The sequence below is a fragment of the Podarcis melisellensis genome (genome assembly GCF_964234715.1).
Source record: "Podarcis melisellensis genome assembly, chromosome: 13".
Classification (NCBI taxonomy): domain Eukaryota; kingdom Metazoa; phylum Chordata; class Lepidosauria; order Squamata; family Lacertidae; genus Podarcis; species Podarcis melisellensis.
Genome location: NC_138545.1, coordinates 11,269,493 through 11,340,452, shown reverse-complemented (window position 1 = coordinate 11,340,452; position 70,960 = coordinate 11,269,493). Strand labels below are relative to the sequence as shown.

At 47.1% G+C, this 70,960-nt stretch overlaps 1 protein-coding gene across 2 annotated transcripts; it reads left to right on the top strand.

Annotated features, from left to right (window-relative positions):
* Nucleotides 1-18,682: 18,682 nt before the first annotated feature.
* On the top strand, nt 18,683-70,321 carry LOC309354924 (vigilin-like). Of its 2 annotated transcripts, none has more exons than XM_081885221.1 (28): nt 18,683-18,922; nt 39,516-39,595; nt 41,668-41,780; nt 43,054-43,202; nt 44,859-45,074; nt 45,306-45,512; nt 47,010-47,225; nt 48,388-48,594; nt 50,361-50,468; nt 51,621-51,725; nt 52,764-52,842; nt 53,031-53,170; nt 54,641-54,745; nt 55,857-55,970; nt 56,476-56,562; nt 57,322-57,453; nt 58,277-58,495; nt 60,267-60,488; nt 61,095-61,313; nt 61,876-62,014; nt 62,097-62,224; nt 62,986-63,090; nt 65,559-65,693; nt 65,842-65,985; nt 66,874-67,053; nt 67,221-67,337; nt 68,143-68,274; nt 68,506-70,321. In XM_081885221.1, the coding sequence occupies exons 3-28, from the start codon at nt 41,705-41,707 to the stop codon at nt 68,596-68,598; spliced, it is 3,774 nt and encodes a 1,257-aa protein (XP_081741347.1). In that variant the 5' UTR covers nt 18,683-18,922; nt 39,516-39,595; nt 41,668-41,704; the 3' UTR covers nt 68,599-70,321. The 2 variants fall into 2 exon arrangements, with proteins under 2 accessions (XP_081741347.1, XP_081741348.1); XM_081885222.1 differs by lacking the exon at nt 18,683-18,922 and adding an exon at nt 20,669-20,687.
* Nucleotides 70,322-70,960: the final 639 nt, after the last annotated feature.

Genomic DNA, 70,960 nt, shown 5'->3' with positions numbered 1-70,960 from the left:
ATCAGGCCATAGCATCCTGCTCTCACAGTGGCCAACCAGATAATCTTTAGAAGACATCTGAAGACAGACATGTATAGGGAAGCCTTTTGTAATGTTCTGTTACGTTTTTATATATGTTGGAAGACATCCAGAGTGGCTGGGGCAACCAAGTCAGATGGTTGGGGTACAAATTATTATTATTATTATTATTATTATTATTATTATGCTCATGGGAAACCCACAAGCAGGACCTGAGGGTGGCAGCATACATCTTAAGTTCAATTTCTCCACATTGACGCATCTGTTTGTGGTGTGAAAACCCACGAGCATTTTAGCTGCCCCTTTCTCCTAAGATACTTTTCTACACACTGCCTTGCAAAACAGTTATCCCAAATATAATGCACAGTTGTATGCCCTCCTCACTAATATATGCTTGTTTATGCGGACTTTATCCTAGTAAAAGTTGTGGAACTTCCTTTCCACAGAGGTGCCTCATTATACAGCTTTCTTTGAATGCTGAAGACACATTTCTTTACTTTGGCTTTTGACACTTGAGGTATATATTTAGTACCCGCCTAATTTCTGTGATTGTTTCAGCTTGTCTTTAACATTGTTGTAATTGTTGTAACGCGCCCTAGGACCTCAGGGTGAGAGGCAAGCGTTGTTGTTGTTGTTGTTGTTGTTGTTGTTGTTGTTTTAGTACCCCACACATCTGACTGGGCTGCCACGGCAATAATAAAATGCCATTTTTGTCACACATTACTTGACTGGAGACATTTTGAGAAGTGCACATTTCAAAGGCTGGTGGTGTTTTGGTTCATATATTGTTTCAGAAAGTGCAAATCTCTTAGGTTCGCTTTTAAATAAGAATTGGATTGAATTTCTCCTCCACCCCTACCCGCCACAACCAGCCAACGGGCACATCCAGGGATAGTTGTTCCGAATTTTCGCCTTTCCCACATAGGAGCCAAGCCTTGGCTCACCCCTCCTCCATCTTCCTGGAGTTAATTGCCAGCCAGACCTCATGATGACTAGAAAGCTGATAATGATTTGCGGAGACTCCTACGCGCCAGGCTGGTCCAGCTCCTCAGGGCAGGAGGCCGTCTTGAAGGAAGCATGTGCTGCTCAGCACATCCTGCAGACTCAGCCAGAGAGCACTTATCCTGCCGCTACAGATAATTCTCCCAACCAGCTCCAGGCGGAATCTTTTCATGCCACGGCAATGGCCTAAGCAAGCATCGCTTCCAGCTTCCCACGCTTGGATCTCCCTTAGGGCAGTGCTTCCTGAGGCATTTTGAATCCCAAAGTTGCGCTGCTAAGCTTGTTCCGCCTTCTACCTTGCCCAACCTACCCTGACCCGTAGAAGTGAGGGAGAAATCCAATTCAGGTTGCGCTTAAAGACGTAACCTACCTAATGGCGGCTAACAGATTGAGGTTGAATCCTGACAAGACAGAAGCACTGTTTTGGGGGGACAGGGAGCGGGTGGGTGTGGGGGATTCCCTGGTCCTGAATGGGGTAACTGTGCTTGAAGGACCAGGTGCGCAGCCTGGGAGTCATTTTGGACTCACAGCTGTCCATGGAGGCGCAGGTTAATTCTGTGTCCAGGGCAGCTGTCTACCAGCTCCACCTGGTACGCAGGCTAAGACCCTACCTGCCTGCAGATTGTCTCGCCAGAGTGGTGCGTGCTCTAGTAATCGCCTGCTTGGACTACTGCAACGTGCTCTACGTGGGGCTACCTTTGAAGGTGACCCGGAAACTGCAATTAATCCAGAATGCGGCAGCTAGACTGGTGACTGTGAGTGGCCGCCGGGACCACATAACACTGGTTCTGAGAGATTGGCTCCCAGTACGTTTCAGAGCACAATTCAAAGTGTTAGTGCTGATCTTTAAAGCCCTAAACGGCCTCGGTCCTGTATACCTGAGGGAGCGTCTCCACCCCCATCGTTCTGCCCAGACACCGAGGTCCAGCGCCGAGGGCCTTCTGGCAGTTCCCTCATTGTGAGAAGTGAGGCTACAGGAAACCAGACAGAGGGCCTTCTCAGTAGTGGCGCCCGCCCTGTGGAACGCCGTCATATAGTTAGAGGGGCACTACTGGAAGTTTGGCATAGATATAAAAAACAGATTGAAGAAGGAATCCCTTGGTGGCTCTCCCCAGTGGACATTATCAAAATTAAAAAATTAAATATGACAGGGGAAAGGTGGACCTATGAGGACCTTTTAAACAAGACAGAAGAAGGTTGGAAGGTGAAACCCTATGATGAACTGAAAGATAAGATAAAAGAATGGTTTCATTTTCACCAAATTAACGCACTGTGGTCCGAGCACAAGAAATTGGGGATGAGGGATAAAAAATCAAGATTCCAGGTGGAAATTTTAGAGAGTAATGATAAACACCTCTCTAAACTATACAAGCAACTGTTGGAATGGGATACAAGGGAGGACTTGGTGAAGGGCGCGATGATAAAGTGGGATAGGGACCTTGGACATAACATCGATTACAGTAAATGGCAGACACTTTGGAGGAAGGGTATGAAGTTTACTGCGTGTGCTACCCTCCGAGAAAACCTAGAGAAGATGATGTACCGTTGGTACTTGACCCCAGCAAAATTAGGCAAGATGTATAAAACGGTTGATAGTAATTGCTGGAGGTGTAAAGATAAGATTGGGACCTTTTTCCATATATGGTGGACCTGCGATGTAGTAAAGGAATTCTGGGGGAAGATATATGACGAACTGAAAAAAATCTTAAAGTACAACTTCTCCAAAACTCCTGAGTTGTTTCTTTTGGGTATGATCGGTGATGAAATAAAAAAGCCTGATCAGACTTTTTTCCAATATGCGACAGCCGCTGCGAGGATTTTAATCGCACAAAAATGGAAATCCCCTGATAGGCCCACAATTGGAGAGTGGCAAGTGAAATTATTCCAATACATAGAATTAGCGAGACTAACACAGAAAATAAGGCAAAACAATACAAAGAAACTTAAAGATGATTGGAAGAAATTTTTAATTTATGCTGAGAATAATATGGGTATTAGTAATACAACAGCAGATGATAATTAAATACCTTCGATGTGTAATATTTAATATAAGCTCTACTGCAAAGATCAGAGAATGGTTATGTAATTCCAGACCGAGCTGAACGGAAGTTTGTTCTTTTTCATTGTTCTTTTTCTTTTTCTTGTTCTTTTTCCTTTTTTTGGAATGTGCTTTTATTCTTCTTTTTCTCTTCCCTTTCTCTTTTTTTTCTTTCTTATCTTCTTTTTCCATCCTTCTATTCTTCAATTGTATATATAGATGTAATATACACGATGTCTGATATGTAATGTGAATCTTTTTCTAATAAAAAAAAAAAAAGGAAACCAGACAGAGGGCCTTCTCAGTAGTGGCGCCCGCCCTGTGGAACGCCCTCCCATCAGATGTCAAAGAGATAAACAACTACTGACATTCAGAAGACATCTTAAGGCAGCCCTGTTCAGGGAAGTTTTTAATATTTAACGCTGTACTGTTTTTAACACTTGATTGGGAGCCGTCCAGAGTGGCTGGGGAAATTCAGCCAGATGGGCGGGGTATAAATAATAAATTATTATTATTATAATTCACACTTTTGGAAATGGTGCATAGACTGAAAACAAAGCCATCCCCTTGAATTCACACTAATTCCGAATTTTGCAGTGCGGTTCTCTGGGAGAGTAATGTATACTGCTAGGTAGAAGTTTGCCCATAAATGAATGCGTGAGTGAAAATAACCTATGCAAATGCATTGGTGCAAATAACGGTGCCCTGGAGGCTGTTGTCCTCTTCTCAGTTGGCACCTGCCTGTCTCCAGAGACAATGGAGTGCACCTCCAGGGGTGAAGTCAAACCGCTGCATTAGCAGCACCAAAGCAATCTCCCTGGGGCCATAGGAGCCAACTCCTAGGGGCTGAGGTCCCTTTGACCCCCCCTAAAATATTTGAGCCCCCCTCCCCCAAGTCGATGGGTGTTGACATTCAAATTGTGTGTGTGTGCCGTGTCTTGTGAGAAATTATGTGGGACAGAGCTTGCCTGCCCCCCCCCCCATTTTATTCAAGTTTGCACCTGAGACCTGTGGGTATAGGGGGGTATATAAAATCAATAAATATACATAAAAATAAAGGGCCAGATGACAAGACCATCTCAGCCTTCCCAATGTGGTCCAAAGGAAAGTAGAGCAAGTCATTTGGCTTTAGCTTGGCTTCAGGAGTTGCTGGAAGGAGGCGTACAAGGGACCATCCAACCCTCTTAGGGACTCCACTCTGGATTTACTCCTTAGCCTTTCCACACACATGCCCTCCTTCTGAAGATATCTCACAAGGCAGTGGAAGTTTGGGACCAGATTTTTCCTTCTCAGGCATGTCCAAAGTCTGTTTCGGGGGCCTAACCCAGCAACTTCAATCCTAAAAAACAGCTCAATAACTTCAGGGCAAAATTGTTTTTTTAAAAAGCCCCACAACTTTTTAGCAGCACCAAATCCTTAAAAAAGCTCAACAACCTTAGTTGGTCCTCACGCATGGTCACTTCATCAAATCTGGCCCACTTTGAAAAAAGTTTGGGCATCCCTGCTAGATGGACTACCTTCCAAGTTGATGAGCCTATTGACACTCACTTCCCTCTACAGCACAGGCAGAAACCGCCTTCTTGACTGTAAATTATTATTATTATTATTATTATTATTATTATTATTATTATTATTATACCCCACCCATCTGGCTGTGTTTCCCCAGCCACTCTGGGTGGCTTACAGCATATATAAATACATAGTAAAACATCAAGAATTAAAAACTTCCCAATGCAGGGCAGTTGTGTAGTTCTTTATCTCCTTGACATCTGAAGGGAGGGTGTTCCCCAGGGAGGGCGCCACTACTGAGAAGGCCTCGTGCCTGGTTCTGGCCCTATTCCTGTTGGATTCACTAATGGCTTCTCTGCCTGTCTTTGCATGCAGAGGAAGTCCCTAACTCACTGAGGGTTTGAGACCCATTGGCTACCCTCACCTGGTTTAACTGGCCAGTCCAAGCAGTTTTCATTGTGTGGCTGTTGTCACATGGTGACAGCTTCTAGGAGCCACAACTGAGAGCTGAGCGCAGGGTGGGCACCAAAGGTGGGCAAACTACACCAGAAGGAGCACAATGTGCCCCCATCAGAAGTACTACCCCTACACTAACATACACCCCAATGCTGAAGCAATAATCAGCAACAAGACAACTCATCTACTGTAGGTGATATTGTGTGCTGGAGCAGAGAACCATCTTGTCCTTTGCCCCAACCAGCAGCATTGTCTTGGGCTATGCCTGTTCCTTCTCTCTTTTTCCTGTGATGGTTTTTCTTCTTTCCAGAATTCTCCTTAAGTGGACTGGTTTAGGCTTAGGCCAGAGCATTCTGGAATCCTGGTCCGGATCAATAAATGGATCTATCATAGACGTTACATTTAGTTTGCTAAGGATTCTGAGACCCCCGTTTCCCCCTGGGACTCAGGCTTGGACTCACAACCAGTGGAGTCTCAGTCTACACCTGATCCTTTGCCTCAGGCATCATCTGAACCAACCCTGGGGCCTGAGCCCAGAGTCCCAGTCTGCACAGGTTCCCCTGCAACAAACACCACCTGGGCTGAGTCAGGGCCTGAGCCTGCCCTGGCTCCAGATGCGGGGATTACCTCATTGCCTTCAGCTGGGCCATCACTTATAACTGCTCCACTACCGGTTTGGTCAGGGGAGGCTGAGGCGGCACCTGGATCTAGTAACCCACCGACATCTCCCAAGCTGCAGAGACTAAGGTCTGAGAGAAGCAGAGACCTGAGTACTCGCAGGAGGAGTGCTTGCCTCTGGGCGAAACAGGGAGGTGAGTCACCAGGGGATCAGGACCGGCTCTTACCCCAACAAAGATAAAAGGCTGTCAGACCCTGCTGCAGGTTGTGGGAGCAACATTGCTGTATGCCAGACCCTGCCTGAGATCCTGTACCTGTCCTTGCCTGGTTTCCTGCCTTGAGCCTGTTAGACTGACTCCTAGCAGAACCTACAGATTCTGGACCAGACCTGGACCGCAGTTCTTGGGTTACCCCCGGGCCCAGCACACAGAGAATGACAATTCTCAGAGTGGCTTAACCATCAATTCCTCTTCCCAGGTCTTCCCATAGGCATCTGCTTGGTCACTGTGAGAACATAGGAACCGAGTCAGACCTTTCTAGCTCAGTATTGTGGGCACTGATTGGCAGCTGCTCTCCATGGTTTCAGACAAGGGATATTCCCTACCTGGAGATGCCTGGGATTGAACCTGTAACTTCCTGCATGCAAGGCAGATGCTCAACCCCTGAGCTACTACGGCCCTTCTCCTAGAACGGGATGCTGGTCTAGATGGGCTCTGTTTCTGTTCTTATGACATGTTGGTTCATCTAATAAGGGCATAGTCGTAATATGGATTTCGGGATTTTTCTTATGGGCCAATACAGCTTTACTATTTGTGTTCCTAGGATCCAAGACTGATGTTAGGTGACTCCACCCCAATGCAGCATTCAACGTTATTTTTTTTGGGGGGGTGTGAACAGGGGATTGCAAGGGGTTAAGAGCTGGCACGAAACTTTCCTCCTGCGAACGCCCTTAAGTCATCTTAAGATCCAGTCTGACGTTCATTAAGAACAAAGGAAACACAGCAGGGACAAAGCACGATAGAGTAAGACAAACTTTATTGGTGACAATAAATGAACAAATAAATAAAATAAATACACGAGTGTTCAGAGCCACACAGGGCCCAACCCGCCTGAATAATTTAACAAATGCAAAATTAAAAACGTTTAACAACAGCACAAAAATAGATATCCTTTCCCACTGTGGACAAGTCTTGGAATAGTTTCCAGGCTAAGTCGGGGAAAACCAGATTTGGGACATCTGAAAGATGCGGAGGACAACAAGGGATTAAAAGGCAAATTAGCAGCTGGAGGAAGGGAAAGGGCTTATGGGGTTTCCCTTTGGCTCCAGTCTTTGAGGGTGAGGGGAGGTCACAGTGGAAACTGGCAATTTTAAGTGACTTAAACTTAAGTCACTGCCATATGAAGAGCAAGGACAGCTTTGGGTTTATTAGCTCCCCCAGCAAGGAGTATTATTTTGATAGTGTCCTTTGAAAAGGAGGAATCCTTCATACTTTTCTACTCAATGGAAAGGAGTTTGGGATCTCTGTTGCTTTTCATTCTCATTGCAGGAGAAATACAGAGGGAAACAGCAATACCAAATGATAAGAGACTGATTTTGTTGCAGAAACTAATGTGGGTGTGAGCGTCTGCTGTTTGCAAAGGTCAGTGGGAAGACACCTGAGTACCTGTTCAATCTGGGGTGAATTTTGGCAGCTCAGAGAGTTTCCATCCCCACAATTTGTTTCAGCTCAGTTCGGAGGATACAGACATATCAACGAAAACACAGTGAACATCACCGAAACAACAGTATCACGGACTCACACAGCGGCCAACAACAAAATTACATTCAACCACGACTCCTCCCTGCCCTCCGCAAAAGGAACCCAAACCAACACATGGATTAAATTCCCCTGAGTTTACAAGTTCTGACTGAGAACTTTGGATTGAGTTATGCACATACACAGACCTGAGAATCTGAAATGACTCACATTTAGCTGTGTGGATCATTTTCACGCAAATACACAACTTTTGAGGATTTCTCCCCAGATAACCTTTCTACTGGAAATCTAGCACATCATGGTATCTGGAACTGCTTGGCCATTCTGGTTGGGTTTGCTCTCATGGCAACCCTGCCGGAGATCTTTCCTTTTCCCTGTTTTTAAAATCAGTGAGCAACCATTATCAACGTTGAGCTTTAATGACTTGCCCGAGGCCTCGCAGTAAACCTAGGCCAACTTTCTCCCGCTTCATGCCTTCTGGGTGTTGTTCAACGCCAAGCAGATAGCCAATAGTCAGGGATAATGGGAGCGCAGGAGGTTGACCTAGGTAGTCCCTAGCCAAGAACCACACTGTTTTCTTAGGTGGTCAAAGATACAGGCCATCTTTCTTTCAGAGTTTCTCTTGTTTGCTGCCATCTATTGTCCAACATTCCATCAGGAGATATTGTCTGACCAAGAAGACCCAATGGTCCAATCCAAGATGGCAGGAAAAAAATGGCTGACTGGTTAGAGGATTCAGTTCAGTGTCCAATTACAACAATGGCTCAGACATATGTTTTGAACGTCTCCTTCCTGAAGCAGTCGTCACATTGCTGCTGCCAGCAGCTGTCCATCCTGTTGCCCAAACTCCGAACACGGCGTACCTTCCGTTTGGAAACCTGGCCTCTGCGTTTCTCAGCCATCCTCAGCTCCGTCTCAGCCTCCTTGTTGTTCTCCTCGGCCAAACGGCAGATCCGGACGGCGCCTTCCAGGGTGAGCCCGTCCTCTTGGAGGAGCTGCTGCCTGGCCAGGCCGTCTCGGCAACCCAGCACGACTTGATCCCGCACCAGGGACTCCCGCTGGGCCCCGAAGTTGCAAAAACGACACTTGCGTTGCAGGTCGGCCAGGAAATGCTCCATCGATTCGTGGGGCTCCTGGAAGCGAGTGCGGAAGAGGAAGCGCTCGTAGGCCTCGCTGCGGCGTGGCACGCAGTGTCTTTCGAAGCGGGCCAGCACCACCTCAAAGTCTTCTTCTTCCGCCGGGTCCAGCTGGAAGGAGTTGTAGACCTGCAAGGCCTCTGGCCCAGCCACCGTCAAGAAGAGGGCCACTTTTTGGTCGCTGGGCCACTGCGCCGCGCCCGTCGCTTTCATGTAGAGGAGGAAACGTTGCTTGAACAGCGGCCATGTCTCTTCCAAGTCCCCGTTCATCTTAAGGTCTTCAGGAGGCACCAACAAAGCCATTTGGAGATGGACAGATGCTACGTTAGAGAGATGCGTTGCTGCCGGTATATCGCTGGAGGTTATGTCCAAAGTAAGGAGGCTGCTGTTGCACTGCTTTGCACACCAACATCAAGCTCCTATTTGTACCTCCTGTCGGGCGCGAAGTGATGAATCACGGGGCAACCATGCAGGGCAGGCAGCAACTCGCCGCCTTGGTTCTCATCCCAGCTTTGTCACTCCAGGGCAGGAGTTGATGAGACTGAATGTACCCATCTGGGAAAGGATGGGACTCACCAAACAAAGCTTTACATGAGCCGCCGCTTAAAGGCCATTAGATGACAGCTCTCCACCACCACATTCTCCAACTTCTGCCTGGGGCTGCAGCAGGATTCCCAAGGATAACCCCGTGCATGGGGCCTCCTGAGTAAGCAATATTTGCTGGTTGCACAGAGCGATGGGCTTAGGGACCTGAGCTGCGTACATATTTTAATGTATTTAATGCATTTAATGTATTTAATGCTGTACTGTTTTTAACACTTGATTGGGAGCCGCCCAGAGTGGCTGGGGAAACTCAGCCAGATGGGCGGGGTATAAATAATAAATTATTATTATTATTATTATTATTACTATTATTATATTTAAAGCATATGGCTTCCCCCAGAGAATCCTGGGAGCTGTAGTTTACCTTTCCCCGAGCTACAGTGACCGGCACGCTTAACAAACTACAGTTCCCAAAATTCTTTAGGGGAAGTTATGGGCTTTAAATGTATGGAGTCTATGCAGCCTTAGGCGATCCCCCAGGGCAGCAGCATTTGCGGTGCAGAAATGCAACAGTAAAAAAGGATTCATACAAACAGTTCATCTTCATTTGTAAAAGCTGGGGACTGTGTCCTGCTGGGTTAACTATGTCTTCTTCTTAATGCACAGGAAATTTGGCAGCAACGGCGTCTGCTGAACAAGCCGAGTGTGGGCGTACATGTGGGTGGGTGTGTGGATGAGAGAACACTTGCAATCAGATCTATGCGTGCAGACTTAATCTCTTGTATGACAAGAATAAATCATGAATGAACCAGAATCACAATGTGGGCTCTAAATATAAGTGAAATATAAAGGATGTTCCAAAGTGTGAGCTTTTCAGCAACGGAAAAGGACTCCCTCGGAAGGTGGCGGACTCTCCTTCCTTGGAGGTTTTTAAGCAGAGGTTGGGTGGCCACCTGTCACGGATTGATATACAGATTCCTGCACTGCAGGGGGTTGGACTACATCAGGGGTTGGCAAAGTTTTTGTGGCTTGGGACGGTTCACGGTCCCGCAGACGCCACGGTGGCCCAGAGTGTGTGTGTGTGTGTACACGCACACATGCGCAAACGCTATTTCCAGCGCAGAGGAGGCGTGCGCAGCTACCCATTGCCCATTGGCTACAGGAGCTTCCTGCAGCCAATGGGAAGCCGGCCAGCGTCACGGAAGGCGGTCCCCGCCTGCTCCATGCCAGTTTAGCGCGGCACATGGGAGCCGACCGAGCAGGCAGCTGGGGTCCCTGAGTGGGCGGGAGGGGTGCATGGGCTGGTTAAATGACCCCCATGGGCCGCTTGTGGCCCATGGGCCTTAGGTTGCCGACCCCTGGACTAGATGACCCTCCAACTCTACAATTCTATTAAATGGAGGCAGGGAGTGATGGAGATTGAGATGGGCAAATCTGCCAGTTTCAGTTTCTCATTTTTCCAAGTCCTAAATTTGGTTTGCCCTGTTTCCCTATTTGTGACTTAAAATATATATGAACATTCATATACAGTTTCAATTCAGGTTCTCATATATGCATTTTTATCTGCCATTCCACTTAGTAGATGCATACACTAGGGAAAAGTACATACACAAATGTGTATATGAGGAAAAATTGGCATGAGAATTTCCACCTAAAGGAATGCGATCTTTGTACAATGTAGTCGCACTAATATTTTTGCTTCCATTTTTCACTACAATAAGCATTGTTGCATGCATTCTTAGGTGGGAGAACAGCATTGTGAAATTTATAGAAGGGTCACTTTGGAAAGAGAGCCCTTTATTTCAGCTGCATATTGGTTCAGGAAATGTTAAATTGGTGGTTCACATTAAAAGGAGAGAAACCAGATTCCTCCTGATGCTCCTTCCTTGGGGCGACATTTGGCTTTGGGGTTGGGCCTAGTTGCCCTATATCCCCAGGGTCCTGCCAGTCTTGAACAATCTACCTCCTCTGCTCTGTCCAATTCCAGTTGTTCTACGTGGGTGAAATATACTCGGAGTCGAGAGTGGATTTCATGCTCTTTATTCAGCTCATAGTGGTGAGGAGGAATGGAAGTTCCCCCACAATATATGCTTTATATACATTATTTACACAATGGGCTGCACGTGATTGGCTAATTCCGGTATTCTCCTGTAGGCCAATCAGGTTGTGGATTCACTTCCACCTGGAGCTGGATTGGGTGACTCTTGCGGACCAATCATACTGCTGCATTTTGGATCCTATTGTTCTAGGACCAATCAGACTGCTGCATTTTGGATCCTATTCAACTCAGTCCATAACAGTGGGGCTTCACCCACAAATGATCCGAAAGCTGTACTTAGTACAAAATGATGCAGCCACAGTTCACCTTTCTGCCTGCTCAAAGATTTAAGTTGCCGTGTTCCTGGTGCCAAACTCCGAAGAGCCATAAAGCGAGCTACTCTCACCCTCCCTGCCTGTTTTATGGCTTTGTTTTTCGTGTGTTCTCTTCCATCTGCTGCTGTAATTGTTCTCTCCGTTTTATATGCAATATATAACAAAATTTTAAAATATGCATGAAATAAATAAACAAAGCGAACAACTCCCTGGAGGGCAAAGGGAATGTAAGGAAGCGAAAATAGGAATGCAGGAGCAGCGATTTTAACAGTAATGAGCGGGAACAAATAAGGGACCCTGAAAAAAAGAAGAGGGAAGCAGGCATTGTTGGGATGCCATGGGGATGTGGCAGTTTTCAGGCCTATTTAAACCACCCACATTTTTTTGGTTTTTTAGTTTTATCTCATTGTAACCTATCTGTTTATCTATCTATCTATCTATCTATCTATCTATCTATCTATCATCTATCATCTATCATCTATCATCTATCTATCTATCTATCTATCTATCATCTATCTATCTACTTTACTATCTATCTAATCCCCTGGTCTCCTCGCTGGCCCAAATAGGACTAATTTAGCCAGCTAGCCCTGGTGATCATCTAATGTTTATTGGATGGATTTCCCCCCTAAATTGATTTTTTAATTCTGAATTTATTGTTATTCACGTTTTATACTGTATTTTATGCTTTTTTTGTTGCATCAATTAAGTGTTTTAAATTTGTTGTTAGCCGCCCTGAGCCCTGTTTACTGAACCGGGAAGGGCGGGGTATAAATAAAAATTTATTTATATATTATTTATATTCCTTATCCTCACAATAACCCTGTGAGGCACATTTAGGCTGAGGGTTGGTGACTGGTCTTGTCGTCGTGCCGCTGCGTAAATACATGAATACATAAATAATAAGAAGAATAATGGAAATGAAATGAAAGTTAGAAAGGCCGCCTCAGGCACTAACAGACAGTGAACAACAGGGTGTGAGTGTGTAATGTTTGTGTATGTTATTTAAAAATAATATGGCATTAGTGATTAAGTTATGGTAACAATGAATTAAAAAGGGATGAAAGATTGGAGACATATTATGTTAAGTTATATAATTAATAATGAGAACTGAAAGAGGGTAGGGATTTGCTGAATTTGATTGGATAAATGGGAACACAAAAAAGGGAGTTGTGAGGAAGTCAAGAATCAGGGTTAAACAAATATAGAGTTAAAGATTGGTTTTCCTTTTCTTTTTTTTCTTGTTGATGTTTTTTCATTATCCTTTTTTGTATTGTTTTATTATGTATTCTTTGTTTTTATTATGTTATCTTTGTTTTTTTCTTTTTATGATGTATGCATTTCTATGCTCTTTCTGTAAAACTTTAATAAATATATTATAAAAAAAATAATAATGTTTGTGTATGCGCATTTGCCCCTTCATTTGGAAGTCTTCCCTTCAGTCCTCCTAGGCCTACAGAGGCGACACAGCAGCGTCAACAGTCATTATCTCATTCCTGGCTCAGGATTCCCAGGCCCTGTTGGGTTATGTAATAGGCTGCTATCAGGCAGCTCCCATCTCCCCTCAGGGCTGAAGTTTAATTACAGGCCCTGTTAGGTGACCAAGCAACACGTGAGCCATACGCCAAACTGGATTCCACCTTCAGGCTGCCAAGTCTTGGGTTCAGTTCTTCCATGATGGAGAGCAGATGGGGCTGAGTCAAACCCTGCTCATGTTTAAGAATAAAGCTGTGTACATACCGTACATTTACGGTTCACCTCCCCTCCCCCACCACGAATCCTGAAAACTGAGCTTTATCCCTCAAAAAAACCTGCAATTCCCAGCACCCTTAGCAAACAACCATTCCTAGGATTTGTGGGTGTGCACGCTTTAAACGTATACAGCCAGAGGCTGAATCAACACAGATTTAAAAAACGCTGTGAAAATGCTTTTTTAAAAAAATGTTGTAACATATACAATGGAACCTAGGTTCTCAGACGTAATCTTTTCCGGAAGTCTGTATGACTCCCAAAATGTTCACAAAAAGACAAGGCATGGCTTCCGATTGGTACAGGCGCCCTGGAAATAATAGTCGACTGCTGCATCGGATGTTTGGCTTCGGAAAAAAGTCAAAAAACGGAACACTTACCGTACTTCCGGGTTTTCAGACTTCGGGAACCAATTTGTTTGTCAACTAAGCTGTTCGAGAACCAAGGTTCAACTGTATATGCACAGGCAGAGGGCCTTCTCAGTAGTGGCACCCGCCCTGTGGAACGCCCTCCCATCAGATGTCAAAGAAATTAACAACTATCTGATGTTTAGAAGACATCTGAAGGCAGCCCTGTTTAGGGAAGTTTTTAATGACTGATGTGTTAATGTATTTTTAATATTTTGTTGGAAGCCGCCCAGAGTGGCAGGGGAAACCCAGCCAAATGGGTGGGGTATAAAATAATAATAATAATAATAATAATAATAATAATAACTACCATGAGCTCATCAGCGCTATCTACTGCCACATTTGTATAATGCACTTAAAATGCACTTATTTGCAGGTGTATAGCTGAGCCCAGAGTCTTATGGGAAAATACAGGCAGGGCGTTCAGTTCTGCTACAGAAAACATCAAAGGCTTTAAGATAAATGGGATCAGAGCTCGCTCACAAATTTGGACTGCTTCCCTCACTCACCAGAGTAGAGTCTTCAGATGTTGAGCACAGTTAAGCTCTGAATCTGAAGGTTGGCTGCAGTTGTAAACAAATAAATCTCAGCCTGGAAAGTACTGCTGGCTGGTTCACAGACCATGGGTGTTGCTATGCCTGAGATCTTCAAGTTCCTAATCCACAAGATGGGGCAAGGGGAGTCACTAGATTTTGCAGGTTCCAAGGGCCGGGAATCACAAAGGTGATCTCACGTTCAGTCTCTAGCATCTCCACATAGGGTTGGGAAGAACCCCTGTCTGAAAACCAACAAGAGCTGCTACGGATTAGGGAGGATCTGAGATGGGGAATTTGTAGCCCTGCAGATGTTGGTAAGACTACAACTCCCATCATCCCTCACCATTGCTGGCTGGAGCTTATAGGAACTGTAGTCTAATGCCTGCCGATCCACAGGTTGCCCTTTCCTGGTGTAGACAATATTGAGTCAGATGGGCCAATGGCCTGACTTGCATAAAATAGTTTCCTTTTGCCAGGAAGATAGAATATGACCTAGAACTCTTTGGTTCATCCTGGTCTCTCTACCCCATAAGTTAATGGTTTGTATCCAACACTAGCCCTACTTGGAACAGACCTGTTATGTATTGAAGTTCTCACCCTGGCCACCAGGGGTATTGTGTACTGTATATACAGTGGTACCTCAGGTTAAGTACTTAATTCGTTCTGGAGGTCCGTTCTTAACCTGAAACTGTTCTTAACCTGAAGCACCACTTTAGCTAATGGGGCCTCCTGCTGCTGCACGATTTCTGTTCTCATCCTGAAGCAAAGTTCTTAACCCGAGGTACTATTTCTGGGTTAGCAGAGTCTGTAACCCAAAGCGTATGTAACCTGAGGTACCACAGTACAGTAGTTTTCACTCTGGTCCACGTCAGTTAATTTAGTTGTTGTTGTTACAATGTTGACAGCCGGCTGCCTATAAAAGCAGGACTGCTGAGCTGTTTGCAGTTCAGTTCAGTTCCAGCTTACTTATAAAGAACTACTTGGAGAAATCTCTGTGTTGTCTGCTATGTCCACCCACTACTTAATGAGACCCATTCAAATTAATGAATCTAAGGTAGGCTAGGTTCATCAATGGGCCTACTCTGAGTAGGATTGGGTTGGTCAACATCTTGCAAGTTGGTTCCAAGAAAGGTGCTTGGCTTCGCTCCCAGAGATCCTGGGATATTCATCCACGTGGCTGAACCTGTAGTAGCTCGTAGCACCTCTGGAAGTTCAGTGGCAGAGCGTTATGCTTTGATTACAGAAGGTCCCAGGTTCCAATCCTGACATCTCCAACTAAGCAGAGGGAAGAAATGAATTTGGTTTGCGTCTTAATGTGAACGTTCTGAGCCTGCATTTCTCAGGCCTCAAAGACCGCATCTGTCCATATGAGCCAACCTGGACCCTGCAATCGTCATTGGAGCCTCTTCTTTATGAGCATTCTGGAGGGTGGCATTTTCTGGTTCCCTGTTGAGGGAACCTGGCACCAGGCAGACATTTCCCCCTATAATCAGGCCCTTGGCCTCTAACCGCCTGTGGCGTTTTAGTGTAAGTGGGATGTTTTTTAATACATTTTCCCCTGGGTTTTAACCTGTCTATGTAGTGTTTTTTGGTTGTTTGTCTGTTGTTTTGTTGTTTGTTTGTACAGTGGTACCTCAGTTTTTGAACTTCTTCATTGACAAACATTTCAGTTTTCAAACGCTGTAAACCCAGAAGTAAATGTTTCAGTTTTCAAACACGTCTCGGAAGTCAAACATGCCACGTGGCTTCCATATTGAGGCTTCCGCATTGAGTTTTCAGTTTTCGAATGTGTCAGAACTCGAACGGTCTTCCGGAATAGATTACGTTTGAAAACCAAGATCCCATTGTAAGTATCTTTGAGTTGCCTTGTGCGAGAAAAAGCAACGAACAAATACAATAAAACCAATAAACAAAACGAAATGTGTCTGTATTTGTTCTGAATTTGAAATTGTTTTTAATTGTGTTCCTATATGGATTTTTTTTAAAAAAAACCACACACAACTATTTGTATATATGTGTGGGGGGGGATTCAGTTTCGTTGTTTTTACTGTGAAATCACTTTGGAGATATTTTACAGAAAGGTAATTCGTAAATTGAATCAAATCAAAATAAACAAACTCGTAACAGTCTTTTCCAGGGCCAGCCTAAAGGGCTGAGGTTATATTTGTCAGGGAAGAGTGCCTTCTGTCAGACTGTCCTCATTTACATTAACACTTTTCCTTGAGGAAAACCCTCAGGGTTTTCTCCTCTTCCTTTTCTTAATCTCCAGCATTGTCATCTTCCTAAGAAACTTCCTCATTGCATTTCCTCATTCCCTAGTTTCCCACCTGCTCAGTGAGGCCACCAACACATCCCATGACTTGTTTGCATTACGTCTGAGCTGTGGCCACCCCTTTATTTGAAAACAAAAAAACAGATTTTAGAGATTTCTCCAGATTTCCCCCTCAGCTTGGTAGCTGCTCCCTCTAATTCAGCTGCTGATTTCCCCCCTGGCTGCAGTGTTGTGTTAGAGCCTCTAGGTGTCACTGTGTTCCATTAAAAAATGTGAATCACTAGAAATTTTTCTGGAGCACAAGCAATGCTGCAAGATTGTGGCTGGAGTGATACGGAAGATAGGAAGCCATCATTAGCCTGAATGTATCACCCTCTCCAACATCTGGGCATTACCTTTCTCATGATTACGTCAAAGAATGACCCCTGCCACTGAATGCAGTTTCTGTGAAACTCACTGCTATAGGATTTGATTATGGCTGCCACCATAATAGGTTTTATTTTAAGGACCAGTTGGCTATGATTAGAGCAAGAAGCCTCTGTACTTACAAACAGCATAGCTATGATTTCCTGATGGGAGGAACAAAGCAGCAGCTCTTATCATTTTGTCTTGGTTATGAGCTTCCTCAGGGCAGCTGGCTGGTCGGTGTGAAAATCGTACCTAGCGGGGCTTAGTTCTGCGTACAGCACAAAATACTCATTTTAGTTAACATAGTATCCCACTCCCAAGGCATTCCTCAGGGTAAATGAAAACAATTTAATATTGTGCAATATGAAACACTTTTTAAAATGCATTGCAGTAAATATCTCATCTGAGAGCCTACGAAAAGAATAAAATCAATTTTAACATGTCTGAGGAAGTAACAAGGATTTAAAATTTTGTATGACAATGGGAAGAGATGGGGTGTAGATTTTGCCCAAGACGGAAACATGCAGTTGTGGTGCCATCACCCAAAGGTCCTACCAATCTGATCTGAACAAACGACAGGCCATAAAACAGGACCTTTGGTGGTGATCTTAGGGATCCAGTAGGTTTGTATGAGTGCAAACAGACCTTCAGATTACTTGGTAATATATTGTCCTCCAGGGAGGGGGAAATGGTTTCTGTCTTTTTGCATTCATAGGGGAGAGGAATGAAAAGAGAAACTGTCCAGACCTATTGAATTAATGGAATCAGAGGCCAGTCTTGGGCAAGGGAATAAAATGTGTGGTTGGACAAAACATAGCCTAGGTGAGATTACTTTTGCCAGAGGACAGACTGAAGAAGTGTGTCGTTATTGAACAGAACTAATGAAATATTCCGCCACTTCAAAGAATGAAAAACAATTGAGCATGGCCAGGTAAAGAGATGAAATTATCCCCCCCCACACACACAAAATTTGTGCAAAAGAGCTAACACAGTAATTCAGTGCCTTGCACTAGCTGGCAGGGTTAATAATAAGATGCAGTTAATATTTGATCCTAAATATCAGGGAGTATGCAGGAGTTGGTGCTGAAGGCTGACCACGTTTTTTTGGGAAATAATGCCAATAATATTAATAGATTAAATGACTAGCGGTTTGCTGTCGTTTCCTAACACCCAAAACCAGCTGCCCGAAGCAACTACTTGACTCCATCTAATGGTAGGACCGGCCCCTTAAATTTGTGCACCAAAGAAAATTGTGTTCAAAGCGGCTCCCTGCACTACTGTACACAGAAGGCACAGTGACGCAATTGCATGTGTGTCAAGTTCCCAATAGCTACCTCACGCCACTTCTGGTTCCCAATTGAGCACGCTGTACTACCATGGCAAAGCCAACCGTTAGGGCTAGAGCGGCTTCCCCCGCAGACTTTCAAAAGCTTCAAAATAGACCCCGTGGCGCCTCCTCTCAGAATCTCTTTAGGCTCGTTATCAGCTGTCCCCGCACATAGCGGCCCGCCACGTGCTTCCTGCCCCGCATATGGCTGCCTTCGGAACCGCAAAACGCCGGAAGTCAAGCCTGCGCGCCAACTTTCCTCCGTATCTCTAGGCGTTGGGAGAGGGGAAGAGAGGGGAGGGCGCGCGGGGAAGAGCCGGGAGCGCGCGCCCTCTCTACACCTGGCGCATGCCTACATTCAATCCGAGGCTCGCTCGCGCCTGCGTGCTGGAGCCCGAGCCGCGGGCAGGGGTGGGCGGTCCTCGCGCCGCCGTGACCGCGGATTGGCCCCGGCGGCGAAGTGGGCGGGGAGAGGAGGCGGTGCACTATTTAAGGAGGCTCGGAGGGCGGGGACGGGGAGGCGTGTCCGAGCCGCGCTCCTTGTCAGTCGGCGCCGGGAAGCGGCAGGGGGCGGAGGCTGCGGCAAGAGCAGCAGCAGCGGCGCCGGCGGTGGAGGAGTCGGAGCAGCCTCCACCACCCGCCTCCCCCTCGCGGCTCCTTCTCCTTCCCCTCCTCCTCTTCCTCCCGGCCTCGGCGGCGGCCGCCGCAGCCACCGCCACGCTGAGCCTCCAGCAGCGGGACTCGCCGCCGCCGCCAAAGCAGCAGCAGCGCAGGTGAGGCGGCGCGGGGGAAGAGCCTGGTCCCTCCGCCGGGGCCTGGCCGCAGAGAGGCCGAGGGATGCAGTGCGAGGGGAGCGAGGCTGCAGGGGGCACGCAGGCCAGCCAGGGATTTTGGGGTGGGGGTGAGTCTGGGTGGGGGGGGGGCTCTCTTGCAAAAAAAAAAATAGAGATGGGGATGCTCGTTATATGTGGTCTTCAGCAAGAGTAGGTGGAAGGGAAATTGCAGAGGTGTGGTGGGGATGATATCTGGGGGTCTGATATAGGGATGAGCAGTAGATAGGCTTGAAGGGATGTGGGGTGGGCGGGCGGTGGGGTGCCTCGCAAGGGTGTAGGGGGCCAGTGATGGCGTGGTGTTGGTGAAAGGAAAGCGACGGGGCTCTGCTTTGGGTGTCTCCACCAGCGAAGGGACTAAAGGGATGTGGGGTGGGTGGGTGGTCCATGTAGCGATGCCCAGCAGGGAGGTTCGGAGGGGTTTGAAGGGCGTTAAAATGGGGTGGGAGAGTGTGCTGGCCTGTCGAGCAGGTGGGGTTGAAGGGATACAGAGGATAGTATAGGGTGACTGTGGGGTAGAGGGGTTTAAAGGGAAAGGAGAGGGGGCTGTGCTGTGGTGTTGGAAAGGGGGTCCAGGAGAATGGGGAGGCTAGATCAGAGAGCCCCACTGAGAAATTATGGAGGTGTCTTAAGCAGCGAGGGCTGAAAGGAGATTGGGATGCACAGAGGTGTTGGCATGGCTAGCTGCAGCGAAGGGGAGGGCAGTTTGTTGGGGATGAGCTGTAATTCCCAGGATTCTTCAGTTTTTAAAAAAATATTGGAAGTTTCCAGCATTTGTTGACCCTTGGGGAATGAGGCAAAACGTAAAAGCGTGATTCCCCTCATTTTTGTGTGTGTGAGAAACTACCCAGCCCCACTTTCAGTGTTTTGCTTTGCCCCCCTGCCCCCATAACATTTCTACAGATGCCCCTGGGTGAAAGGTGAGTGGGGGGAATTTGACTGGGGTTTCCCTAAAATTAAAGGGAGGTCTGATATGGGGAAACTGCTGCAGGTAAGTGGAGATTAGGGCGATGGAAACAGGGTAGGCAGCGATATTGGGGTATCTTTCATTGCGTGAGGGGGTTCTTCAGCCGAGAGCGATAACAGATTCAGGGGTACAGTGGGATGCTGAGAGAAACGTGTGCATGTGTGAGATAGCAGGCAATTAATGGTGAGGGGTTCAGGGCACCATTGGGAAGAAAGGCAGATAATGTAGGCTTAGGTTGACTCGGCATAAAATAGGGTGGTTTTTTTAAGCTGTGGGAAATGGATTGTGGCAGTAGAGAGGTATGATAGGGCATTTAAGATATGGCTGTTAAAATAGTGGCAAGGGGCCCTAAGGTGGTGGTGTGTCCCTTGAAGGCTGTTGTGAAATTGGCTTTGAAACAAGAATAGATAAAATGGGGAATAAGATGCTGACTGCACAGTTGGAATGTGGGGACTTCACTAAGAGGATGAATAAGCTTTTTTGTGGCCTTATCCTTCAGCATAATGCAGGTATCTCCAGCCTTCTCAAGCCCAGTACCCATTTTTAACCCTAACATGCACCTGGAGGCCCATTTCTTCATCTTTTACCATACATTGGCATGCAATGGGCTACGTTCAAGCTACACTAAGGCCAGAGGTTTCTGCATTTGCATGCATCCATCTAGGCAAGTGAGAAGCGTCACAATTTGAGGACTCATTCAAGCCAGGCAGAAGTGCACAGGGAAGGCACAGAGCATGGATGGTGAGTGGGTGTGGCTTGTACTAGAGGCCTGATGAAAGCCTGGAGAACTGCGTTCATCCCCTGGGCTTGAGGTTCCCTTTGCTATTGCGATCACAGACTTTATCTGTTCCCATCAAGATGACTAGAAGAATGGGGGAATAAGCAGTCTTGGAGAATGCATGGAGGAGAATAGTGCCAAGCCAAACTCTCTCCTTTTGACTGTTATGGTAACTACTAAATTTGATGCCTGTTGCCTTAACAGTTCTGCAGTTACTCCGAGGATGGCTTTGGCCTACTCTTAGTATTGGTTACTGTAGTTTGTAACCAATTCAGGTCAAGATTGACTGTATGGATTGCTATAATTCTTACCCTGATTTCATATGCAGCTATTGTCTATCTCTCTCTGGGGCAAAAGCTAGTGTGCGTGGAAATAAAAACCTTGGTGGGACATAGAAATTCACCTGAGTGTGGATGGACTTGCAAAATGCTGGAGACACAAAGACTATTAAGAGAAGCTTGAGTTCTGAAATGTGCAGCACTGGTTTCGACATTCACTTCTCAAAGATACAGGATGAGGTGCCTCTTGAGTGAGGGTGATCTCAAATCTTCATTCCCGTTAACTTATATCTATATGTTATGATTAAGAAGATTTATACACTGCTTGATTTTTTAAAAAAGTTGAAATGGTTTACAAAAATATTAAATAAAATACTACCATTTTCAATAAATAAAACCATTGAAGAGCATTCAGAAGATAGTTAACATCAACAGTAGCTGAAAAGAGATAAAGCACATGTAACTTAATGTCTGGACAGGCATACCTAAACAAAAATGTTTAAGCAGCTGCCAAAAAGAGTAGAGGGAAGGTGTTGGCCTGATGTCAATTGGCAGGGAGTTCCAAAGTGTATGTGCTGCTACACTTAAAGATAAATTTCTTCAAGTGCACAACCAAGTATTATGCAGCACCCGTAACAGTGCCAGTTTTGCAGATCGAAGCAGAAAAGTGGTTATATCTTGGACATGGCGATCCTGCAAGTAAAGTGGCCCTAAGCTATTAAGGGCTTTACTTATTAAAGGCTGCGGTGTTCTATGCAGACATGGCCTCGCTCCTCTCAACTACCACACTGCAGCATTCTGCACAAGCTGCAGCTGCTGGGTCCACTCAAGGGAAGCCCCACATAGAGTGCATTGCAGTAGTCCAGTCTTGAAGTCACCAGTTCCTGTACCACTTCAGTCAGACTCTTGGTCCAGGAGCGACCATAACTTCTGTACCATTTGAAATGTGCAGGGGCTGGCATGACTCTGCTTGTTCGAGGATGGGAGTTATTGTGAAACAGTAGCAGGTCTTTTTGCTCTGATATGCAGAGCTTGGTGGAGATCACGGATCCCTAGAAGTGATTCAAAGATGGCCATGATAGTGTGTCAGGGTTTCTGGGGTTTTTTTTGGCAGTCAGGTGTTAAGTCATCTTGTGTGTTCTGCCACGCCTCCTGCTTTCCCTAGGCCTCTGGGATGGAGGGTAGCTGCAGAGGTGGAAACCACTTGTGGGAGATGCTAGAATTGGAGCAGGCTCTCCAGCCTAGTCTAATCAGTGGCTGGAGCTCGCGGAATCCTCTCCTGAGATCCAGTGGTGGAAAAACAAGCCAGGGAGAGATGCTCTCTTGGGAGAAGAAAGGCCAAATGGTTCTTCACCTTCACTTAAATTGCAGAGAGATGGTCCCAGCCATACTACACATTTAAAGTGAACCACAGTTAGGAGGCTTATGGGAACTGTAGTTTGTTAAATTACAGTTCCTGTGAGCCTTCATGGCTGTTAACGTGGCATAAGAGTGATTTGAATGTTTCGGGTGGATATTCAGAGCCCTGAATATCATGGGAAGAAGGAACTGTGGACATGGGATTTTTTTTTTTTAATTATCAGCTTGAGAAATGCTACCTGGATTAAAGTATAGATCACCTTGATTTGTGGTATCTGGTGTTCCCCTATTTCTATATAAGCAACTCAGTATATCCACAAGTAGGGTCTGAGCTTGCAGTGACTGACATGGAGGGGGAATCTTGAGGGTGTGTCAGTGTTGAATAGCTTGATGAAAATGTCAACCCAGTGGGCGACGGCTCTGGAAAATGCACATTCCCTGTTCCACTCTACAAATCTGTGGTGAGGCTGCATTTTGAATTCTGCATGCATGTCTGGTCACCGTCCATTTAGAAGGAGCTAGAGAGGAATTTTCAGGAAAGAGGAACCAAAAATGATCTACAGGTTGGAGCCTCTTCCCTCATGGAAGAAAGGTCACACAACATTTGGGGATTTCTAGTTTAGGAGAAAGGTGGGTAAGGGAAGCATGATAGAGGTGTGTGAAATTAGGCATAGTCTAGGACAGAGGGCAGCAATGTTTATCTCACCTGGGCCGGTTCACTCCAGTGGAGATCCCTCAGGGGGCCGGATTGTGTGCACCCGTGAGAACGCGTGCCGTGATTTCTGGTGTCTGTGCATGTGCAGATGCGATTTCCGGCACCGCGGAAGCGAGTCCCCATGCTGCGCAGGTTTAGTGTAGCATGTGGGGACTCGCAGAGTGGGTGGTTCATGGGCTAGTTAAATGACCCCCGTGGGCTGCTTGTGGCCCATGGGCCTTAGGTTCCTGACCCCTGATCTAGGAGGAAGCAGGTGGGGAGACCTTTCTCTCATTATTCCGGAACTCAGGGACCCACATTGAAGCTGAATGTTGGAAGATTCGGGGCAGAAAAGAAGAAAGTACCACTACATGCAGTGCGCAGTTAAACCGTGAAATTTGCTTCCGCATAAGGCTGTGATGGCCACCAACTTGGATGCCTTTAAAAGGGAATTGGATGGATTCACAGAGGAAAAGGCAGTCAGTGGTTACTAGTCATACAGCCTCCAGGACCATGAGGCAGCCAGTTCCTGAATACCAGTTGCTGGGGAGCAACTGCAGGAGAAAGGCCTATAGTGCTCCTGTCCTGCTCATGGGAGACCCATAGGCATCTGGTTGGCCGCCTTGAGGGCAGGGTGCTGAACTGGAGGGACCTTGTGTCTGCTTCAGAAAGCTTCTCTTGGGTACGTATCCATGGGCAACTCTTGCAAAGTGTCCTCTTGGGGATCGTGGGTGGGTGGGGAGGAGATGCCTGTTCTTAGGCAGTATTATATTTGCTGTGCCAGCTGCTGGATGTGCCATCCCAACATGGACTTGTTACCTTTGCGCAGACCTCCTCAAAGATGCTGAAGTAGCTTGCCACTCATGTTTGTTTGCTAATAAGGGTAGGTGAGATTGTGACAGTGTCTTTGTAATTTGTTGATGGGAATTCTGAGTGCCTTATAAAGCGAGGGTGCCTCTCTGTGGGGCTAGGAACCAGGGGAGCTAGATGAGCTGAGGGGAAACCTCCTTGCTGGCAGTCTTAGGCCAGCCTTCCTCAACCTGGTGCTCTCCAGATGTTTTGCAGTACAACTCCCATCAGTGAGCATTGATGGGAGTTGTAGCCCAACTGGAGAATTTGAAGTACTGTACACAATTATGGGAGAGCTGAACCGGTTATAAGTAGTGGCTTTAGACTGTTGTTTCTCCCTAGTCCCCAATGGCTCCCATATTTAGAGTGTTACTTGGTTGCAATGGATTGGCTACCCTTTCCCAAAGATGTTCCCTCCACTTTCAGAGCTATATATTTCTGTATGCTGTTCGGGGATTCGAAAGCTCTATTGCATAACAAATACTTTTTGCTAGTTGTGGAGCATGAGGCCTGCTCTAAAGTCAAAATTCTGATAAATCTCCACCACTCTGCCTTGAATTTCCCTTCCGTTTCAAGCTTGAAATGGACTAGGAACTTGGAGTCTGCTGTTTGATGCAAACTGGGATTCAGGCCCCTCCAGGAAGAGCCATGCATACGCAAGACAGTTGAAGCCACCGCTTTGTTGATGCTAAGCAGGTCTAGGCCTGTTCAGTGCCTGGAAGAGAGATTTACATCACTTTGGGTTCCATGATGGGAAAAAAGTGGGATAAAAATGTAAGAAAATAACTGTCTGAAGGTGGAATGGCTGTTGTCTGCCCCCCACCCCTCGGCATGAAGTCAAAGCAAAGAGGGACTAGCCAGACTGGAATCCTTAGCAAGACAGCTGTGCAAACAGTACCAAAGTGAAGTATTTTACTGCTGAAGTTAATGTGTGGAGTAAATCACAGCCTTTTTTTTTTTTTGAAAGAGTGATATAGAGGCATATGGTGTTTCTACAGCCTGAACTGGCCTGTGCCCATAGGCTAGTGTGCAGAGAATTGTTCTGAGGCTTTGGATAAATGGGTTCTTCTGGCAGCATTGACACCTGCCAGCTAACTGCTGGCATCTCTTTCAGTCCATTGTGGGTAGGCATTGTGCTGATCTTTTTGCTTGAGCGCTGAGGAGTGTTTTGGGGGGAAATGCGGGCTTCTGGGCCACTGAACCCAAATACTTGTCTTATCCTAATATGCTTTGCCTGCTCCACACAAGATGTGCATCTGCTTGTTCTGCTGTTGCTCACAGGAGCCTTTGCCAAGCTTGTGCTTTTAGGGCCCAACTCCCCATCATCCTTGACTGCTAGCTATGATGGCTGGGACTGTAGGACTTGCAATGCCATAACATCTGTAAGGCATGGGGTGGGGAGTTGGTTTGCACAATGGCTGGCCCACGCGTATGTCATGAGGAGCAGGAGATGAGTTTACTCACCCCCAAAAGGGATATGGTAGCGTTAGAAAAGGGGCAACTGAAAGGAAAGGTGGCAGCGTAGGGGACTTTTTTTAGTTCAGACAAAAGGAGAGTTAAGAGGTGACGTGGCAGAAGTTTATAAAATTATGCATGGCATGGAAAAGATTGATAGGAAAGTTTTTCTCCTCCTCTCATGATGCTAGATTTTGTCGACATACAACAAAGCTGAATGTTGGAAGATTCAGGATAGACAAAAGAGATGAATTATTATTATTATTATTATTATTATTATTATTATTATTATTATTATTATTTTATTTTATTTTACTGAATTTATATACTGCCCAATACCTGGAGGTCTCAGGGCAGTACCCAGAAAAGATCAACCTAAAAAACACAATATATATAATAAAAATAAAAACAACAACCCAATAACACCCCCCCCCTCAAAAGAGGCACATTTTAAAAGGGCATAAGATGTCAATCACAGGGTTGTGGGTGGCGCTGTGGGGTTAAACTACAGAGCCTAGGACTTGCCGATCAGAAGGTTGGCGGTTCGAATCCCTGTGATGGAATGAGCTCCTGTTGCTCAGTCCCTGCTCCTGCCAACCTAGCAGTTCGAAAGCACGTCAAAGTGCAAGTAGATAAATAGGTACCACTCCAGCGGGAAGGTAAACGACGTTTCCGTGCGCTGCTCTGATTTGCCAGAAGCGGCTTAGTCATGCTGGCCACATGACCTGGAAGCTGTCTGCAGACAAATGCCAGCTCCCTCGGCCAGTAAAGCAAGATGAGCGCCGCAACCCCAGAGTCTGCGACTGGACCTAACGGTCAGGGGTCCCTTTACCTTTTAAGATATCAATCAGATCAACCAAAGGCCTGGTTAAAAAGGAACATTTTTGCCTGGCACCTAAAGGTGTATAATTATGGCTGAGTATAGCTAAACTATGAAACTTACTCCTACAGGAAGCAGTGATGGGCATCAACCTAGAAGTCTTTTAAAGAGGATTAGATGAATTCATGGAGGATAAGACGATAGCAGTGGCTCCCTCTAGCCATGATAGCTATTCTCTGCCTCCACAACTGGAGGCAGCAATGCTTCTGAATACCAGTGGCTGGAAAACGTAGGAGGAGAGGGTGCTCATGGACTCAAATCCTGCTTGTGGCTTTCCCACAGTCACCTTGTTGGCCACTGTGAGAACAGGATGCTGGAGTAGATGGGCCATTGACCTCATCCAGCAGGCTCTCCTTATGTTTTCATGAGTTGGTAGAGTCTGCTCAGTGGTGGCACCGCAATTGTGGAATGTTCTCCTGCTTAGTGCCTATCCTTATTTTTCTAGGCTTTTAAAATCTAGCTTACATATTTGACTTTTTAACACTGAGTGGAAGGTAGCTCGTAGTGGGGGAGTTCTTTTTCCAGGAATGTTTCTTGGGCCATTAGGGAAGCCTGGACAAGCTTCTGAATAAATCTATAGAGTTCTCCTGGAATAGCTTGGCAATATGTGGTCATCTGGCCTCCTAGTCACTGCCAAGCCATACTGCACATTCCTGCTGTCAAGGCTGGCTGTGCCGACTAGGTCACAGGCTGGCCATCTGTGTGGCCCAGCTCCTTGAACATTGCATTCAAAATCCAATACAGTTTTTATAGCACACAGTGAAAGCTGTCATTTCTGCTGCTTATTTGTTTGCCCCAGTAGCTAACTAGTCCGACCCCATCTCAATTCCTGGCTTCCATCTCCTGCTGACTAGGGTGTAGCGATTAGTTTTTCAAGATGGTTTTGGTTCCTTTTGGCCTCCAGATCAGTCTGCAGGGTCAACTGCTTACGCTTGGTGCAGCCACAGAACATCTGAACCTTTCTTGCAATGTGCAGAAACATCAGGTGAATTCTCTTTCCGCACGCCCCTTAACAGTGCACAATACAGTGGTACCTCGGGTTACATACGCTTCAGGTTACACACTCCGCTAACCCAGAAATAGTGCTTCAGGTTAAGAGCTTTGTTTCAGGATAAGAACAGAAATCGGGCTCTGGCGGTGCGGCGGCAGCAGGAGGCCCCATTAGCTAAAGTGGTGCTTCAGGTTAAGAACAGTTTCAGGTTAAGAATAGACCTCCGGAACAAATTAAGTACTTAACCTGAGGTACCACTGTACACAATGAAAATATTAGTTTAGATGTCACATCTTTGCATGGGATGAGAAGAGGCACTCACCTGATTTAGTGGGAATAGATGTGGGTGGTAGAGCTGCTGCCAAATGACATTTGCTGAGGGGCAAAAGAAGTAAGTTTAAGTAGCAGCTTTGAGAGGTGGTGCAGTTAAGTCAGCCACTGCATTGTACTTCCTGTGGTCACATTTCTAAATCATCTAGAGCCCCATTCAGAAAGTGTTGATGACATCCTACCTTGTGGATGAAAAACCATGGTTTGGTGAGTGAAGTGGAAACCATGGTTTGGCTGCAGTGGACTACTGTTCCCCACTAACCAGAAAGTCATGCTAACCAGATTGCTGCTGAATTGCCAATCCCAGCATGCTTGACCTGGGGCTGATGGGAGCTGGAGTCCAGCAACATCTGGAGGGCCACAGGCTCCCCATCCCTGTTGTAACGAAAAGCAACATCTCACTCAAAATCCCCTCTGACAGTCAAATCTTGGTTTCGAAAGTGAGTTGGGCCACTCCCATCAAATGTTGGGCTGCCCTATGGTGCCATCTGCTGCTTTCAGACTTTGTTCCTCAACATGCTTTAACACCAGGGTGGGGAAATCTTCTCTGTCGAGTGCTGCATTCCCTTGGTAATTTTGGAGTGGGGTGGTGGCAGTCATAGAAGCCAAGCCCCAAATTTGGCTGGGGACCCCTTTTCTAGGAACAGAGGAAACTACCAAGTCAGACCCTTGGTCTTGCTAGTTGAGTATTGCCTTCACCGGTAGTCTGGTAGTGGAGATGCCAGGGACTGATGCCAGGGCCAGCCTTGTGCAAGACTGATGCTCTACCTTCTGTGGAGTTGGGCAAATGGTCTGTGTAGCTCCGTATTGCTTACAGCGATGGACCGATGTTCTCCAGAACTTCCAGGTGAGGGGGTCTTCCCTGTCCATCCTGGAGATGTTGAGGATTGATCATGGGACCTTCTGCATGCAAAACTCTCTTTCCACCTGTGTGATATCAGCTGCAAGGCTGTGTAGGTTGCTGGCTCCCTTCTTTAACATCTCTGCTACCTGGCTAGAAAAGGGGGTCAGCTCTCCTTCACTGGTGCATGCTTATGAGTAATGGGGAGAAAGATTGAATTCTGGGCAGAGACAATGCATAATCATTGGATGATAATGCTGAGAGTACAATGGGTGTAGCTTTACATACACCAGCAAACGTGTTAAGACAAAAGAAAAGCTTTATTCCCTCCACAACCTCTTGCTTTTCGTCAAGTGCTCTCTCCGTCTCAACTCAAGGGGGAAACGGCAACTCCCACTGATATGAAAATAGGAGCTGCTTTTAGCACCTGCACCTGCGTGGCCCTCCGAGACCCAGAGAGTCGCTGCGGAGCCCAATTAAAGGCTCTTGAGAAGTCTGAATGAACAATCGCAAGCGGTGGGGCTGCAAAACAACGCCTGCATTTTGGTCCTTTTGTTCCTCCGGCTATGCTTGCCAGCGCTTGAAGGTATCCAAAAGTGAAGATTTGGACCTGGGGCCGTGTTCGGCAACCAGTAATTCCACAACACTCATTTTAGAATGGTGTAAGCCAGCTTTCCCCAACCTGGTACCTTGAGATGTTGTTGGACTGTGATACCCGTCATCCCAGATCATACTGACGGGGCGTGATGGGAGTCAGACAACATCTGGAAAACACCTGGTTGGGGAAAGCCAATGTTGGCCACACTGGAGGCCTGCTAGTTCAACACCCCAATTCCCCCTTTAGCCTCTTGTCATAGGAAAGGTGCCTCAGCCAGCTGGTGATTTTGGTTGCCCTTTCCTGTACATTGGTACCTTGGTTAAAGAACAGCTTAGTTTATGGACAACTTGGAATAAGAATGCTGGAAACCCGGAAGTAGGTGTTGTTGGTTTGTGAACTTTGCCTTGGAAGCAGAACATGTTCCGCTTCCTGTTGAGTGTGTTCCATTTATAAATTGTGTCCCCCGCTGCTAATCTGAGGCTTTCTGTTGAGTCTGTCGGCTGTTGAGTCCCGAGCACCTACGCAACACAGAGGTGTGATATTTGGAGCTTTTGTTTTTGCTATTTTGTTGCGGTTTTGTTTGTGTGGCTTTTTCATTTATTTATTTTACTCTGACTTGTTCTTCGTTTTACGGGACTGACTTGTGACTGTGGTTTGTGTCTTCGTTTTTGTGACACTATGGAACCCAGTTCAGCTACTGGTTGATTGTGTGACTGCAGAAATGGATAAAAGTCCCCCCTCCAAACAATGACTATCATCAGTGCACATAAGAGGAAAAATTAATTTTAATATTTATAATCTACAATACTGTCTTATTTATTTTATAGTACAGTACGTTGATTATTGCCTTCATTTTATGGATCAATGGTCTCATTAGATAGTAAAATTCATGTTAAATTGCTGTTTAGGGGTTGTTTGTCTGGAACGGATTAATCCATTTTCCATTACTTTCTATGGGAAAGCATGCCTTGGTTTAAGAATGGACTTCCGGAACAGATTAAGTTCGTAAACTGAGGTACCACTGTACATCAGGTGTGTGGCTCTCCAGACCTTTCTACCTGGCCCCTGTAGTTCTTCCCACTCTGCTCTGTGTTCCTTGAGTCCTTTTTCCTGGCTGGAATGGGTCAAGCAGTTATACTGCCTCTCGCTTGTCTGCTGGAGGTTCAGGAGGTGTGAGTGGAGATGTGGCTGTACGTGTAAACCTCTTAAGTTTACTGTATAAAGGGAAGAATCTCACCTGTTTCTCCACAAATTTCTTTCCACCCTTTCCATGGAGCCCCCCTCCCCAGAACGTTCTCCTTGAGGAAAGGTGACCTCCAGACTGAAACCCCATTCCCCACCCCTGCTGTGCATTTTCCATCTCTACAGTATCCCTTTTTATGAATATGTGAGTGGTCTTTTGTGGTGGGCTTGGGAAAATGATGCTGTCAAATCTGTTTTCAGCCCCTTTCCTAAGAATTCCTATCATGGGATTGCAAAGGCCTTCGACCCCCCCCCCCAACCCTACTATTTTTTCAGCCTCCCTCCCTTCCCAGAAAACACGGCAGGCCTAGTCCGTCACTTTCAGCCTTCGGGGCCCCCCAGTAGACTGATGGTAACAAGGAAGGCAGGCAGTCAGTCATAGTAAGTCATAGCTGTGCCCCAGTTTGTGACATTTCTGGGCCTAACTCTTTCCTCCTTGAATACCCCTGTGAAGGAAGCATCAGTCCCAGAACTTCAGATCAAAGACTGAAGAGTGCCCTGTGATAAGTATGCCTCATGTTGTCATCTCAGCAATGTTTTTCCCCCAAGATCCCACTTAATGCCTTCCTCAGCCACTCTTTCTCTTTTTCCTGGCTTGCGGTAGTTGAGATGTGGCCAATGTGCTGTTGCCTAGCAACCCTGATGAAAGTATCTTTGGTCGTGGTCAGAAGGCTTGCTCTAGGCCAGGGATGGGGAACCTCTTGCCCTCCAGTTGCTGCCGAACTACAGCTCCCATCATCCCTGATCACTGGGCTATGCTGGCTTGGGCTTGATGGGATTTGGAGTCCAACGACATCTGAAGGGCCGTCGGTTCCCTTCCGTTGCTTCCAGGTCAGAGAAGGGCAACTGGTTGCCAGTGTTCAACCTATTCCTGTAAAGTATAGTGTCTTGCTGTGTCCTCAGTCAGCGACGTTGGGGAACAGTAACCGCATATCGTTGCTTCCTTTTCACTTCTTAACCCTGCCTCAACTTGCTTGGTAGCTGGGACCTGTCAGTCATTTTGCCTGTTTGTTACTGTTCCTTAAGTCACCTGCTGTCTTCTGCAAATTGGTTGACATCTGGCATAGCATGGTTTATAGAAAGTGGGAAGGGATATGTACTTCCTCACTTTCTCATAATACTAGGACCTGGACCACCCAATGAAACTGAAGATTTAGGACAGACAAAAATAAAATACGTTTTCACTCAACACCGAATTTAAACAGTGGAATTGGATGTAGCGAGGGACGGCTTGAAAAGAGTACCCCAACTGATGGAGGATAAGGTGATCAACTGCTACCAGCCACCATCAGTGTTAGAAACTGTAATAGAAAAGCTAGGAGCCAAGTGGGTTGTGGGTGCCAAAACAGAATGTCTAGTCTCCATTTGGGGAGATCGGCAACACTTTTTATTAATTTGATAAGCATATTGTTAATATCACATTTTTAACAGAAATTGCGAATGCATGTTTAATTTGGTGTTTACAATAAAAATATTGATACCATACTTCAGTTTTCAAAACACTCTACTCTTTATTGCTAAACTCCTTAACGTATTGTCTATCCTTAACATATACTTTGAGGCTTCAAAGCACATACATTCCAGTGATCCTTGAGTGTGCAAGGTGCAAAAAATGGCACCCAGACTTTTAGGTAAAGGTAAAGGTACCCCTGCCCGTACGGGCCAGTCTTGACAGACTCTGGGGTTGTGCGCCCATCTCACTCAAGAGGCCAGGGGCCAGCGCTGTCCGGAGACACTTCCGGGTCACGTGGCCAGCGTGACATCGCTGCTCTGGCGAGCCAGAGCCGCACACGGAAACGCCGTTTACCTTCCCGCTGGTAAGCGGTCCCTATTTATCTACTTGCACCCGGAGGTGCTTTCGAACTGCTAGGTTGGCAGGCGCTGGGACCGAGCAGCGGGAGCGCACCCCGCCGCGGGGATTCGAACCGCCGACCTTTCGATCGGCAAGTCCTAGGCGCTGAGGCTTTAACCCACAGCGCCACCTGTGTCCCAGACTTTTAGAGGTGCTGGCAAATGGAGAATTTTTAGGTGCGAAATGCGCCTGATGCCCTGCTAATTTTGAACCCTGACCACAACGGCTATGTTTCTCTGAATATAATGCTGCACAATGGTCCACTTTTAAAATGAAGCTGCTGCGGTTAAACCTGCCTGGAAAGTACACAGTTATTATTTCTTCCACCATGGATCTCAAGACTGTACGTAAGGTTCCTAGGGAGCCTCCCATCTAAACACTGACCGGACCTAGACCTGCTTAGCTGCTGCAGTGTTATTGCACCCTCTACTTCCTAACCACGCAGGATCTCAGCAGTGGCTATTGGTATGCAGACAGTCTTCTCTAACCATGAGTAGTAGGAGAGGGTATGTATAATTGCTCTGGTCCTCATGGTTACGGAAGACAGCTTGGGTATGAACAGCCGCTGCTCAGAGCCTGCTCACCCCTAAGGTCCCTCCAAAACAGATTTTTACACAACTGGAATAAAAAAAACTAGGGAAGGAACTGTATGCCAGCCCAGTTGGCGCTGAGCAGCTGACTAGGGTTTGGCAAAAGTGAAACCCATTCTCATGCCTTCTCATCTCAACAGCTTTAGCCTTAATGATTGAGAAACACTCCTGAATGCATCTGCGCAATGGGATCGGGCCGAGAAAAACACTCTGAAACTTTCAGTTGGAGTTAATGAGATCCCAAGGCATTTGCTCCAGAGTTAGCAACACAGCCCCCCTTAGAGGGTGCTTTCCTCACAAGACATTTTGGAGCTTGGAATACAGAGACTGGTCTGTAGTCTGGGTGACAATCGCTGTTCATGGTTTCATTTAGGGAGCAAGGCAGGCCTGGCTGCCAGTACTGGGCATTATTAAAACTTCTGCTTCTTAGGCAACCATTTCCTTCATATAACTCGGAGAGCGTCAGCTCCATTTGTTATCACTGTATGCCAGGAGTCCGGGATGGATGGGGGGAGCAGTTGGCTTTCTCAGTTTTCAGGCTTAATGTCTTAAGAACGTAAGGTGAGGCCTTCTGGATCAGGTCAAAGGCCAGTGTAACCCAGCATCCTGTTCCCCCAGCAGCCAACCAGATTTTATTTACGTATTTGTAACCCACACCTCCATTAAAATATGTCAAGGTGATATACGGCACACAGTGAATAAACTCCACAAAAAGCATCTCTAAAAGCTTGTCAGTAAATGCCAGTTGGCGAAGAAGAGAAAACTCTTATTGCAAAGGCCTGTCTAAACAACCTCGTTTTCAGAAGGTGTCGGAAAGGAGGTGGAGGGTGGTTCCTGCTGAAACGCTGCTGGCAGGGCCTGCCATGCTAAAGGTTAGGTCCCTGGTGAAGGCCAGCTGATGCCCATTGGATGCCCACAAGCAGGACTTGAGCACAACTGTGCTTTCCTTCCTTGCCATCCCCCAGCAGCTGACATTCAGAATCATCCTGTTTTGGACTATGGAGCTCAAAAATAACCATGGCGAAAAGATGGACTTCCCATCCCTGAGCTTGTCTAACGTTTCCAGGTTGGTAGCTATACATCTTGTAGGAGTGAATGCCATGGTTTTTTGCTATGTGCCTTCTCCTGCCCCATTTGCCAAGACTTCAGAAAGGCATCTCTCTTCTGCCCCGTGTTCCCCCACCCGAGGTTCTTCCAAATTTCATGGGTACTGGAGCATGCAAACAATTGGGGGGAAGGCTATCAGGAGAGCTGCATTGAACCCTGGGGCTGAGGCTCCCCACTCTGGCCAGAGGCTCATGCTTATCCTCAAGCGCCAACACAGCCTTGATTGGCTGCCGTTCTTTTCGGAGTCCCAAAAAAAAAAGAGCAACTGCTTGCTTGGCCTGCATCTCTCTTCATTCTGTGGCTGACGGCTGCTTTTGGCCCTCGCCGTCCCCTTGGCCTTCCTGGTGTTTGCACAGCTCTGCTTGTGCTGCCAGCCGGGTAAACGAGAGATTTCCCGATGAATAAAGTTGTGCTGCTTTGGAGGCCAGGCTCAAAGCCAGAGCCCAGCGATCTTCTGTAATCAAACTGGAGCGGAGCCGGCCCAGCTTGTTCCTGCGGCCTTGATGCGCTGCTCTTCCACTCTGGCAGAGAATTCGGCCAGCTAGTGCAGGAAATGGGAAGCTTGGAGAAATGTTTAGTTTGGTACACTTTGAGAACCAGTTTTGCATTATTTTCCTTTTTGTGCGAAGGAGTAAGAGAGGCAAGATGGCAGGACAAGAAGCTGGAGGTTGAAAAGTTCAACCAGAGGCAAAACAGCAGATGACTTAAGCCTGCACAGAAACAGCTGTTCTCCACCCTGTCTGCAAACACCTCTCCCTTTTCTCCCTTGTGCTGGCAGGGCGCACAATCTATTTTCAGATGCCTCATTCAGAACTCTTGCTACCGGTGATGTGCCTGTCCTCCCCTCCTTTTCCACCAGACCCACACATGAATCAACACACAGGTGACGTTTCCTGTCCAGCGGTGTTCCACTTTCTGCAGACAGTAAGCACTTGGGACAGGGAACTTGGAAAGCTTCCTTTCCCATACGGTGTCACTCTCTTCAACCTGGTGAACTTTCTGCTTGTCAACTATCAAGCTTGTGACTCAGCCTCGTCGCTCTGGTCTCATTTCGCAAGGCAGAGAGAACGGCTGTATGAATAGCCCCACAGCTCAGTGGTACAGCATCTGCCTTGCAGGTCGTGTTAGAAGCTCAGATATATAAGCTCATTGCCAAATGGCACCTTAAACCTAGGTTATGGTTGCCACAACGGTGTATCTAGGTGCCTTTTATGGTGAAATTTGTTGTTGTTAATTTCATTTCTATACCGCTTTATATTTTAAAAGAAAAAACCTCAAAGCGGCTTACAACACACAACATCAAATAAAACAATCCAGAATAAAACAAACCAAGTCTTCAAAGAAAATATTTCCAATCCTTCTCTAAGTGACATTTTGTTTTCCCCACATTTCTTTACCTACTTAATTTATACAGCTGCCCCATAGCAGAAGGACTCTAGGGAGCCAGGGTGGTGTAGTGGTTAGAGCAGAGCTTTCCAAACTGAGTGTCACATGACACATTAGTGTGTCATCCACAGTGTGTAGTTGTGTCACGCAAACGCTCCCCACGCTCTTATAAGAGGTTAGTTTAACCTCTGGTTTGCTAGTAAAACTGAATTACTGGTCATGAAATGATGCATGTCTAAAAAGCGTGATCAACATGAAAAGTTTGGAAATCTCTGGGTTAGAGTGTCAGACTGGGGCTTGGGAGATCAGGGTTCAAATCTCCACTCAGTCATGGTGCCCACTGGGTGATCTTGGGCCTACCTCACAAGGTTGTTGTAAGGATTAACTGAGGGGGGGGGGGAGGAACCATGTAATCCTTGCAGAAAAAAGTGGGGTATAAATGCAGTACATAAGTTCTTCTGCTTACCTGCTTAAGGAAGCTGGCGTGGCCAGCCAGATGGAGATGTCAGTTGCTAACCTGTCACCCAGAGATCTCCATGTGGTTGCAGTTGGACCTGCACCAGTTGCAAAAACACACCTGGCTAATTTCTAACACCACTTGCAAGCAGAAGGTCACAGCTTTGGGCCCCTGGCATGCCCAGGTAGGGTTCCTTGAAACCCCCACCTGAAATCCTGGAGAGCTGCTGCCAGTCAGTGTAGGCAGCACTGAGCAAGATGGGCCAGTGGTCTGACTCCGCATTAGGCAGCTTCCTGTGTCCCTGACCTGCTAGGGGGAATCTCCCTTGCTTTCAGATGCACGTGTCTCCTTAACACCTTGAGGACTAGAGCCATGCCTTGATTTTTCTTTAAAAGAAGCATCTGTTGGTTCTGTAGATTCTGGAGGTGTCCTCTTTTCATCTTGGGAGGCCAGGCTCCTGCAGTTCAGCGCTGGGTTTCCCCTGCCTCTCCAGCAGCTTTCCTTGTTTACGTCTTTAGCTCTTTCTCTCTCCCGTCTTTATTTATTGATGGCCAGAGGCCGCAGTCCTGTCGGATTGCATCAAGGAGAAGAGGTTGTAACTCGGTCACCGTGCGGTGCAGAGCCGGGAGCTTGGGGTGGGGGGGGAGAGGGGACGCATGGCAACAGGGGGGCGCGTGGCAAACGAGGGCCAGTTCCCAGGGAACATGGCAGTGCTGCAGTAGGAAGGCATTGCCCATCCGTCCTTGTCGGGGCAGCGTGGTGTTTTGGACTGCCTCTCCCCACACAAACGGCTTAGCTTGGGCAGATCTGTGGGGTTGATCGCTGTGTCCCAGGAGGGGAATTCAGGTATCAGAGAGTCCGAAAGGCAGAGGCAGGCAACTCTGGACTAGGGATGTTGCCCTCTATGAATTTTAATCCATGCTTCATGGACCCATGTGCTGATTGCGGTGCAGTTACCCTTCCCGTTGTGTGTTCTTTTGAACTTTGCTGCACGGTACTCAAGCTGTACCGTATAGTTAAAGCCATGGTTTTCCCAGTAGTAATGTATGGAAGTGAGAGCTGGACCATAAAGAAGGCTGATCGCCAAAGAATTGATGCTTTTGAATTATGGTGCTGGAGGAGACTCTTGAGAGTCCCATGGACTGCAAGAAGATCAAACCTCTCCATTCTGAAGGAAATCTGCCCTGAGTGCTCACTGGAAGGACAGATCCTGAAGCTGAGGCTCCAATACTTTGGCCACCTCATGAGAAGAGAAGACTCCCTGGAAAAGACCCTGGTGTTGGGAAAGATGGAGGGTACAAGAAGAAGAGGACGACAGAGGACGAGATGGTTGGACAATGTTCTCGAAACTACCAACATGAATTTGACGAAACTGCGGGAGGCAGTGGAAGGCAGGAGTGCCTGGCATGCTCTGGTCCATGGGGTCACAAAGAGTCGGACACGACTAAACAACTAAACAACTCAAGCTGTGCCAAAATGCATTCATTGCGTCCGTCGAAATCACTTTTTGAACACTGGAAAGCTGCCTTTTGCAGAGTCAGACCAGTTAGCTTTTCCACTGCCTGGCAGTGGCTCTCCAAGGTCTCGGACAGAGAAAGAGGGCTTACCCTGGAGTCTTTTAAATTGGAGGTGCCATCAGGGATGAGCGTGGGGCTTTCTGTGTGCAGAGCAGGTGCTCCACCACTGAGCTGTGGCCCCTTCTGGAGGAAAAAGAGGGTATTAGTATTAGTGGGCCCATTGGGCAAAAGATTCCTGCATTGTAGGCATAGGACTAGACGATCCTTGCGGTCCTTTCCAACTCTACAATTCTGTTCCTTGGAGGCTGTACCAATAGCACAGCTCTATGATTGAGCCCTATGATTGTTCCAAACCTCTGTAAGGCAGTTGCTTATAAGTGTGATGAGTAGCACTAGCATCGGATACAACCCAGAGGGGCAAATGTGTTAAATATACCTGCTTCTGTTAGTTGATAAATGATTAAAAAAAATAATAATATTGAGCTTTTACCGTAATACGATAAAATTAGAGCTGCGAAAGTTAGAAGAAAAAGAACTGTTAGCAATCTAACACGATCTGTCTCTTTATTTCTTCTTGATTTTTGGAAACAAGATAATACCAAGTGTAAGTGCAAGTTCTGCAGAAATCCTGGAGAGGCTGGCATCGCATGACTCCTGCTTTTTGGAAGGAAAAAAAATAGAATAAAATTCCGCTTTAGTGATATCCAGCTCCCTAAAAGATAGTCAAGGTTGTGCGGGGGCAGGATCTTGGGGCGGGGGCAGGATCTGTTCTTCAGCAAACAGCTTTAAGGCTGTTTGGGGATTAGGAGTTCACAGGCCATGTGCACCAAGGGGGGATTCTCTCTAGCAATCTCTCTCCCTTCCTCCAGCAACCTTTCCTATACTGGATGCAGCTTTGATACAGAGGTGATAGCAGCCCCTGCCAAGTGCAAGGAGGTTCGTTCTTCCTTCCTTTACGGTTGCCTTAAGAGGATTTCTCTCAAATCCTCCCCATAGAGCTTAGCGCTGCTGCTGCCGCCGCCGCCTCTCTTTCTTAATGGGGGTTGGGAAGCCGAGGGCACGAGAAACACCTTTGCTGCAAGTTGTGAGCCGTCTTTTCATGGACAGGAAGGGAAGATGAGGACTAGGTGCTGGGTTAGATGGGACATTGGGCTGATCCCGCAGGCCTGCTATTTATTTTCTTAAACCACAGACCTTATCGTTTGCCAGTAGTTGCCTCCTAACCTCAGCTCGGTCATATTCTTTGACATTTATTTATTTATAAGGTTTCCTCACCTGTCTTTCGCCAGAAAGTCCCGGGACAGGTTGCAGTAGATTTATATCCACAGGCAAAATAATTAGTTATGAAACACAATAAAACTATCCCAAAATGGGACCAGAAAACACTTTTTATGGTACATTACAACAGCCTCATGGATGCTATTAGCCCAGGGATGGAAAGAAGAAAGAGTCCCTACCAGGGAGGAATGGCCAACTAAGCTGATGGACTATGCAGAAATGGCAGAACTGACTGGAAGGCTCAGGAACCAAGAGGACAAAAACTTCAAAAAAGAATGGGAAAAAATTATAATCTATTATTTAGGAGACCATTGCAAGCAGATTTTAATCTGCTCGCAATGTAACAAATATTATGGACCATATGGATTGATATAGAATAGCATGGGTAGGCAAACTAAGGCCTGGGGGCCGGATCCAGCCAAATCGCCTTCTAAATCCGGCCCACGGATGGTCCTGGGATCAGCGTGTTTTTACATGAGTAGAATGTGTCCTTTTATTTAAAATGCATCTCTGGGTTATGTGTGGGGCATAGGAATTTGTTCATTCCCCCCTCCCCCAAAAAATATAGTCCAGCCCCCCACAAGGTCTGAGGGGCAGTGGACCAGCCCCCTGCTGAAAAGGTTTGCTGACCCCTGGAATATAAAATAATACACAGTTGTAAATGCTGACAATAGGCTCCATCGAGGGTGTGGGGGGAAGGCATTTGGATTGTTATAGTTTTATATTTCTTTAAAAAATGATTTCATTAAAAAATCCCATTCCAAAATGGAGCAGATATCCCTTTCTCTCTCTCTCTTTCTGTACACTTAGAACCTCAGATATATAAGCTAATTGCCAAATGGCACCTTAAACCTGTGTTACTGTCACTACAATGGACTGTCTACGCGCCATTTTCAAATGGTAAAAATTATTAGTATTAATTTCATTTTTATACTGCTTACAGCCAGTCACAATTTGCAGGGATAACCTACCTTGCGTTTTGGCACAGGGCTATATTGAAGAGTTTGTTTCCAAGCTCAGGCGGAAGGGGCTCCCCTTGCGCTGCTCATAAGTTGGTCCTCCTGACAGCGCTTAATCCTTCTTTCAGGACCAAAGCAGCCGTCACGCTGAAGCGCCACAGGTAGCCTCGTTCTGGACGGACCCTTCTGGCACTTGACCATTTTGCAGGTGAGTCTCCCGCTCCCCGCATCCAGCAAAAGGGAAGAGTGAGGTGCAACGGGGGACCCGGGATCGCTGGGAGCCTCTGCTAAGGTGGAAAGCATGGGTGCATCCTTCCCATCTGTGCCATGGGGTGGGCAATGTATTTGTGCATGTGTTTGGTTTGATTTAACGTGTGTGCTGCTTTTCCAACAACACTAAAACACCTGCTAAAAGCTTCTATTCCTCCAGGCCTACACAGGCAATGAAGACTACATCCTTCCGGTACTTAACTCCAGTAGAATTGGCTAAAAATTACAAATTAAAATCGAACACCTGTTGGAGATGTAAAAAAGAAACAGGAACAATGTTTCACATGTGGTGGGAATGCCGACCTATTAAACAATTCTGGAATGAAATCTATGAAGAACTCAAAAAGATGTTTAAAATATCCTTTAGTAAAAAACCGGAGGCATTCCTTTTAGGTTTAATTACAAATGATATCCCTGAAAATCAAAGGAAAGTATTCCTTTATGCAACAACAGCTGCCAGGATGCTTATAGCTAAAAACTGGAAAGGCAGAAAAATTCCATCAGCGAAAGATTGGCAAATTAAATTTTGTGAATACATAAATCTGGCAAGACTCACAGCTTACATAAGGGGACAATCGGACCAGAAATTATTAAAAGAATGGGGTTGTGCTAAAGAGTATATGAAAAAACATTGTTCTGGAGTTAGTATATTGGTATGTAATGAATGATGCTTTACAGGGTTAAAGAATAAGAAAAATGGTGTAAAAAAGCACAAAGATGGAAGTAATCTAATTAGACACAACAATACAGTAAGAGTAAATTTTTTGAGGTCTTACAACAAAGGAAGGAAGTCCATTTGTGTTTATGTACGTAATGATATGGTTTTGTTCTGTAGATGTGTGCTTTTTTGTTTTTGTTTAGTTTAGCTTTGTTTCCTTTGCTTTTTTTTTCTTTTCTTTTCCTTTTCTGGTTTTTTTCTATATGTTCCCGGGATCTTTGAATGTATAGTATTATTTTGGATTCAATGTTTGTAATTTTTGTTATGACTCTGCATTGAAAATAAAAAAAATAATTAAAAAAAGAAGAATACATCCTTCCACAATGGTTAATTGATTTTTTAAAACTATTTTAAGGTTTTATTGTATGATTTTATATTTTTATTACCGCAAACCGCTTTAATATAGAAATATTTATATCAACAACTTTGAGCACAACAGTTAAAAATTAGCCAACGACATTGCCGTCGATGTCATCCTATCAAAAAACGGAATAATATGTAAGTAAAGCGGAAATAAGCCATCCAGCGAGCGATTAATGCAGCTCATGCAAACGCCTAAGAATTCAAAAACAATTGAAAATAGATGGCGCCTGTTTCTCATGCCTCAGTATTACTGCGGTGATTGTATTGGAGAAGCGGAAGAAAATAGGTTGCATCCTCCCTCAAACCTGAAACAGATCACATCCTCCGAGTCTCATTTAAAATAGCTTCCTTCCACTTCCTTCACTCCTCCACTACCAGTCTGAGTGGAGGGACAGGGGACCCATAATATTTTGCTTGACTCTTCTTGTTGGTTGCTTTGATGCAACAACATCTGACACTTGGCAAGGAGAGCATTTCAAATTCTGAGGCATTCTCTACAAGCAAAAAAAAAAATTTTTGCCTGATGCACCACAAATGGGGCAGCGCAACTCAAAAAATCCCACTTTTCTCTGGTCGTCTACCTGAATTCAAACAGTGGTGTTGGTAGTGAGATATAAGGGGGAGCCTTGGGCTAATGAGTTTATTGTTCAGGCATGGCTCATTTGGTATTGAGAAGTCCAAGAACATCGGATAATAATACATGGTTGATCTAAGGTGAGCGATGCACTTAGAGCAACCTCCGCACAATCTTGGGCTCATCCAGATGTTTTGGGCTACATTTCTCATCAGCCCCAGCCAGCAAACACCTGGAGGGACGAGGTTATTAGGAGGCTGACTTAAGTGATGTGGTCGCTTTTTATAAAGGAGTCACAATAGCTTTGCCAACTCCTGACCTAACTTTCTCTCTCTCTCTTTCGTCACTCCAACAGTGGAATACCGGAAACGCGCAAATCTGGGTTTGAAGCTATGAGCTCGGTAGCAGTGTTAACACCCGAAAGCTTTGCTGAGCACCGCAGCGGGCTGAGGGATGAAGAAACACGAGGTGAGATGGGCAGGAATCTTTTCGTGTGGGTGTGTTGTGAGGCTGCTGCTCACGCAATGAATGAGATGCGTGTTTGATGATGGATAGGGCTAGAGTGGAATCCATTGGCGGAACTAATAAACCAACACACTTTGGAAAGGTAAATATTCAGACACCGGTTGAAGAAACTTTCACTCTTCCTGGGACGCTTTTGTTACTGGCCCTAAAGTTGTCATTCGGAAGGGAGACTCTAGGCTCAAGTTGCTCTATTGAAGCTTGTCAAAAGTTCAGTTCTATCTTCTATGTATTGAATCAAAATAATGGCTTCTTATCCCACTACAAGTGCCTTATTGGCTAACCAATGGCAGGGTGCTTTGTGCTATCAGCAACATTGGCTTGTAAACAGCCGTCTGCACTTATTTTACATAATATATTTCAAGCTTGTGGCATGATGGTCACAATCCACTTTGCATTTCATTCCCCTGTGGACCTCGCTGCTTAATTTTTGTTTTACTCTACACCACTGTGTGCATTTACTCCTGCCAACTGAGGTTTATACTTCACTTGCAGGCATTGCTCGGGAATTCTAATAAACCAAAAAAATCAGTTTTGAAAGGTTCCATCTGCCTTATTGATTAAAAGTGCTGTACGATTGCATCCAAGCATAGATGAAAATCTGCTCATTGATCTCAGGAATCATTTCTCAAGGTTTGGTGTCCAAATGCATCACAGAAACCCCCCTCCCTGCCCCCACAAAAACCAGAGAGCATCCAAAATGAACCCCAAAACAAACCTGTATCTCAAGATGCTGTGAAAATGAACCTTTTATTTTCAAAGCATCCCAATGCTGCCTTTGGGGGCGTCACATGGAGAAAACAGCCTTAGGAGATAATATCTGTTAGATATTCTCTCCCATTTGCCAATTCATGTGAACAGGAGATACATCTGGCAAGATCTCTGCAGGCTGTTCTTCAATTTGACCCCTGAAGAAGCGCCTTTAGGCAATAAGTGGCTGAAACGACATTGGGCTGTTTTGAAAATAACATCCTCATTTTCACAGCATCTTGAGATACTGCCTCTTTTGTTGCTGGGTTCAAATGCACAGTGAACAGACAACTTTCCAAAATATAGAGTAGATGCATCTGATTAAGTGGTCTCTAGTCCACGAAGTAATTTGATCAGAAGCCTGGGTGTGTCTTCTCTGTTGCCTGCACAATCCCTTCTCTACACCAGGATTCCTCCCCACCCTCGTGTGTGATCTTGCTGTCTCTTTCTATGTTTGTCTGCTGGGCAGGTGGTGTCCCAGAGGATGAGGCCTACATCCCCACTTACTTGGAAGCCTTTCCGCCACTCCCAGAAAAGGGAGCCCCCGGGGAAAAGTCCAGTGAGCTTACGGGAGTATGGAACAAAATCCGGCCTATCAAATCCTCTGTCATCACCCAGGTGAGTGTGCAGAGGCAGGGCACAGGGAGTTCCACTTCTGCTGCTGGCGTGTCTTCGCAGAATACCTTGTGTGTGTGTGGTGTGTGTGCAAGGGAGAGAGAGAGGCTTCCCTATGGGGGATGTTAATTGTGAAGTGTTTATCTCATTGCTGGATGCGTAGCCAAAATAATCGGCAGACCTAGAAAGATGGTTTTGAACTTGGAAGCAGTAGAGCTGAACTGACTACTTGTGTTGCCTCGCTCAAAACCAGTGTCTTGGATGTATGCTAGGCAAAGGATTGGCAGCGACTGTGCGAAAAAGCCTCTATGCATCCTTCTCTTATTAGGAGAGCATTGTCGTGGTTGTTCTGTCTCGCCTCCAGTATCCGAGGCCTCTGGGTACCAGTTCAGAGAGGATGAGCAAGAGAGTGCTGTTGTGCTCCTATCCTGCTTGATAGCTCAGTTGATAGAGCATGAGACACTTAATCTCAGGGTCGTGGGTTTGAGCCCCAGTTAGGCAAAAGGATTCCTGCATTGCCGCGGGTTGGACTAGATGACCCTGATGGTCCCTTCCAACTCATGATAGCTCCTTGTAGGTTTCCCAGTAGCAATTGGTAGGCTGCTGCAATAACGAGAATGCAGGACCAGATGGGCCTTTTGGTGTCCCAGCAAAGGAAGAATGGATACAAAAACTTACGGAATATGCAGAAATGGCGAAACTTTACTGGAAGAATAAGGAACCAAGATAACATTCTTTTATTATAAAATAAGGGAAACTGTTTATTGAATATTTACAGATAAATTGTAAACAGATAAGAACATTGGCAGGATTATTGTAATAACCTGCAGCTGCATAAGAGTATTTAAAGAAGATGAGTAAATGAGCAAATCAAGTTAATTTGGATCTGCAGAAGATATTAAAAATTTAAGGAACCGCAGAAAGAGGGGAAAGGAAGTCAAGCTTTGAAATGTCAAAATGATGGTAAAATTAGTGAAATGTACAAACTTGAAAAGTATATTTTTTAAAAACTCTCATTCGTCCAGTTAAGTAGATTGAAAATGGAGGCAGAGGCAAGCAGGAGAAACTGCTCCATGCTGCACTTAAATTAATGTGTGGAACCCTCCATGGTTGGCTTTGAAAGCAGATTGTGCATATTTATCTATTGCCTTTATATCTCACTTCTCTGTGGAGCTCAAAGTGGATGGTGTGGTTCTCCTGCTGCCCCTCGTTTTAATCCCCACAACCACCCTGTGAGGTGGGATAGGCTGAGAGGGAGTGACTGGCCCAACGTCACCCAGTGAGCTTCACAGCCAAGCGGGGATTTGAACCCTGGTCTCCCAGGTTCTAGTCCAGCACTCTTAACCACTGCACCACACTCGCTCTCATGCAAGATAGATGTTTGCAAATAGCCATTGGCGGGCTGAGAGCTAAACAGAACCTCCCATGTTCTGAGGCACTGTGCCATGCCATGTGCAGGAGGACAACAGGGACATAGCTGCTGCATTTGTGCCTAGTCTGTGGGCTTATTACCAGGAAATGCCTGGTGGGCACAGAGGGAAGTGGGATTCTTTCCTGGATGAGCCTTTTGGTTTGGTCCAGCATGAACTGCTTTTGCATTTGGAAACAGACATTTTGTGGCATGTAGACACGGCCCCTGAGGTCTTCCTTCCTCGGCAGGTGTTTCACGTCCCCCTGGAAGAGCGACGCTACAAGGACAACAGCCAGTTCGGAGAAGGTGACGAGGCCAAGGTGTGCGTGGACATCATGCAGAAGACCGGGGCTCATATTGAGCTCTCCTTGGCCAAGGACCAGGGCCTGTCCATCATGGTAACCGGCAAACTGGACTCCGTCATGAAAGCTCGGAAGGAAATAGTCGCTCGGCTTCAGACCCAGGTGCGTGCAAAGCCCTTCCACCCCAAAGTGTGTCGCCCTCTACCCCAGCACCTCTCGCTTTCCTGCAAGCAGCTATTATTCTGCGAACTGCCCTGAGGTCTTTTGATGAAGGGTGGGATATAAATGTAAAAAATGAGTAAGGCAGCTCCCTGTGTTTCTGTATCAAGCAGCCCTTGTTAAAACTGCATTTGGAAAACCCAACAACGCCGCTGTCCCCTCCCCTTTCCATAGGCTTCAGCTACTGTCACAATCCCCAAGGAACACCATCGCTTTGTGATCGGCAAGAACGGCGAGAAACTACAGGAGCTCGAGCTGAAGACGGCCACCAAGATCAACATCCCGCGGCCCGAGGACCCCAGCAACCAGATCAAGATCACGGGCACCAAAGAAGGCATCGAGAAGGCGCGGCACGAGATCTTGCTCATTTCGGCAGAGCAGGTGAGCCGGGGAGAGTCGCGACTCCCAACCCTTTATCTCCAAAGATGGAAGGCAACGGGAATGGGAAGCAGTTGTGCAAGAGACTTCTTGCAGCCAGCCTTATGGCTTCTCTTCGTTTTAAAACCAGCGAGCAGGTTTTTGCAGTGGACTCTGGCATGCTGCATTCCACGGCCAGGACAAGACACCCAACCGAAGGTCTGGAATTTTTGCGGCTCTAGGCAAAACATGGAGGGGTTTCATGAAGTGCACAATATGGTGCAGCCAGGTTTTATTGCTAAATCTGGGATACCAGCTTCAATGGGGTATTTTGGGAAGGCTGGGAAGGGGTTCTTGCCATGATGGCTATCTTTCCCCTTGGCTGTCAGAGACAGTTTGCCTCAGAGGTACCCATTCCTGATGATTGCAAGCTGGAAGAGTGTTGTTGCGTTCTGTCCTGCTTGCAAGCTTCCCATAGGTTGACCACTGTGACAACCAGGATGCGGAGCTATTTGCGTTTATTTTTGTGGGAATGTTGAGGAAAGTAGGAGAGCATATATTGATTAAATATTATCCCTCCTCACTCACGCTAGTGAGCAAGCAGCAGAGCACATTCCTGTGCACATTGCTCGAAGCTAGTTGATGGATTCGTTAGAATCATTTAAGCCAAGCAATCCAGTCTGGCTTGTCCAGTCTATCTTGTTCCTGGTAAGTTTTCCCTTTTATTTCTCTCTGGAATAATAACACGGCAGTCTTGATTAAAAATAAAGTTTACTTTAGTCCACAGTAGTATTTTGAAGACAGGCTTTATCTTGTGGTTACAGTTACATTTGCAGAGAAAAGAAGTCTGAGCTTGGCCTCAGACTTTCTACCTTGTGGCTTCCATCCTCTGTAAGAAAAGAGCAAAAGAGGAAGATGGCTGCGTGACCAGCCCTTTTATAGACTCTGCTAGGGTCATACCCATCTATCTGGTCACACATAGGGGGAGGATGCTTCAGACAGGTGTGACAGGAAGTCCTCCTGGCTGGAGTAACATCCCCCTGTGTGTCCACTCTGGGCAACAGGAAGTGTTGCAGTTGACTGCTTCAGTGATGATACATCCCACAGTTTTCAGGTTGATATACAATAGCATTTATTCAGAACTCCTAAGTAGAATAGATTAGCTTTTCGTGTTATCCAGCCAAGGCTGCTCTTCAGGCTCTGTGTATTGGCCTTGACTGCATTTTATGGACAGGAGCTTCTGTATCCCAGCTCCCTTCTTCAAAAGGAAGCTCATAGCGGGGGAAATAAATCAGTCTTGGGTGATTGACAGGAAGGGGAAAGCATACGGTGAGCAATTCGCCTCCCTGCTTTTTCCAGGAGAGGGGCTGAATAGTGCAGAACTGAGACTTGATCCACAGAATGCCTTAAACTTATGAGACTTGATCCACAGGTTTTGGCTATACCAGGCCAGGGCAGCCTGCGATCCAGCAGAGGTTGCTCCTCTTCAGGTGGGTCAGCAGGTTTCCCCTTCTGTTCCAGGATAAGCGGGCCGTGGAGCGCTTGAACCTGGAGAAGGCCTTCCACCCTTTCATTGCTGGAGCCTTCAACAAGGTGGTCCAGGAGATCATGCAGGAGACCGGGGCTCGCATCAACATCCCGCCGCCCAGCGTCAACAAAGACGAGATCATCATCACCGGCGAGAAGGAGCCGGTGGCCCAGGCTCTCCTGCGCATCCGCAAGATCTATGAGGATAAGGTGGGTGGGTTTGCCTGTCCCAAGAGGCGGCATTAACGGCACCAAAGCTGTAGAGAGCTCTGTCACTTAGCATTTTAGCTGGCAGTTTCTGTAAGAAAGGGAGTGTCAGCTACATCAAGCTGCCCCTTTGAGTGCAGGTGGTCCCGGCGGTGCCTGGGGCGGATGGGAATGACAGGCCAAGACAAAAACCTGCCCTAAAGAAATCAGTGGCCACTTCTACATGCACTTCCTGCATGAAATGGGTGGATTTGGGACCGCCACCTTGCTGAAATTTGCAAAGGAGCAGCAGAAAAAAGAAACATTGATTTATTTTTTTTTGAGAACGTGCATGTGTGTTGCAGCGGAAATCCTCTTAAAAGCCTTTCCTCCCTGTTGACTGGAGGGAATGCAGCTTCGAAAATGGCGCTTACAAGGTGCAGGAGAAAAATCTTCCCCCTCGTTAATCAGGGACACCAGAATGCTTATAACTTCCTGTGAGCCATTTAGCAGGACAAAGTAGGGATGGGGAGCCCATGATAATAATAATAATAATTTTATTATTTTTATCCCTCCTATCTGGCTGGGTTTCCCCAGCTACTCTGGGCAGCTCCCAACAGAATATTAAAAACACCAAACATTAAAAACTTCCTTAAACAGGGCTGCTTTCAGATGTCTTCTGAAAGTCAGATAGTTGTTTATTTCCTTGACATCTGATGGGAGGGCATTCCATAGGGCGGGCGCCACTACCGAGAAGGCCCTCTGCCTGGTTCCCTGTAACCTCACTTCTTGCAGTGAGGGAACTGCCAGAAGGCCCTTGGTGCTGGACCTCAAGTGTCCAGGCTGAACGATGGGGGTGAAGGTGCTCCATGATCCTTCTGATGTTTCTGGGCTGCAGCGCCCATCATCCCTGGCCCATGGTCCATGTTGGGTGGCACTGATTGGTGCTGGAGTCTGCACACAGCACCTGCAGGGCCGCCGTCACCACCCCATTTGCGGGATTAATGCCTCAGCCCTTAATTTTACCCTATTCCTGAGAGCAGTGCGGTCAGCTGCCCCAACTTGGTTTGGCTGGATGAGCGGGGAAGGTTTCGTAATAGCTGCTTTCCTCTGGCCTTGCTGGGAGGTTTTTGGCGCCTTTGCCTGTTTCCGTGCTGTGAAGCAGCTGCCACTCCCTCTCTCTCAGAAGCGCAAGACGACCACGATCTCGGTGGAGGTGAAGAAGTCCCAGCACAAGTACATCATCGGCCCCAAAGGCAACACCCTGCAGGAGATCCTGGAAGCCACCGGAGTCTCGGTAGAGATGCCGCCCCTGGAAAGCAGCTCGGAAACAATCATCCTCCGAGGGGAGCCCGACAAGCTGGGTCCCGCTCTGACTCAGGTCTATGCCAAGGTAAAGGGCTCTGAGCATCTGTGTTGGACCGCCTGGTCCTCTTTATGCGCAGTTTAGACCGTGTGGGCCACCTGAACACCAAGGGGGGATTGACTGCACCACTAAGGATAATCAAGAAGGTGCATCTGTAGTGGCTTGGCAGTTTTATTGCTGTTGCAAAAAAAAAAAAAAAGCCTTTACCATTTCTTTTAAAGCAAGTTTATGTAATCGGATTTTTTTGTTTTGTTCCTTGCAACCATGTAGGTCTTAAAAAGCACCTAGTGGGAATTGTCTTACGCAACTGTGGAGAGTAATCTTCTCATAGGAGGCTCTTTGCTCTCCCCCCCCCCCCCCCCGTCCATGTCCAAAATTAGCTTTTTCTTAGCGGAGGAAAAGAAAAATAATGGTGCCGTTCAAGAGGCTGCACCTGGTCTCTTTTATCACAGGTTTTAGACCTGTGTTGGGATTTATTTACAGTCGTACCTTGGTTTTCGAACAGCTTAGTTTTCGAACATTTTGGCTCCTGAACACCGCAAACCCGGAAGTGAGTGTTCCAGTTTGCAAACAATTTTTGGAAGCCGAACATCCGACACGGCTTCCGATTAGCTACAGGAGCTTTCTGCAGCCCATCGGAAGCTGCGCCTTGGTTTCTGAATGCTTTGGAAGATCGAATGGACTTCCGGAACGGATTCTGTTCGAGCACCAAGGTATGACTGTATTTAGTATTTATTCAGTTTTTATACAGCCCTTTATCCAAAGATCCCAGGGTGGTGTACAACATTAAAAACACGTTTTATGGAGCATGGATAAAAACATAATAAAAAGCATAATAACAGTCATAATAATAACAAAATAATCTTAATAACAGTCCCCCACCCACCCACCCACTCACAGCTTTAACAGGCCATAGATTATTTAATGGCCAAAGGCCTGGTTAAAGAGGAAAGTTTTTGCCAGGCACCCAAAGATGGCGCCAGGCAAGTCTCTCCGGGAAGATCATTCTACAATTGGAGAGCCATCACAGAAAAGGCCCATTCTCATGTTACCACCCTTCAAACCTCTTGGGGGTGTTTGTGTGTGTACATAAAGAAGGGCCTCAGATGACAAGCACAGGGTCCGGGTTGGTTTGTATGGGGAGAGACAGTCCTTTCTGTGCTGAGTATTATTACATTTATATACCACTTTTTTCTTCCAAGTAGCTCAAGGTGGTGTACATAGTTCCCCTCCCCATCTCATCCTCACAACAACCCTGTGAGGTAGGTTAGGCCAAGAGATGGCAACTGGCCCAAGGTCACCCAGTGAGCTTCGCTGCTCAATGGGGATTTGAACCCTATTCTCCCGGGGATGCTAAGTACAGTGGTACCTCGGGTTACATACGCTTCAGGTTACATACACTTCAGGTTACAGACTCCGCTAACCCAGAAATAGTGCTTCAGGTTAAGAACTTTGCTTCAGGATGAGAACAGAAATCGTGCTGCGGCGGCAGCAAGAGGCCCCATTAGCTAAAGTGGTGCTTCAGGTTAAGAACAGTTTCAGGTTAAGAACAGACCTCTGGAACAAATTAAGTACTTAACACGAGGTACCACTGTATTGCGACTTGAGATGGATGTTTGAAACGGTACTGTGGCGGCACCTAGAGACAGAACGCAGTCATTGCCGCGCTAGAACAGCTGAAATCTGGAGAGGCTATGTGTTTAAAAGGGGGAGAAAAAAACCTAGCATGCCAACCTGGTCTCAAGGGAAACTGTGATTTGACCACAAAACTCCCTCTTCTCTCACCCCACCAGGCGAAGAGTGTGATGGTAGCTGAAGTAACCGCCCCAGCCTGGTTACATCGTTTTATAATTGGAAAGAAAGGACAGAACATTGGCAGGATCACCCAGCAGCTTCCGAAGGCAAGTATTGCTTATGCAAGAGACTGGGCTAATCGGAGTGAAACCGCATGTCTTTTCGCCATGCTTCCATTTTGATACGCAACATATGATCCCTGTAGCCCGAAGAAGAGCTGGGTGTGATACCCAAGCAGCAAGACGTGGGCTAGTTTGGGCTGCTAGGAGGCTTGGTTTGGGTGTTCTGATGTGCCTATTTGTCGGATAGAAGGGGCAGCTAGCAAACGAACCTGCAAGTTACTAGTCCACAAGTTTTTACTACATGTCCCACCCATTAGACCAGGGCCAGTCATCTGTGGTGTACTGCTGGCCTCAAGGAGCAAGACTTAAGACTATAAGGAGAATCCTGCTGTATCAAGCCAAAGCCCTACTTAGTCCATCACCCTGTTACTCGCAGGATTCAACCACACATCTCTGGGAAGCCCACAAGCAGGTTGCTCTTCCCCATGGGCTTCTCCAGCAGCAGCTAACTCAGAGGCTGTTTCTAATACTAAAGGTAGTATGTAGCCATCACAGCTAGTAGCTTTTGCTAGTCTTTCATGGGGGATATTCTTCTAATCCCCTTTTTCAAGCTGTCGAAGTCAGTGGCCGCCCCTGCATTGTGTACCACCAGATTGCATAGTTCAACTACATGTTGTGTGAAGACGTTCTTCCTTTTGCCCATCCTTTTGCCTATTCAGCTTGTATTTTAGCATCGTGAGGTGGTCACCTGGAGGCAATGACTACTCGCCGCAGGAGAGTGGCAGTTTGCCAACCCACCTTAGGCACGCAGGACATAAGAGATGCCTTTGGGGGTTTATAACAACACAACAAGATGGAAGAAGTAAATTATTGAGATCACACATGAGTGAAGGAGAGGGGGGTATATGGGAACCTATAATATCATTTATAATATAATTTGTTAAGTGCATTGTATTTACATATAGCAAAGGGAAGCCTAGAGCAGTTAGATATATTTTAATTTAGATAATCTATGTAATAGGATTATGTTAGAAAATGAATCTGGAGTTTGAATTTGATGTTTGCAATTTTTTTTGGTTTTGAAATAAAAAAAAATTAAAACTTTTTTTAAAAAGATGCCTTTGGGGGGGGATACTTGGGTCATCTTTTTTTCCCCCATCAGGCATATCAGAAGTTTGATTGCTTGTCCCTTTTCAGGTTCACATCGAATTCACGGACGGTGATGAGAAGATCACGCTGGAAGGTCCCACCGAAGAGGTGGAGCTGGCTCAGATGCAGATCCAGGAGATTATTCGGGACCTGGTGAGCCACTGCAGCTTCTTGCTGCAGAGTTGTCTGTTGCTGGCCCAGTCGCAGGAGTACGAACCGAAATCCCACCATCTTGTGAAAAAGTTCACGCTCGCAGGAGCCGCCTAGCCCAGGGTGGGGCTTGGTATATTGAGAGCTAAGATGATGATAATGAAAATGAAAATAATAATTTATACCCCGCCCATCTGGCTGGGTTTCCCCAGCCACTCTGGGCAGCTCCCAACAGAATATTAAAAACACGATAAAACATTGAACATTAAAAACTTCCCTAAACAGTGCTGCCTTCAGGTGTCTTCTAAAAGTCAGACTTAGTTGCTCTCTAAGGTGCTACTATGGGACTCGGTTGGCGCTGTGGGTTAAACCACAGAGCCTAGGACTTGCCAATCAGAAGGTCGGCAGTTCGAATCCTTGCGATGGGGTGAGCTCCCGTTTTTTGGTTGCAGCTCCTGCCAACCTAGCAGTTCAAAAGCACATCAAAGTGCAAGTAGATAAATAGGTACTGCTCCAGCGGGAAGGCAAACGGTGTTTCCGTGCGCTGCTCTGGTTCGCCAGAAGCGTCTTAGTCATGCTAGCTCCCTTGGCCAATAAAGCGAGATGAGTGTCGCAACCCCAGAGTCGGCCACGACTGGACCTAATGGTCAGGGGTCCCTTTACCTTTAAGGTGCTACTGGAAGGATTTTTTTTATTTTGTTTCTAAAGGTCACTTGTTTATTTCCTTGGCATCTGATGGGAGGATGTTCCACAGGGTGGGGGTAAATAAGATGCCCCCCATTAACATATGAGATGGAAACCGAATCTGTTAAGAAGCCTTAGGAATATAATTAATTATAATTTTCTAACTGCCCTTCTCCACAAGGTCCCAAGGTGGGTTCCAACAGTAAAATTATAAAAGCAGATAAAATTCAGGAGAATGCTGAGAGCATCTCCAGAGGGCACAGTAGAATTGCAACAGAACCACTCTGGGCGGCGGCCACGAGGCGAGCTCACCATCTTCTCTTTCCGTCCTGCCCTCCCAAAAATATTCCTTTGCAGCTCGGCCGAATGGACTACACCGAAGTGCTCATCGATCAGCGGTTCCATCGTCACCTGATAGGGAAGAATGGAGCCAACAGTGAGTTCTGGTGTGCCAACGCAAGTGCTGGCAATTTGTCTTGTCTTGGAGAAGTTGCGGTGGGTGGCGGCTATGTGACAATTGAGAATACCTGCCAGGCAATCCTTGCAAAGGTTTGGTGCTGGCCTCTGTGTCTCTGATTCTGCCTGCCTGTCTGTCTCTCTCTCTTCCCTTCTGCGTGCTGCCAGTCAACCGCATCAAGGAACAGCACAAAGTCTCCGTCCGCATCCCGCCCGACAACGAGAAGAGCAACCTGATCCGGATTGAGGGAGACCCGCAAGGGGTTCAGCTGGCCCGCAAGGAGCTGCTGGAGATGGCTGCTCGCATGGTAAGGGGGAGGCCAGCATCTCGGCTGGTACCTTCATCTCTCGCTTAGCCTCCCCAGGCTGGAGTTGGGATGGAAGAAGAAGCAGGAGCCAATCAGGAAGAGGGAAGGGGAGACTGGAAGGGGAAATGCATGGCAGTGGGAGGGGGTGAGGTTGGAGGGGTTACAGGGGTGAATGAGATCTTATTTGGTGGGGGGCGGAGATGGAGGGCTAATAACTCAGAATTTATTCTTTCAATTTGTATCCCGTCCTCCTCCCAAAGGAGCCCAGGCCAGCAAACACATCTATATTTATTTTTACTTTATTTTATTTTGATAATAATTTTAATAGTTTTCAATTACAGTCAAATAACAGCCTCATTATTAACAATGCCAAGTTATAATACAGTTACTAATACCAATCGTTCAGATACCAAATTATATAATTTAGGTGCCACCCTGCCCCCACATGCTAGAATTGTTGGTTTTCTTTATTTCTGCGTTCCAAAATCTTACTAATTTCTATTACATTCCGGTCAAAATAATAATCCTTTATACAACAACTGCAATATTAATAAAATCTATTCATGTTAACACATTACATGATTTATAAAATGACAAGTGAGGCACTCAAACTGTATCCTTGTTCTTCCTGTGTGTGGCAATTATTCTGTCTGTAATGTTTCTTCCTGTCCTTGTAAAATGTTGTTTATATATATATTTTTAAGAGCATTGTAAAAATTGATCTAAAATATACTCTCAGCTTGAAGAGATGCCATGAACAGTGACTTTCAGACATCAAACGCCTGGGTCAACAGGGATGCTTTTAGATTCCTTCTGGGAGTCCCTTAAGGAGGGAGACAGACGCTTCGCATCAGGGAGGGTGTTCCACAGATGTGGAGTTACCACTGAAAAGGCCCTGTTGGTAAATTTCCAGCCAGGCATCACCACCACCAAGCCCGCACTGATGGTCAGTGCTGATTGTCAGCTTCTGCCCAAAGCAGGCAAGATTAGACTAAATTTGACCAGTGATCTGGCTCCGTGCAAACCAGAGCCTCTTAAGTGGAAATATTCTGCCTCTACAGAAGTCAGAGCAGCACATAGCGAGGTGCATTGGTTGGAAAGTTGGGCTTAGGAACCTGGGAGAGCAGGGTTCGAATCTCCACTCGGCCGTGAAGCTCACTAAGATGACCTCAGGCCAGCCACCTCCTCTCAACCTGAACCCTACCTCACAAGGTCATTGGTGGAACGGGGAGGGCGGAGAACCGTGTGTTCCGCCTTGAAGCTCCTTGAAGGAAGGGTGTGATAGAAATGTACTGGATAAAAGAATGGAAAAAATACGACAGATAAAGGAGGTGGGACTCTGGGTGCTCCTTCGGGATCCCCTCCCAGAATCGTTTGCGCAAGGGCAGTGCTTGTAGCAGCCCCATTGAGCAGGAAGGAGTCTCTCTCGGGGCAGATGCAGCAGACTGGTTGTGTGGGCTTCTGTCCTAGGAAAACGAACGCACAAAGGACCTCATAATTGAGCAGCGCTTCCACCGGACCATCATTGGGCAGAAAGGCGAGAAAATCAAGGAGATCCGTGACAAGTTTCCTGAGGTAGGAAAGAAAAATTATCACGTTTATATATATTTTTGTCATGAAAGTCTACTCAATATTGACCCAGAGTAGATTCCAATGTATAGTTAGCAGAGTGAAAACTTAAACACGTTGCAGGATTCCCCAAAAATGGACCAGAGGCAATTAATATTTCATCCAGCAGAGCTTTCCTGCTACTGAAGGCAAATGAACACAATGGTCACAAATCCAATACATTCAGGACTGGCACTGTCCATAAGAAATCCAGCTTATTTATGTATGCCACTACTGCGGCTCGTGTTTTGTTAGCCCAAAAATGGAAAACGAGCAAAGTCCCAACTAAAACTGATGGAATAGCTTGTGGACTTAACATATAGAATAAGAGAACAAGAAGAACATATTGGAAATGTTTATTGAATATATGGAGGGAAATTGTGTTTATTTGATAACTTGGGCAGCATTAAGATAAATTCAACAGTGTATATAAGTTTTGGTGGATGTAATAATGGAATACTGAATGGTTTAGTTTATATAAAATATGCAGGGGTGTATGTTGTGCAATGAACCATGGAAAGAGAAGAATGGAAGTATAAGGATGTTTAAATGAGTATTCAAAATTAAACTGAAAGTTTAATAAAAATTATATACATGAACGAAATACAGTGGAACCTCAGGTTATGGCGGGGATCTGTTCCAGAGGCCCTGCCGCAACCCGAAAATGACGCACATCAAAGCACCGTGTCCGCGCATGCATGAGCAGCGAACCCAGAAGTAACCCGTTCTGGTACTTCCAGGTTTGCTACAGACGTTCGCTGAAGCCAAGGCGGACGCAGAACGAGGTTTGACTGTAGAGAAGTATGGGCACTACCCGATTGAAAGTCAGAGGATGAGGACTCGGCGTCCTTTGTTATAACTCATTGTTGCGCATGGAGAGAGGGAAAGCTGAGTTAAAGACGCAAAGCAACTTGTAGCTGCTGTGATAGCCTTGCCCTGCACGATCTGCAGAGTTGCATAGCAGCTTAGAAGCTCACCTTTTAAACTCTGTCCTCATTTAATCCCTTCCCACAAAAGAAGAGGATTCTAGGTGCCTACCCCTTGACTCTGCGTACTCATAACTGCTCCACCCCTACAGGTTATCATCAACTTCCCAGACCCCTCTCAGAAGAGCGACATTGTGCAGCTACGTGGGCCCAAGAACGAAGTGGAAAAGTGCGCCAAGTATCTCCAGAAAGTCATTGCGGAGCTGGTGAGTCCCACCCGGTTAGGCTTGCAGATGAACAGGGCCGCTGCTTGGCTCCCCCCCCCTTTGCTCAGTGTGACAGAATCCCATCGGGTTTTCCATTAAACAGGGCACCGCCACTGAGAAGGCCCTGTCTCATTCCTTATTGAAATAATAATCCATAATTTAGTTCTTGTGTATTCATTAATTCATACCCATTTCCATATCTTCTGATCTCGTTTCCTATTGCCCACGATTTCCCACCCTAATTTAAAAAGAAAAGTCCCTTCCATTTTTGCTTCTTCCATTCTTTCTTCAGGAGAATTGCCAGAAACCTGGTAGTTTTGTCTTTTGAGTTTGCCCTTTGCCCTTGTACCCAGGATCCTTTCTGTTTCAGCTCTATCTCTGCCATCTCAAGATGCTTCTGAATGTCTCTATCAATGGTTCCATTCCTCTTCTCCAGCATTGTCTGTCTCACTCCTCCAGGCACCATATTTAACTTCATGGATTTTCTTCTTCTTCTTTGCCTTAGGTTGAAAACAGTTTTTCTATTCCAGTCCCTATCTTCAAGCAGTTCCACAAGAACATTATTGGGAAAGGAGGCGCTAACATCAAAAAGGTAAAAGTGTGGGGGGGGGGGTCTCCTTCCAATTTCCTCCCCTCCCCCAAGAACTGGGCTTGGGGTGATAAAGTGTCTCACTTTCTGAGGAAGGAAGTGGTTTCTGTGGATAGAGGTCCAAGCCAGTTAAGAATCAGAGAGTCAATTCCAGCATGTTGGCTTGACACCTCTGATGTAAAGAACCAATGCAAACCTCTGGAGCGTTGGTCTAAGAGGGGTCCTAACCAACTGCTGCTGTCGGACAGCGGTCTGCTCACTTGGTCACTGCAGGTGGCGCTGTGGTCTAAACCACTGAGCCTCTTGGGCTTGCCGATCAGAAGGTTGGCGGTTCGAATCCCTGTGACAGGGTGAGCTCCCATTGCCCTGTTCCAGCTCCTGCCAACCTAGCAGTTCGAAAGCACACCAGTGCAAGTAGATAAATAGGTACCGCTGTGGCAGGAAGGTCAATGGCGTTTCTGTGCACTCTGGTTTCCGTCATGGTGTCCTGTTGCGCCAGAAGTGGTTTAGTCCTGCTGGCCACATGACCCAGAAAGCTGTGTGTGGACAAACACCGGCTCCCTCGGCCTGAAAGCAAGATGAGCGGCGCAGCCCCATAGACGCCTTTGACTGGACTTAACCGTCCAGGGGTCCTTTACCTTTTACCTGCTCACACCTGCCTGCCTCCCTCTTCCAAGCCATTGCCATGGGCTGCTCCTTGTAGAGTCCCTTACGGTAGCCTAGCCTTGAGGGTCTGGGTTTGATGTTGTCTCTTCACAATAGATTCGAGAGGAAACCAATACCAAGATTGACCTCCCCACAGAAAACAGCAACTCGGAGGTGATCCTGATCACTGGGAAGAAGGCCAACTGCGAGTGCGCGCGGGACCGCATCCTGGCCATCCAGAGGGAGCTGGTGGGTGTGTGAAGCAGTTTCCTCCTGCTAGTCTTTTCAGATCCCAAGGACACGGCTTGGACATGTTCCAGTCTGTAACACAACGGCTGCAGTTGGAAGTCACGCTATCAAACCACAGTTTATTGTGACAGGAGTGAGCCTAGCCTCTCCTCGGGGGTGCATGTTCACTCCTTCATCACCTTGGAGAGGAGCTCAGAAGCTCTCGGCTTCCATTTTAGATTGACTGTGGCTTGGTATGTTATCCAAACCTTAACAGACCGGTTAATCTTAACTCTGGCTTGTTTGAAACAAAGGCAACATCTAACCATGGTTTGATGAAACTGCCTTGTTTCAACAAACCATAGATAGGATTGACTACAGTTTTAGGTTTGGCTGCAATGAATATAAAATTGGAACTAAAAGCTTCCACTTTAACCCTTGGAAGTAAAAGCTTCAATTGTTTTCCTTGCCGTGCCAGTGGAAGTGGGGAGATTCAGTGCCTAGGGGAAGGCTAGACTTGTTCTTTCCACAATAAGCCATGGTTTATGGTGACGACTGGATTGGGCCAAAGGCAATCTGTAGCATGTTGTATGTGGGGCTGCTCTTGGGACACCCCTGTTTCCAGATATTTTAATCCCTTGCTTCTGCCATTGGATGCAAGTTCAGCAGTTTATTGTATCTTAGTTAATTGTTTGCTCGCCTTGAACCTTACAGGAAAGGCAGGATATTAAAATTTTGTGGCAATTGCTTTGGAAGCAAATGCCAACTTTGGCCTTGGAGAAAGGGTTTTGTAGCCCTTGTCTCTCTCTGTTTCTGTCTCTATCCCCCACCCCTTCCCTCCCAGGCTAACATAAAAGAAGTGGATGTGTCTATACCAGCCAAGCTGCATAACTCCCTGATCGGGGCCAAGGGGCGGCTAGTGCGCTCCATCATGGAGGAGTGTGGCGGGGTGCACATCCACTTCCCTTCCGAGGGGTCGGGCAGCGACAAGGTCACCATCCGAGGGCCTGGCGAGGAGGTGGAGAAGGCGAAACGGCAGCTGCTGCAGATCGCGGAAGAGAAGGTACCAAATAAATCGGAGGTTGCCCGGTGTTAGCAGTGGGAGAGCGTGGGGAGAAAACAGTTGTTCTTTGGCAGTCAAGTTGCTACGACAACAGAGGGCATCCTTCACACCTCCCTGTTTTCCTTTGAGCCGTGGGCCGCATCCTCGGCACACTTTTAAAAGCAGAATTATACCAATTTAATCAGTCATGGCTCCCCCCCCCAAAAAAAACAGAATCCTGAGAACTAATTTGTTAAAGATGCTTGAGAGCTGTTAGAATAGAATTGTGGAGTTGGGAGTCCAACCCTCTGGAATGCAGGAATCTCAGCTAGATCCCTGTTCCCCTCACAGAGGTACAGCTCTCAAACCACTCAGAGAAAGGGGAAGATGGGTCTCCTCTAACAAGTCTCAAACTCCAGTTTCCAGGATTCTTTGGGGGAATCCACAACCGTTTAAAGTGGTATAATAGCTCATTAAATAACATGCAAATGTGGCCTTAAAACTCCATATTCCAGCTCCATTTGCTCTCCCAAATTACTAGCCTATGAAGGCATGATTTCAAAGGCACACAATATGATTTGAAGCGAAGTATGTCCCTCCCGGGTCAGATATTGGATGGGAGGTCACCCTGCTTACCCCCGCCCCGCCCCCCATTTAATCTGGCTGTGGTTCCTTGATGGAAGGAAGGAAGGACTAGAATTTAAATGTAATAAATCAAAGACATGGAAATAATCCCTAGAAAAACAGCCGGATTTTAAAACTGCAGTCCATCACAGAAAGAGCTTGGATCATTCATGGTTGTGCAGTATTTTTTGGCGACACAACATCCACACAGAGCAGCTAAAAAAGTAATGAGCAACTATCTGTCCTGGCTGCAGTTAGTGGCAATGCATGGAGGAGTGTGGCGGGGTGCACATCCACTTCCCTTCCGAGGGGTCGGGCAGCGACAAGGTCACCATCCGAGGGCCTGGCGAGGAGGTGGAGAAGGCTTATCTCGCCTATAATTCCTATGGGACAAAACACACACCCCTCCCCCTTTTCGAAGTGGTTTGTGCTTGAGGCTGCTGCAGCGAACATAGTATAATTTTAACTCTGCCCTAGTTTTTGTGTTCCTTCCCACACTTCTAATGTTTTTAATTGTATTGTGACATAGTTGTACACCGCCTTAAGATTTGACATGAGAGGTGGTTTGTCATTTTTATAAATTAGGCTGATCTGTCCCACGTTGCCGAGGTCTCCAGCTGACTTAGATCTGCAAACGTTCCCAAAAAATAAACAAATTTAGAATTCATATAAAATGTTAACGTCCCCACGCAGACCTTTTGCGCATGGAATTTTTTAAAAAAACAAATCCCGTATTTTTCGCTCTATAAGATGCACCAGACCACAAGACGCACCTAGTTTTTGGAGGAGGAAAACAAGGAAAAAAATACTCTGAATTTCAGAAGCCAGAAGAGCAAGAGGGATCGCTGTGCAGTGAAAGCAGCAATCCCTCTTGCTGTTCTGGCTTCTGGGATAGCTGTGTAGCCTGCATTCACTCCATAAGACGCACACACATTTCCCCTGACTTTTTAGGAGGGAAAAAGTGAATCTTATAGAGCAAAAAATACGGTAAGTAGCGTGCCGATTCCACGGGCTGGATTGGCTAAGCAGAAAACTGTACGGAAAGTGCTTCCCTTGGCAGCGAGTTCTACAGTTCGGTTTAGGAGGCGGGAGTATTTATTTGTGCCACAGAGCAGGGCGCTTCTTGGCAAGCTTTCAGCTGTCCGCCCTCTGCCCTCTCCACCCGCAGCAAATCAACAACCACTCGGCAGAGCTGCACGCCAAGCCAGAGTACCACAAATTCCTGATCGGGAGAGGGGGCGCCAACATCCGCAGAGTGAGGGACCGCACCGGTGCCCGCATCATCTTCCCCAGCCCTGACGACAAGGACCAGGAGATCATCGCCATCGTGGGGAAGGAAGATGCGGTGCGGCAAGCCCAGCACGAGCTGGAAAGCCTCATTTGCAACCTGGTATATATATATGAGTGTGGATGCTCGGCTGTTTTGTTGCATTTGCATCTGGTTTGGATGGTTATATGCATGCTCAGCATACAGCACCCCTAGAATTGGTTTGGGTGGACGGCAGCCTAGCAGTTGCTTAGCCACCAGCCGCTAATCAGCTATCGAGTTGGTAGCATTCAGTGGCACAGCGCAGCCTAGTGGTTAGTGTTGGACTTGGACCTGGAAGATCAGGGTTCAATCCCCACTGGGCCACGAAGCTTCCTGGGTGAGCCTGGGGCGCCTCTCGGCCTGACCTACCTCTCTGGGTTGTTGTGGGGTTTAAATGAGGGGGGAGAACCATGCTCACCACCTTGAGCTTCTTGGAGAAAAATGCAGGATATGAATCAATAAACGTGAGCAGCAATACTAGGCTGACTTCCACCCGGAAACCTCCGTAGAGCTCATTGCCCAGGGACTACTAGTCTTCCAGAAAGAGCCCAAAACTTTGGCGAGTGAGATTGTGCAAAGCTGGATAGCGTCCCTTTTCCGTATTGGCCATGATTTGGGGGAGAGACTGTAACCGTGGAAGGAGAGGCTACAGGGCCCTTCCCCCCACCTCCTCTTCCTGCTCCCCAGGATAACGTCATCGAGGATTCCATGATGGTTGACCCCAAGTACCACCGCCACTTTGTGGCGCGGCGGGGGCACGTGCTGCGGGAGATTGCGGAAGAGTACGGCGGGGTTGCGGTGAGCTTCCCCCGGACGGGCGTCCAGAGCGACCGCGTGATGCTCAAGGGAGCGAAGGACTGCGTGGAAGCTGCCAAGAGACGCATCCTGGAGATTATCAGTGACCTGGTAGGCCTCCGTTTCCAGAGTCTGGGTCAGAGAGGGTGTTTGGAAAGACCAATTCAAAGTGCTGGTTTTGACTTATAAAGCCTTAAACGGCTCAAGAACTCAATACCTCAAGGACCGCCTCTTTCCATATGAACCTACCCAGACCCTGAGATCATCTTCTGAGGCCCTCCTTCGTGTGCCTCCTCGAGAGGTCCGTAGGGTGGCAACATGAGAACGGGGCCTTCTCAGCAGTGGCTCCCCATTTGTGGAATGCTCTCTCCAGGGAAGTTCGCCTGGCACCTTCATTATACAGTGGTACCTCGGGTTAAGTACTTAATTCGTTCCGGAGTTCCATTCTTAACCTGAAACTGTTCTTAACCTGAGGTGCCACTTTAGCTAATGGGGCCTCCCGCTGCTGCCGCGCGATTTCTGTTCTCATCCTGAAGCAAAGTTCCTAACCCGGGGCTTCAAAGTTGCCGCAAGCACGCTTAGCCCCGATGCCCCTTCCCTGCAACCTTAACTCGCTTTGCTCGCCCCATCCCACTTTCCTTTTCTTTTTTTTTGCTTCCCATCTCTTCTCCAGGAAGCCCAGGTGGTCCTCGAGTGTGTCATCCCGCAGCGCTTCCACCGGGTCGTCATGGGAGCCAAAGGTTACAAGGTGCAGCAGATCACTCGGGACCACGACGTGCTGATCAAGTTCCCGGAGCGAGATGACAATTCAGGTAGAGGGGATGGCAGGTAGAGGGGAGGGGAGATTCCATGCAGGGAAATATTTTCACCTGGTTTTCTCCCCACCCCCGCTAGGTTCAGAAGCACAGTCTCAGGAAAACGGCGACATCAGCCCCGAGCTGGACTCTGCCCCCCGCAAATGTGACATCATCCTTATCTCGGGGCGCAAGGAGAAATGCGAGGCGGCGCGGGCAGCTCTGCTGGTAGGAATCTTCTCCCTCTGTCCTGGGCGAGTATAGAAAAGGCCCTCTCCTTGGTCACGCCCCTTCAGACCTTCCTCAGAAGGGGGTGGAAGTACCTGGAGGAGGACCTCTGATGTTGACCTAAGTCCTAAGACAGCTTTCTCCAAGTTGCTGCCCTCCTGATGTTTTGGACTGAAGCTCTTCATCGGTCCTGACCAGCATAGTCAAGGACGACGGGGAGAGAGGGGGATCACAGTCCAGCAACTGCTGTAAGGTGCATCAGTTTGGGCAATGCTGAGAATACAGAGGCCCAGGCAGGTTCATGGCAGGGGAGGAATTTGGTCAAGCCCTGAACTGAGTATATAGTTGCAGGAAAGAGGCAAAATATTGGGGACCTTACTGTTCTTTGGCTGCCCAGTCAGGGCAACCTGCCCATAGGGAGTGTTTCAATTTGGACTTCCTTGCTCGGTTGTGGTACCTTCGGCACTGTAAGAATGTAAGCAGAGCCTTGTTGGGGTCAGGCCAAGCTCCTGACAAATACATGGGTAGGGTAGGTGCAAAAGTGCCATAGAGATGAGGCCTGATCCAGGGTTGTGAGCCTGCCTGTATTTCTCCAGCCTTGCTCAGTTGGTTTTCCGCTTCTGCGAACTGCCCTGAGACCTCTGGGTATAGGGCGGTATATAAATTTAATAAACAAAATAAAAAGGAGCCTCTATAGACATGGAGCACCAAAACAACTCTGACGCTCCCTGCAGTAATCCTTACTCTTCTTATCCTTCCAGGCTCTGGTTCCCATCACAGTGGATGTGGAGGTCCCCTTTGATCTCCATCGCTACATCATTGGGCAGAAGGGAGCCGGCATTCGCAAGATGATGGAGGAGTACGAGGTAGGAACACGTGGTCCTCCTTTCAGCCCTGCTCCCGGCCTGAGCATTGCCTTTGGCATACTCAGTGCTTTTTTTCGGGGGGGGGGTGCAGATTCATTTTGTGAATCTTTGTACTTTTGTCCATTTACTGTACAGTGGATGCTCGGGTTACGAACGTGATCCATGTGGGAGGCACATTCACAACCCACAGCATCCCCAACATGCAGCACCATGTCTGCGTATGCGCGGGTTGCGATTTGGTGCTTCTGCACATGCGCAAAGCATGATTTAATGCTTCTGCACATGCACAAGTGCCAAAACCCAGATGTAACCTGTTCCGGTACCTGTGGGTTTTGGCACGTCCGTAACCCGAAAATGCACAACCGAAAACGCACAACCAACATCTGTAACCCGAGGTATGACTCTATATTTATTTTTGCCAATTTGAACAATAAAATGGTGATTTCCTTGAGTTAAAATGAGAGTGCCCCTAAACATTTTTTTTAAAGAAAAAAAAACACTGGACATACCTTTTCCTTTAAATGTTGTTCGTGTGTTCTGGGTTCGCTGTCGATGGTGTAGAAGCTTCAGTGGTCTGCAACCAGATTGACTAGGCGGCCAAATCATAGACTCACAGAATCATAGAGTGCAAAGGGACCCCAAAGTCATCCAGTCCAACCCTCTGCAAAGCAGGAATCTCAACTAAAGGGCCACCCAACCTCTGCTTAAAAACCTCCAAGGAAGGAGGGTCCACCAGCTCCCGAGGGAGTCTGTTCCGCTGTCAGACAGCTCTTACTGTCAGAAAGCTCTTCCTGATGTTGAGTCGGAATCTCCTTCCTTGTAACTTGAAGTCCTACCCTCCGGAGCAGGAGAAAACAAGCTTGCTCTGCCTTCCACGTGGCAGCCCTGGGCTTCCTTGTGACGGACCAGGTTCCCACGATAACAGCACATCTATGTTAACCCTGCCACAGCTAAGGAAGTATGAGAACAGGAGGGGAAGGGATGAAGACACAAGCACACTGCAAAATGTGTGTTTGTGTCTGCCGCCAGCAATGCTGTCCTGTTGATTTCAGAGAGGGCACTGCCCACAAGGGGGCACTGCAAACAGATGTCGTACAGTGGTACATCTGGATGTGAACGGGGATCCGTTCCGGAGCCCCGTTCGCATCCAGAGCAGAACGCAACCCGTGTCTGCGCGTGCGCAGGTCACAATTCGCCGCTCCTGGGCGTGCGAGTGACATCATTTTGAGCATCTGCGCATGCACGAGCGGCGAAACCCGGAAGTAACGCGTTCCGTTAATTTCTGGTCGCCGCGGAGCGGAACCCAAAAACGCTCAACCTGAAGAGACTTTAACCCAAGGTATGACTGTATGTAGAAAGCCCTTTTGGGGAAAATTTTGGTTGGGCCCAATTCACAGCAAGCGGCTTTTCCAAGGTACATAGTTTGCTGAGCATTTATTTAAAGAGGACCGGTGGGTGATTTAAGACTGGTGGGTGATTAAAAAAAAATATTAATTGGCTCATTAATCATCTGTAATTTCCCAAGTTACCCAACACTAGAAAGTTAAACCTAGCTGCCTATTTTTTTGAGAGACCCCTTCCCGTACCCCTGAGGTTTGGCCAGCATTGAATCAGGACTGAGCCTTTAGCGTGGCAGACCCTGCCTTGAGGCACACTTTGCCAAAGAGACGTCTGGCAGGACTCCTCTCTGCCTCCACTAGGGCACCTTTTCAAAACTGCTGTCCAGACAGATCTTTGGGATGTGGACTTTTTAAAACAAAACAAAAAAACAAAAAACCAAGCTGTTCATGGTGGTGTTCTGTTGTTGTTATATTTTGTCTTCCTTCTTGCTGCATTTTCTATGCAGTTTAAATGATATTTAAAAGAATAATACTTAATGGGCAGTTAAGCTAGATCAGGAAACTAGAACTGTGTGTTTGTAAAGGCTTTTTGTTCTCAAGATTATGCTCCATAATTATAGGTGTGTTTAGCTGCCTGTTTTAGTCCCTGGTGGATTCCAAGGCATGCATATATTTTTATATAATTCACTCATGTTTGGTGTAATTGTACTTGAGAAATAATGTGAAGGGAGAGGCCTGCTGCTTTCTCCATTGGAAACAGCAGAAAGTAGTTTGTAGGAAAGGACTCTGTGGAGCACCTGAGGGAGGGACTTTCATAACCACTCTTGAGAACAGGCCTTTGCAAAGGATCCTGGGAACATTGCATCTAACTTGGAACACTTCAAAAGCCTAATGGGAGCCTTTGAGATGCGCCGTTCGTCCCAGAGCAGGGAACATTATATTTGCATATTAGCCATTGATTTAAATGTTCTGTATACACAGTTTTAAGTGTTCTTCTTTGGGCTGGGTTATAAATGTATCTGAAGGAAAGGTAGGAAATGACGCTAGGCCGTAGGTCCCCTGCCCTGACAGGTTTGCAGCCTGCACCACCTTCCTTTTAAAGACAGCGACGCTTCTCCCTTTCCTCAGGTGAACATCTCGGTGCCCCAGCCTGAGCAGCAGTCGGACGTCATCAAGATCACAGGCTTGGTCCCCAATGTGGAGCGGGCCAGGGCTGGCCTCCTGGAGAGGGTCAGGGAGCTGCAGGCAGAGCAGGAAGACCGGGTAACTGCCAGAGCCCAGCGCCTTGAGACATAAACATGCCCAACCCACTGGCTTCCCAGCTGCATCACTTCCACCCACCAGAATACTGAGGGATGGGTTCCTGAGGCCAACCAGTAACTCCCGGCTTCCCTCTCCCTCTCCTCCCCAGGCGTTGCGTGGCTTCAAGCTGACGGTGAGCGTGGAACCCAAATACCACCCAAAGATCATTGGCAAAAAAGGGGCGGTCATTTCCCAGATCCGGAAGGACCATGACGTCACCATCCAGTTCCCGGATAAGGGGGATGAGAATCAGGTGCGTCTCTCTCCTTTCTTTTGCTGTGTGTCACTGGCCCCCTCTACCCAGGGAGATTATGGGACCCAGAGAGTGACTCCATAATGCTCCACCACAGTGAAAAGGCACAGACATACATAAAACTTGTCTATGCTCGCTTATAAGTAGAGCTGCAATTTGTTTTGGTTTTTTTTAATTTTATTTCTATTTATTAATTTATTTGCCGCCCTATACCCGTAGATCTCGGGGGAGTTCACAACCTACAATCACAATATGAAAACCACAAGTACATAATAAAAATGAAAACAAAGGCGACACAATAAGCCCTCCTTCCACAATTCATTTAAAAGGAACATTTTGAAAAGCTTAACGCTTTGTATGTCCTTTAACCTTTATGGTACAGTGGTACCTCAGTTTTCGAACGTAATCCGTTCCGGAAGGCTGTTCAACTTCCGAAACGTTTGACAACCAAGGCACAAAGGGCGGTCGAAAAAGTGTATGGAGAAAATTGAAAAACACGCAGTGGAAGCCATTCGACTTCCAAGGCGCATTTGAAAACGGAAGCAATTACTTCTCGATTTTCGGCATTCAAAAAACGAAACGTTTGGCTTCCGAGATGCTGGAAAACTGAGGTACTACTGTATAATATATTTTTATCTTTTCCAAATGTAAGTTGCTTGGAGACCTCCAGAAGTAACAAGCGGCCAAGAAGTTTGATAAATAAGAGCCTCACCTAGAATCAGATTTCCATGTCCCTAACTTTGCATAAAACCTATTTGGTCAAAGTGATGCCCATTTGTGGGGTTCCCTCCCGTCCCCCTCAGTCTGTAGTGGCGAGAGAATGAGGCTTCTCTATAAGTCCTGCCGTCTTCTTATCTCTGTCTTTCTCCTTCCCCCGCCCGGGTCCAGGACCTCATCACGATCACCGGCTACGAGAAGAACGCCGAGGGGGCCCGGGACGCCATCTTGAAAATTGTGGCCGACCTCGAGGAGATGGTCAGCGAAGATGTCCGCTTGGATCACCGGGTTCACGCCCGTATCATTGGTGGGAGGGGCAAAGCCATCCGCAAGCTTATGGAGGAGTTTCGGGTAAGGAGGGGGGTTGCCAGTGGCCGTTCTGTGTTTGAGGGGCGGAAGTTGCCTGACCCTTCTGCAGTCTGCCCCACCAACAATGGTGGGCAAGCACAATTGTGACGGCCAGGCCCTCGCTCTTTGGACAGTGCAGTCTTGTGACCTTGTCCTTCTCGCCCCGGCAGGTCGACATCCGCTTCCCTCAACCGGGTTCCAGTGACCCTGACAGAGTCACGGTCACAGGGCTGCCGGAAAACGTGGACGACGCTATAGACCACATGCTCAACTTGGAAGAGGAATATGTGAGGAGGGGAGAGATGGCTGGGAGGGGTGCTCAAGCAGCTTGATGGATGGGGGAGCTTCCTTCTAGCGAGATTCGTGCCATGTCACGGGTGCGTGGGCCAAATTGGACTGGTGGCCAGGGCTGCCCACCTGTCAGGTCACCTTGATGTCATGATGATGTCAGGTGGTTGGCAGAGCTGATGTTGCTTAATCAGAAAATAATCACTGTTGACTTTTATTAATGATTGGAAACCTCTTACGGGTTTTCTGCACAAGTGAACTTGTGGTATCAGGGTATGAAGACTTTGGGGGGTGGAGCTGAAGGTTGGTTTATGGAAAGTAGGAGAGTTGAATGTTACTAGGAAGCAAGAATTTTACGCCAGTTTTTAAAGCTGATAGATGGAGAATTGGAAGTTTTTCCTTTCCTTTTTCCTTTTCTTTATTTTCTTCGTTTAAGAAATGCTTGATATTTGATGTTTCTAGACTGTTCTTTCTTTGTTCTCTCAAGCTTTAATAAAAATTCAAGGAAAATAATGATAAATAAACAAAACAATGATGTCAGGGGACTGGGCGCTTTGAAGTCTCAGCAGGACTTGCAAAAAAAGAGAGCTTTGCAAGGTGCTTGAAGTGCCTGAGGCTTTGCCTTGCTTGTGCAAAATTGGCACAAGTAGTGTGTGGGTGTGGTTGGTGGTTCGAGGGGGTGAGGGCAGCTACTGCTCCTTATTCCAGTTTTTTTAAATCTGTCTTGCATCCCGAGAGGCCCTCGAGTTGACCACAAGACTCCGCTAGCACCCTCCAATTTTAACGGGAGGCTTCTCCTTACAGATGATGGACGTGGTGGAGACTGAAGCCATGGCTGCGTATATGAAGCCTCCGTCCCGCTTGGAAGAGGAGCCCCGGGGCCCGGCCAAGGGCTTTGTGGTGCGCGATGCCCCCTGGAACGCATCTGGGAACAAGGTATGGCTTGGGTCCGTCATCAACGCAGAGTCTGCCTTAGAAGCTGCCCGCTTTGGCCAATATTAAGCAGTGCATGTGAAGAAGGGGCTAAGAAAACCTCAAGACCCATGAGGCCTAGTGCCTTGGGTTCATTTTAAAAGCAGAACCAGCTTGCTCAAAAGGCAGAGGGTCATTGCGGCATGTGCTACTCATTTAGAACAGAAAACACATCTCCCCCCTCTCCCCTTTCAGGCCCCAGATGTGAGCAGCGCCGAAGAGTTTCCCGTCTTCGGCACCGGCGTGGTCCCCAAGCAGACGTCCGTCTGGGGCCCCAAGAAGTTCTGAGGCGGCGGGAGGCGGTGACGACGCACTGCCAGCCAAGCACGGCTCCCGCCTTCCTTGGGCATCGTGGCGGCTTTCTCGCGCCGTCAACTCTTGCTGTCGGGATGTGGCAGATTCTTTCTCCTCCTCCTCCGCCTGCACTCTCTCTTTCCGTGACTCTGTGCAATCCATTAACCAATCAAAAGCCATAGCCAGCCCTCTTTCCACCTCCCCGCCACCCTCCTTTTCCTTCTCGTCGTCGAGCCAAAGCAGGCCAGGTTGTAAGCACACAAATGGAAACGAGCCTCATGTGAATAACTCGTTTCTCTCTCTCTCTCTTTCTCTCTCTCTCTCTCTCTCTCTCTCTCTCTCTCTCTCTCTCTCCCTCTCTCTCTCTCTCCATGCCAAATTTCAGGGCATTAGTCTCTCCTGGCCAAATTTGGCTGTAACACCCCTACTTCCCCCTCCCGGCTGAAAAAGGAGGAGGCAAGGACCCCCTTTCTTCCCTGTCTCCCACTCTGTCCTCCCAGATGTAGGATTCTTATACTGTCCACACACACCTGAACCAAGGGGAAGGGCCGAATGTTTTAGGGGGACTCAAAGGACAGGCAGAACTCTTGTACTGCCACCCCTAACTTGATCGCATCGGCCTTCCTCCTAGCCAGCCAGCCTGCCTGTTAATCGCTTCTCCTCCAAGCTTGCAAATAGCCCCTCTCCCGGGCGACAAACCATTAAGATTTGAGCTGCACCATAGAGACAGGTTTGTGGGAATCTGTGCATGAACATGTGGACCTCTGGAAGGAGACTTCCAGCTCCTGTGACAAGAAGGACCTCTTCAGAAGCAGGGAGCACTTAGAAACTTTGGCACTCGGCAGTCTTCTGTCTCCTCTCCCACCCCCACTTTCCCCACCCAGTCTTTCTCATCCCATGGCACAGTGTAGACTAGCCTTGCCAACCTGGCTCCCTCCAGATGTTCTGGACAGCAGCTCTGACCCAGGTGGGTGCTGCTGGCCAATACATCGGGGGAAAGGAGCGCCAGCCGAGGTTGGCAAAAGCTGGTGTCGGGTCTGTTATGACTTGCCCCTTTTCCTCTCTCTCTATTTTCAACCTCCTTTTCTCTCTCGTGCTCTTTCCTCTTTCCCCTCCCTCGTGTCTTTCTCAAGATGCACTTGCTTTGAAACATTGGGGGGGAAATATGCAACATTGAACAAAAGAGAAAGTTTAAGAGCCAAGCTCTTTTTCTTCTCTTCTCTTCTCTCTCTCTCTCTCATTCAGTTTCTAGTCCACATCCAATTTCTCCAGATTTTTAAACTGTGACTTCTGGACTGTGTGTGTCTGCCTGAGTGATTGTGTGTGCGTGTGTGTGTGTGTGTGTGGTGGAGATGCGAGTGAGCTTAGTGGCTCCACCAACCCAACTAACCCCCGTCCCCTCTTTTTTTTTTGCTGTGTCAACATGACAAGGCAAAAAAAATAAGAGAAAAGCTATAGTGGAGCAACGTAACCAAGTTTTTGTTTTGTTTCTTTTTTGAAGGCAGGGTTTCTGGGGAGAAATAAAGAGAATTTAACAAAAATAAAAATGGCAGAGAACACTATTGGCCTTAAAAGAAAAGAAAAAAACAAAAGAGAGTAAAAAAGGGGGGGAAGGAACTTAATGTTTAAGGAAATATGCAAACTCTGTAGGTCACATGATGGTGACTGTGGACTTTTCTAATTCCAAATAAAAATGGAGCGAAAAACTGAGCGGCAATTTCGGCGTGAGAAAGTTATATGTTTGGCGGCCCCGGGGAGGATGCAGGTTCCAAAGGATGGGCAAAAGGAACATCTGGATGAGTTTTTAGAGGAGGCTGAGAACTCAACCAATTGCAGGAAATTTCTCTTCCCTTTCTGTACGGTCTTGCTGGTGGAAGAGGAGAGAGGCTGAGAACTTGGGGCTAGGAGATGAGCCCTAACTTGGTAATTTGCTTTTCCCTTGGTACGGACTGGACTTTTCCAAACCACCATGTGAGCTTCCCAACCCTTTGACAGCAAATCCACAAAGCCCTAGCCCATAACAAACTTGTAAGAGCCCACCCCTTTAACTAGGTGAGATCATCACATCTCACTGGCTTTTCAGTTTCCCATCATTTTGAGATTGGGGAGGGAGGAATCTGCACTGCACTTCGTCTCCTAAGTCAGGTGTGCATGGGAACCATGTCGGCCTGCGGAACTGAGGCAAGGCAGAGGTCAACAAGAGCCTTATGCAATAGCTATTCTGCTTAACTTCTCCCCAGATCTACTGTTTTAGAAATACAAGCCATCCCTGGTGAAGAAATACCTTTTCAGCTTATTGCTGACCTTTCAGTTCAACTTCAAATTGTCTTTCCCAAGCTGTCTTTGTTGGGCTACA

Coding starts and splice junctions, on each gene's coding strand:
- LOC309354924 (XM_081885221.1), top strand. CDS start 41,705: ATGAGCTCGGTAGCAGTGTTAACACCCGAAAGCTTTGCTGAGCACCGC. Junction 41,781..43,053: donor GAGGGATGAAGAAACACGAG/GTGAGATGGGCA, acceptor TCTGCTGGGCAG/GTGGTGTCCCAGAGGATGAG. Junction 55,971..56,475: donor AGAAAGTCATTGCGGAGCTG/GTGAGTCCCACC, acceptor TCTTTGCCTTAG/GTTGAAAACAGTTTTTCTAT.